This window comes from Acomys russatus, chromosome 15 (assembly GCF_903995435.1).
Source record: "Acomys russatus chromosome 15, mAcoRus1.1, whole genome shotgun sequence".
NCBI classification, from domain to species: Eukaryota; Metazoa; Chordata; class Mammalia; order Rodentia; family Muridae; genus Acomys; species Acomys russatus.
Window position 1 is genome coordinate 52,061,884 of NC_067151.1, and position 72,089 is coordinate 52,133,972.

At 39.5% G+C, this 72,089-nt stretch overlaps 2 pseudogenes; one reads left to right on the forward strand and one right to left on the reverse strand.

Moving 5' to 3' along the window:
- Nucleotides 1-1,595: 1,595 nt before the first annotated feature.
- On the forward strand, nucleotides 1,596-54,756 carry LOC127199042 (ferritin light chain 1-like; annotated as a pseudogene).
- On the reverse strand, nucleotides 1,981-2,114 carry LOC127199669 (uncharacterized; annotated as a pseudogene).
- Nucleotides 54,757-72,089: the final 17,333 nt, after the last annotated feature.

A 72,089-nucleotide genomic window follows, 5' to 3' on the forward strand; every position in this document is an offset into this window, starting at 1 on the left:
TTATGTTCACAGTGTATCCCACAGTATATCCCTCTGCCCACACATCTTTGCTTGCAAATGTTCATTACATTGAGTCATTGGTCTGGTTCCAGATCTCTGGCTTCTGTGACACCATCACATTGGAAATTCATGGAGACTCCTCCTGGTCATCCTGTTGTTGCCATGTGTCATGGAGACCCTGCAGCTTTGGACCAGCAGGACTAGGTTTTTCATCCATGCCAATCATTTCCAGAGGATATAGATTTGAGGATGGGCCAATCCCAATCCCTGGATTTGGGCCTGTGTTGTAGTTAATCAGCCAACTAGTCCTCCCTAATCTGCACCACCAGGGTGAGCTCTCCAGCACTGCTCTGCCTAGGCCACCCAACACCACCACTGGCATGAGGCAGGGTCAGCTCTCCTGCTCTCACACCCTTGGGGCTGGCTTACCTGTGCCTTCAACGTCAGGACCAGATGCACAGTGTTGCCCAGGCACAGTGAATGGCAGGAGTGCCTTAGCCAGCGGGGGTGAGGGGGGGCAGGACTACCTCTCCTGCTCTCATGTTTTAAGGGCTACCTTTCTGGATCACCGCATATGGTGAGGAGGGGTGAGTGAGGGAATCATACCTCCCTCCCTGCACCCCCATGCTACCTCACAGCACAGGTGCTGAGAGGAGAGGGGCAGGGAAGACATCACTCTCTCACCCATGCCAATTTGCAGCAGATGAGTGACAAGGCCAGCTATCCTGCTCTCTCTCTCTCTCTCTCTCTCTCTCTCTCTCTCTCTCTCTCTCTCTCTCTCTCTCTCTCTCTCCCACCACCACCACCATCACCACCTCCTCTCTGGGCAGGCACACTTGTGTCCTGCCCAGAGCCAGCTCTACTGTGTTGCCCAGGACTCTTCTCCTCTCTCTCTCTCTCTCTCCCACCACCACCACCATCACCACCTCCTCTCTGGGCAGGCACACTTGTGTCCTGCCCAGAGCCAGCTCTACTGTGTTGCCCAGGATAGGTGCATGGCTCATTCTCCCAAGTGCTGTAATTGGCAAACGGCTGTGCCAGCTCACCTGCTCTTATGACCCTTGAGTCAGCTCTTGTGACAGCCACAGGTGGTGAGGGGAGAGGAGCAGGAAAGGCATCACCCCCTCATCTATGCCACCTCAAGGTAGATGAGTGGCAGGACTGGCTATCTTGCATCCTGTGCATTCACCCTAGGGGCTGGCTCATCTGCACCCCTCTACAAGAGCCAGCTCTACTATGCTGCCCAGAAAAGGTGGAGGGCCTGCTCTCCCAAGTGCTGCAGCTGGCAAGGGACAGAGCCAACTCACCCATCTCATGACACCTGGACCAACTCTCCCAACTACCACAGGTGGCTAGGGATGATGGGGAAGGGCATCACCTCAGCACCCAGAACACCTCAGGGCATGCTGTACTCCCTGGAAGACGTGCAGGGTCGGCTTGCTTTCCTAAATGCTTGAGCTTGAGAGGTGGGGTCAGGTCTCCAAAATGCAGCAAGCAGTGAAGGGCAAGGCCAGTTCTGTATAGCCCTTAGACATCTGCATGGTCACAGATAGCAGCATGGCTCAGGTTCTTTCATAGAAATATGAGCCACAGACATGGACAGCGGCCTATATGGCTCCATGCACCCAGATACGGCTCTTAGCACCATCTCGGGCTGGGACCTCACCATGGTCCCAGGTAATGGGACTGGCAAGTCCCAAGAGGCTACTCCTCTCCACCCTCAAGGCTCCAGTTCCATCTCTCTTCATAATGCTCAAGCTACTCCATTCGGTTTTTTCTCCCATTTGTCTGCCACATACCTGCACATTTTGGTGGCTCCTGCTAGGACCCCTGGATGACATTCTTCTGCAGTGGGGTGCCTATGATCCTTCTGTGTCAGTGTGCCAGGGAGCAGGTCTGTTGGTGACATGTTGGTCTGCAGGTCTTTGTCTGTCTGCCTCCTCCCATGCTGTGCTGCCTTAGTTTGATTTGATTTGATTTTTATGTGTCCTAGACATAAAACAAGCCAGATATCAAGCTAGGATGAACAAATGACTGCCATCTGCTCTGCCCCTGACTGATATAAGAATAATACCACCAACTAGGTGTCTCTTTGTTCATTGCCCCCTGGAGGGGAGTGTTCTTGGTGTTTTGCTTTTGTTTTTAATTTCTGGTGGAACCCACATTTTAATTAGGAAATTCTGTTGTTTTCAGCTTTCTTGAAGAGTATCATTATATAGACATTTATATTTTCTGCTAAGCATGCATATGTTTATGATTTTTTGTTTATTATATGTAGGCTTTGAACTTTTTCAAACCTACATTATTTGGGGTTCTTTACTGCTTACACCTCCCTTCCAATCCACCTACCCTAGATAGAGAGAAAAGTGGTTAATGGGAACAGGAGAAGTAGATCTTTTTAAACTCAGTTCTTTGGAGCGATTGCACTGGCATAGTCCATAGGATTGCAGCAGACTCATTAAACAGAAAATTAACAATTCAGCAAAGGTGACTGCAATTGCAGGAACTGAAATTCTGAGCCCCAACAGGAACCCAGAACCTCATGAAGCGTTCTCTGGAGTGTTTCTCTCTCGGAGCATCTCAAAGCAGAGTGATGAACAGCCAAACAATAGGAAACAATGCCAAGACCAGAAAATCCAGCCACTTATGTTCTCTCACAAGTCTATTTTCAGTGGACAAACACAACACACCCTCACACAAATCTGTTTCACATCCCACACTTGGGATCAAAGTACAAACTTGCTTACATCCACAACAATCATATGCTTCATGTTCTAAAAGTTTCTACATATTTTAAATAAATACAAACTGTTTTATTCTAAATCAGATCAGCCATAAATTCTTTTTAATATGGATGCTATTAGCATGCATTACTTGTATATATCAATACAGTTCAGTGTGACACGAACGTATGTGTTCATACAGTTGGTGCTGGTGGCATCCAGCCTCTTCAAAACAAACTAAGCACATACATACATTCCTACATTCTAATAGTCACTATTCTACTTTAATTAAACTTTCCTTTTAAGGAGAAGCAAGTAAGGCTTGGAGTACATGTTAGGCAAGCTCTCCATCATGAACCTATGCCATTGCCCTTAGAGTTACTTTATTAATTTATGTGATAAACAGCTGTTTTTATGCAAGAAATTTGCAACATCTAGATGTCAGATTTCACTAATGCATTCTTCTTTGATCGAAAGCAGTAATAATCAATGTTTAGCTAACATAACAAATGATTATTGAGAACAGCTTTGTAAGATACATTCTTCAAGAATACATTAAAAAAAATGTCTTACGTTTGGGTAGAACTAATAGTCTAGCAACTTGGAAAAATGTGGCTAAAAGTGTGTTGGGAACATGAGGATTCCTGCACCCGCAGATCTCCAGGGAAACAAGGAATGTTAAAATGCAGCACTATTTTTTTCTTAATTTGAGTCTATTATTATTTTTGATCTTCGAAAATAGGAAACAATTTTGAGCAGACTGGGACATGCTGTGACCACAGAACTGTTCAAAGAGCTAGTGAAGCTGAACTGCATCGTTCTGTGATTTTGTTTGCAGAAATATGGCTTCACATCATTTGAAAAGATAATAAAACTTTGCTTTCTACTGCACTTCCCAAACAGGCACTACACACACAATGAACTACCAATTTTCTCATGCAGAAACTGTATGCAATACATGTATACCAAGACTTTCGTGGAAAGCATGCTTTTGAGTCAAAAAATGTCAGTTTAGAAGACTTCAAGAGTGGTTTGAACCTAATTTAGTATCATCCTACACATTTACTTTTGGAGAAATATGCTCTGACATTTTCTTTTTCTTTTTGGCACACTGAAGGTAAACCCTATGTGTATGGAGCCTGTTATGTGCTCTCTCCAAGCTCTGCACACTCCCTCAGCAAGCACTACTGTTCCAGGCCCAGGGTCCCACAGGACACAAGCACTTCAGCTTGCCATGTTGTTAATGCCAAGAAAGGTCATGCAATAACCATTTTGCTTGAAGACTTCCCAGATTCTGCTGTGAGTCTTAAGAAAGAGTAAAAATACAGCGCAAAAAGGTGAATAGATGCTACAGAGGAGACTTAGTGGGAGTGAACTGAGAGAACAGTGAGCTATCCTGGACGGACAATGTCACCAATGTGTCCACTGGTACCAGCTAGACATACCTCCCCTAGGAGAGGACAGTGTCACCTCCTTGGTGCTGCTCATACCCAGCACAGGCAGGTGAACTAAGCGTTTCTTTGCCAAATCCACTAGCAGGTATGTGTCCCACAGAGGTGGACATGAATGGTTAGGTTACAAGAGCTGTGATTTGACCATAGCTTGCTTTGTCTTTCATAAACAACATCGAACACACTTTCCCTTAATGGGTATAGGGAGTCATATTTCCAGATAACTAACACTAGCTTGTCCCATCCCCGTCATTAAAGAGTGTGGTGGCCTACTGGCATTTATTATTATCACAGTCTTCCTTTCTCAGCTGCTTTCTTTGTCCCCTTCACTTGGCTGGAGTCTCAGAGACAAAAAGGGATCTTTGAGAGACATTGATCTTGATGTTTAGTCCTTGCATTTCACAGCAATTCTACAGGAAGGAGATGGGTAAGATGACACGGTTAATAAGTGATGCACTGGCATAACCTTGTAACAGTGCAAATGAAATGTCCATCAAAAGGAGACTAAACAGGCCTGAGAAGACTAGAGAAACAAAGCAGCAAATTAATGCCTGCATGCTGGTTATCTGTGGAAAAAACTGAAACTCCACAAAGGAGTGATGGAACCCTAATGTCAGAGACATATAGGATAACAGCAAATGTCACTTCCCTGGCCAGGGGAGGCTCCATGCTTCCAGTAAAAGGTAAGCAAGGGAACTCAGATGAGACCACCACCCTGGTTGCTGAAGTCTGGTGCTCCCGAGGACAAGAAGGTTACAATCGTAGGCTTTGCCTGTGCTGATATAAATGCTTTGCTCAAAAAGGAAATTTGCTCTGGGAAGCCACCCATACCCCATCCTAGAGAATCTGTTCTTACAGGGTGGTGCCATCTTGAAAGCCAGTGCCTTGACTATCCTGATGGAAGGATCAAGAAGGGGGTTGATGTTACTCTGCTTCTACCAGAGACCCCCCACCCCAGAAACCCCAGCCCTTATTTCAATAAGCCTAAAAATCTCCATGCCTCTCAGCTCCCGTATTGTGGGTGCTGTATAGTACCATTGTTTCTTGCTTCAATAGGACCTACTATCATAGCTAACACTCAGAATCCCAGGGCCTTTGGTACTGTCCTCCATGGAGCCTCTGAAAACCTCTATCAGCTCCCTGAGGCCCTGGACTCATAAGTGCTCCCAAAAGAAACTAGAAACATGATCTGACAATCTCACTATGTTATGTATCTGGAAAGGAAACATCAGCATACCAAAGGGATACATGCAAACATACACTCATCCTCTGGCAGCACTATTCACAGTAGCCAGGAACAGGGAGTCAACCAGCTTGCTCATAAGTGGATGAATGAATATGTCCTGTTTATACAATGGATTATTGTCATAGACTAGAGACAGGGAGAAGTTAAATAATAGATACCAAAATACAGGTAAATATTGTGCTACAGCACAGTATGGTAACCAAGTCAATTTAAAAAAAAAAATGACAGTATACAAAGGTTCTCAATGGTTACATATTCAAGGAAATAGAATTGCTGATTATCTTGATTTTTATTACACATAGTATACAAGTGATGGCCTGTCATACTCTAAAATACATATATATATATAAATATTTAGATTGTTTTAAAACTATAAGTAAAGAAGTTATGGTTCCATTTATTAATTGTTGATTGCAGTGTCTAAGCTATTGATCTATTGATGTTCTGTTGAGGAAATTATCTCCTGTGCCAGTGAGTTCAAGGATCTTCCCCACTTTCTCTTCTAATAGATTTAGTATATGCGGTTTTATGTTGAGGTCTTAGATCCACTTGCACTTGAGTTTTGAACAGAGTGATAAATATGGTGCTATTTGCATTCTTCTACATGCAGACATCTAGTTAGACCAGCACCATTTGTTGAAGATGCTTTCCCCACCCCATTGTATGGTTATGGCTTCATCAAAAATCAAGTGTCTGTAGGTGTGTGGGTTTATTTCTGGGTCTTTTATTTGATTCCGTTGATCAACCAGTCTGTTTCTATTCCAGTTTCATGCAGTTTTTATTACTATTGCTCTGTTGTACAGCTTGACATCAGGGATGGTGATACCTCCAGAGACTCTTTTATTGTACAAGCTTGTTTTTAGCTATTCTGGGTTTGTGTAGGGAGGGGGACACCAAATCACCCACAAACCTTTTACCCAAAATTTATCCTGTCTATGAGATGTTCAAAGATAAAGATGGAGCAGAGATTTAGGGAAAGAAAGAAAAAAGAGAAAATACTTATGGAGAGATTTGATAGGAACTGGGTATAGCAAATCTTCCAATAGTAATCATTAAGTGGAGTTTCTTGAGCTTAAAATAAAACTAGGACAAAGTGAATAGAAAATAGAATGTTAGCATAATGTATTCTTTAGAAAAATGCAAAACTTCTGAACCTAAAAAACACAAGGAGATGATGATGGACTTTTTTGTTGTTGTTGTTATTTTTTAACAAAGAGCAAGATGTGTTTGTTTCTTATAAAGAATTTTCAAACACAAATACAAGCTCAAATGTAGAAGAGAAGGGATAAAGGACAGCTCTTCTCCTCAGGATGGAGGCTGGATAAGGAAGACTGCAACTGAATGGTTTCCTCCATCAGTGTGACGGGGGCTTCAGAGGATGTGCTCACTGCACGTTGACAAATTTATCTTTACAACTTTCTGTGCCCAACTGAAGAAAACAAAGGTACAAACGTAATCCCCCCCAAAACTAATCTCTTTCCAGAAGAAGGCAGGATATGATTCCTACTCAGATTTTATATTGAATGTGTTTCTTTATCAGTTATACAATTCTGTTATATTAATTAAAAAATAATAACTTTAGCCTCAACAATGGGATGATCTGAAGTTTGGCTAGGTGGGGCCAGTATAAGTTCTACTACTTCAAACTTACTGGGTGTGCCTTCAGTGTGCCAGATGAGGTGAAAAGCCTGAGAATGTTTCTCCAAACATATACCATCTATAAGAAGATATGGGCTGTTTCTATGTAACGAATTAAGTTACATGAGGTTGTATACATGGCACCACTACTTTTAGGCAAAGAAAAAATTAGAACCATTCGGATAAGATGAGGAATGATGGTTGACAGTTGAGACAGTCCCAGATTTTTCACCTCTAACTCCTCTTCTGTCATCCTTCCTGTCTCGTGTCTTCCCTTCCCCTCAGTTTCTCTTATGTTTATGCCAACTGCTGTATAATACTGATTTCTCTAGTCAGTACTGGCATAGCCAATTGCCAGACAAGCCTATTGAGGAGGATGTGAGAGATGTTTGCTTGGTTCCTGGGGTCCCACAATACATCTGGATCATGGCAATAATCAAGGCTGAGATCACCTGGAGTACTGGAGATTTTAAACCGAAAGGAGTAAGACCTAAATTTTCCTAAAGAAAAAAATGAGGCTCTTCAGTGTGACCGTACAGGCTTCAGCGCTCTGTTTTCAGGCACCAACATGGTCTCCACATACTGCCAAACTAATATTGACAAAGTACAGATCAGCTGTCATCATTCCAGATTCCCACTACCTGTCCTGGGCTCTGAGCTGGGAGAATCTAGTGACTATATTAAAACTAAACTGCAGTGGATTCTGGAAAGAGAACCACAGGAAAGCAGGAATAAAGTCTCATTATGCCAAGGAACAGTTGGTACCCGGAAGATGCAGATAACTAAAGAAATTATTTTCCAAATTTAAAGGAGTAGCTATTGCTATTAAAACTATATTTTATAAAGAAAATTTCCCTGCAAAGAGCACCAAACTATTTGGTTAGAAATATAACTTAATGTTATCATTTAACATGTGTTTGGTTTAAATTTTTTTACAAAGCCATAATCATAAATATTTGTACATTTCCCCAGGGGGATAAATTTTTAATGTGCCTGGGCTATCCTGAAAGCCACCTGCATGCTCCCTAACAGTGTACACCTTCTGAAATACTGAACCAAATACAACAGTGTTCATAGCATGTTTTCCTCTCTAAAAGCCATCATTGCTCCATGGTGCCTGAATTTGGCCACATGAAAAAGGCAGTCTTCACTGTTGCCTCTTAGTTAAATTAATTAGTACTCCACTAAAAAGCCTTTCTTCATGGTTTCTGGCTTTTGCTGGCTGCCTTAATATAAGTTAAAAACAAGTAAAGCAGGGTCTGGAGCATATTTCAGTGCCAGGGCATGTGTCTGGCATGCAAGAGGTCGTGGGTTCCATGTCCAGCCCCAAAACAAGCAAGAGGTTAGACCATCATACTGATGTCACCTTCCAAGGAGAAGAGGCCATGGTGTGTAACCTACACAGGAGAGCCGCATAAATAAGAATGGTCAACTCCCACACATGAAACCCACATTCGGAAAAGCACTATTTTCCTGTGCCTGCCTGCCCTTCCTCTTTTCGTTATTTTCAATATTATGTTAGAGAACTCAGCTCATATTGTGACTCACTTTCTGTTTTTCTCTAGCCGTTATTCTCTGATTTCTCATACTCCATGTGATCTCTGGCCGTCTTAGTCTCAGTCCTCCATATTCCTTTCCTTCTGCGTTCACCTGTAATTTTCAAGAATTTCTCTCCAGGGTCCACCCATTGTTATAATTGTCTCGCAATCTTTCTACCCATGCTTGAGCATTCTCTGTTTTTTGTTGTTGTTGTTGTTGTTGTTTCCTACATAACATCACTCTGTTCATTTTCTTTCAACTTTTCCTGAGTTCTGGCTTTAAGGAGAGTTTTGTTGTTGTTGTTTTTATTTTTAAACATAAAGATCAGTTTTTCAAAGCATATGGAATCCCCTTTGGTGTACAGCCAGACAGAATATGCTATTGAAACTCAGCATTTATATATAAAAGTTCACACAAAGCTCCACTTTCTTATGAGAAGAATCAGAATCTTTTAAATTGTGTGATTTTAAGAGCTAAGAAGAGTCCTTGAGGGCCATCTAATACCATCTCCCTTCATTTTTATGGACAGAGAAAAACAGGAAGCAGAAGTTATTGATTCCTTTCACGTATCAGGTTTTGTCTTTTATATTGCTGATGTTCTTATTACTAATCACATGCACATGTATATTATATGTCTGTTGTTATTCTTATTTATATATTATGTTTCTGAGATCCATCCTCACACAGCTCAAGAGTTGTATATTCAATTTTCTGTCTACAATATTTGCCAGCCCCCTCCTCAGTGCTGATCCTAGGGTGTGAAAATAAGGAGCTGTTCAGATAGATCACCTGACATTTTCCAAGTGCTCCACGCTCCACCTCATTTAACAAGTAAACATTGACAAAGTCAGAAAATTGCATTGAACCTCAAAGAAAACTCATCACCTGCCAAGGATCACAAATCTATGAAAAGACAGAAATGGAATTTAAAAAGTAGGATTGTTTCAACTCTAAATCTGTTTGGAGCATTTGGTTGTTGTTGTTTTTGTTGTTGCTGTTGTTGGCGTGTGCACACATTTCCTTTGTGTAATTGTGTTGCTGGTCATTGCTGTCTGGTAAGCCCATGTCCACTTTAGAAGTGGTTTAATGCTGGAGCAGAACCCTGTATGCTAACCACATAAGTTCACTTTCTCAGTGAGATGACTGGCAATCCCAGAGTTTCCAAGCCCGGTAGCAATTTGCTTTCTTCAATTCTGATCTTTCTTGCTCGAGTCCTTATATGTCAGCATGTCTACGTTGTGATGACTGACAGCTCCTTTGTGTGACTATGGTGTGCGTTTAATGAATGCAGTGGCAATGTCAGAAAAGAAAGAAAATGGGTGAAACAGGCAATGATTTAAGTAATGAACTTAAAGGTCTCTGCTTTGAAATTAATAGCCATGGTTATTTTTAAAGGTACCACCTATGATTTATTCTAGTGAAAATGGTTTCCCACTCTCCTGCGGCTTTAATCTTAGTGATTTCAGTGTCTTTTTCATTTTTCAGCTCCTTTTGCAACTCCCTCACTCAATAATTCGTGATTCATCTTTTCTGATACAAGGGTATCTATTTCCTTTCTGCATTAATAACATTAGGCCCTATTCCTCCACCTGACTCTTTTCTGCATGTAAAGAATAGGGGGGAAAAGGAGACTGAAGACTTGTCTTACAATAGATAAAAGTTCTCACCAAACAGTAATACATGATTTACCTTGCACCTTTTAACACTTCGGTAATTTAACATTGTGGACTAAATGTCCCGTGTCTTCGGTATTAGATCAGGCAGCTCACGCAGTCTCTCCAAGTCATCCTTAGTCTCAGAATCTGCCTTGATGAGATTACTTAATCCTGTAACCTAACAGCAGCCGGTGCACGGACTGCTGCGAGGAAACTTGTTTTCTGTGCAACCGTGCAAAGATGTGGTCCCTGTGTTGTATACCCCAGAGCTGTTATATGGAGGTAGTGGGCAGGGGCTTCTTTTTTGATCATTTACATGGCTCCCAGCACAGAGGTTGCAAGAAAGATGTGTATGGAATTAATTCAATTGCAGTGAAATTTCATCGCACTCCTATAGCTTGCCTCTAGTGCTCAATTCTCTAAGGAAGAGAGTTTGAGTTTGAGAAAAAAAAAAATGAAAGGGAAAGAATGTGGAAAATTGATGGCTGCTCACGTTGCCAACTTCCATTTTCCATGATTTCAGAGCAATCAAAAAGTTGAGGGGTACATCTAAGTTCTCAGAAGTGAGGAAAAAGCTAATGTATCAGATAATTGTTTTGTAATGTCTGCTATATGCCAATAAGTACGCTGTGTGGCTTACTGTGTTTGACAGCAGCACACCTGTTGAGTATTTATTATGCTCACTTTTATAATAGGAAATGCATCTTTCTTAGGGCACTTCTGTATCTCTCTGCAGACCATGCATCCCAGACAGAGTGGAACTGAAATTTGAGCCTTTGTCTGTGTGTTTTAAAGTCCCACGCTCTCCCACCTTGCCAAGCTCCTTCACTAAACATAAATTACTCTACACTGATACACAAAATAGATCCTCATGCAAACCAATTATCTAAAAGAGAACTGCTAACATTGCTCTCTGTAGAGAATTTAGTCCGAGACAGTCAGTAAATTGATAAATTTATTAAAGGTTTCAGTCCTGAAAACTCTGTTTTGTCATCTCATATAAATAACACGGTCGGCTGTGAAGTCTGTAACTGCTTGAAAGTAACAAGTCTGCATTTCCAGGTTCCAAGGTGACTGTAGGAGCTAAAACCAGACACAGGTTTCCGCAAGGTGCATGTCACTAGCCTCTATCTCCTAAGTCAAGCACCAGGGAGGTCATTCATTCACCCCCATGAGTGTTCCAGATAAAAATGCAGGCAGTGGTTAAAAAAAAAAAAAAAAAAAAAAAAAAAACCTTGCTTGACAGAATGTACTTCTTCAGGGATAATACCTAGGTGAAAGGGACTTGTGTTGGCTCCCTTAGGTGTGGTCAGGAGTGACTGTAGACACACCAATTTTAGCTGTTTTTATCATTAAGTAGGTCCTCCCATAACGACTTCACTGGTAGTCTTGGGTCATCCTCTGGTTGTCTTCTGCTTCAGCCAAAGCCTAGACAGAGTCCAGATCCTAGAGAGAAGTTTCTATAGAAAACATCAGTTTTATATTGGAAATGGCAAAAACATTAATTTGACCTAGGGACACAGGTATATAGACTCAGTGGTCCACTGAAGGATTAGCATTTAGAATGCTCCACATTGGAATCCCAGCACTTCCCTCACATACACATACATACTATATTGACTATATCTCACACTGTTGGTACTGTGTGAGATAATCGGTCTTAATAGATATTGATTTACATTCAGAATTTGAAATTCACCAAGATAGGAAAGATGTTTTCTTCAAGGCTGCCAAATACAAATAACCAAAACACTATGAATGTAACATATATATATAATTTATGACTGTTCAAGGGTCCTTCTCACTGTAGGTAGTTTATTGTATATATGTGTAATAATATAAATGTATATGTAAAAAGTATTTAATAAAAAATTGTAAAAAAAAAAAAAAAGAGTTCCTGGGTTCCATTTACTATATGGAACTGCTTAAAAAGGTCAAAAATAGTACAGCCCCAACTCCAGAAAGCCACGCAGGAGAAGGAGACCAGGGAAAATTGACTGAATGTGCCTAATCTGATTAACACCTGATTCCACAGCAAGGCAAAATGATATCTGCGTCTGATCATTAACCTTTAAAATGTGCCTTTCGCCTCGGCACCATCTACTCTGTGCTTTCTGCCCTCTTGTTTGTTCTGATCAATCAATGGACGTTTGTTCTGATCTTGGATTTGTATAATCACACTTCTCAACGATATGCACCCTGTTTGGCTCCTCGTCACAAAGAAACAACTTCCAAAATAAGTCAAGTGGTATCCTTCACTCAACAGAAATTGTTCTACTGCTTCTTAAATATGGCATATTCATCTAGTGTGAAGAATTAATAAGTTTCTTAAAGAAATTGATATGAAATAGAACAGCTTATACTTTTCAACATTTCCATGTGCCTTTTGAAGCTGACCCACCTCACCATATGCTTTCCTCTCCCAGGTGTCCTGTGGCTTCACTTCTAGCTCTCTCTGTAAGTAACTGCTGTAGATGGCATCAGCTAGATGTACTCAGTTTTTGCAAAAGCAGCTTAAAGATCGTCATTTGCACACACATGCTCACCCAACGTGTCCCATTCCATCTGCTTCCAAATCATCTAAACTCCATTCCTTTTACCCAACCCCCATATCTCAGCCCTTGGACGTTCATTCCCATATTCTGTCTGATCTCAAAGGCCAGCCTTCTTAAATAGCCAAATCCTACCCAAATGTTACTGAGCATATGAGAAATTATTTTCTGTGACCTTTCTCAAACTTGGAAACTACCGAATTCTCACCCTCCTTTTGACCTAAGTAGCATGTATCATTTCTGTCCCTTTACTGACATTTAGGAACTAGTGAATTCAGTGGATACAGGGAAAATGGCTCCCAGGGTATATCCTGACCTTTGACATCATTGATCGTATCCTGGACAGCACTGTGAATCTAGTTATTCCCCGTAAGGGAACTGATGGCGTGAGGCATCGATGCAATAAAATAAAGCCACAGATGAAAAGGTAAGAAACATCTTTAGTAAACACTGATGTGCTCATTCAGAAGTTAGAAGGTGTCCCCAGGACAGGAGTGTAACTACCGTGCTAAACTCCTCAGGTAACATCATTTCCTTCCAATGAACCAGAGGAATGGCTAAGTCTTAATTATTTCATGTTTCTCAGAACTCAATACAGAACGCTTGCCCTAATGCTAAATATATCACTTGTCCCTTCGTTGCCTATCATTTATCTAGTTATTTATCTTTTAGATCTGAGTTCTCAAAATTCTGTTTGATAGTGTGCTCTTGTGGCCCTGAGGCTAGACATGGCAAACTAGACTTTTAGACTAGCAGATAAAATCCTGTGAGTATTTCTGATAAGGATAGCAGAGAGGGGAGGAAGGGATAACTTCCTGTCTTGCTGTAGTTATTCTCAATGGCCCATGTTGGGTAGACCAATCTATCCACGTCAATCACCTCTCTGAACCAGCCTCATGCGGCCCTCCAGGGTTCACTTAGGAACTTGGAGAAGCTGCATCTTTCAAGAGCTGAGCAACAATCTCATGGGATATTTCTAGTTGTTGGAGTGGCACCCTCTTTCTTAGTGCCATAGTATACCACCTGCAGTACTCTCCTGTGTACCTCATGTCCTTTGTTCTCCTGGGGTAAGGGGCAATGCTGTTTCCTCCAGTTACTAACTCTAGCTAGTAACCTCAGTATTGCTTTCTGCATTTTCACTAAACCTATTCACACTTCTCTACACTAGAATAAACATCTTGCTTGAAATAGCCAAGAAGAATGTTTCTTCTTACAGGAAAACAGGTATATTATGTAAATGCTAATCCAAGGGAAGCTGGCTCGACTATATTAAAAGAATAGATTTATATGTGAAAGAACACTATGGGAAAAAGAGATCATTAATAATGCTGATACAGTAGAAAAAAATAAAGTGCTAAGTGAGAGTTGTGAACGCACTTAACAGTGTATGTTTGGTTTCATACACAGAGGGAGGGAAGCAGGCTATCTGGATGAGACCTGATAGGCTGTGGTCATATGTGGGGGAGAGGTCCCCTTCTATCAGAGGTCTAGGGGAGGGAAGTAGGGTGGAAGGGGGATGGGAAAATACAAGTGAGAGGATAGCAATCGGGATGTCATTTGAATAAATTATAATGTTTTTTAAAAAGAAAGCAAAACAAAACAAACCAGAGCTAAAATATGTTCCAGGTAAACCCATGCTTGTAGTGATTTGTTGGGGGATGGTCTGATGTATTTTGATGCTAATCACTGTCTTCTGTCTCTGACCCACTTTTTACTTAATAGATTAACCAAGGCTATTTTAAAATATAACAAGTGTCAGTGTTTTGATTGATTGCTAGCCTAGCCGGGCCTACAGGTAATACAGATAATTTTAAAAAACAATAGTTATTTTCTGTTAATGTCTCTGGGAGAGAGATCGAATGAAGAGACTAAAGAGAAGTCAAAATCTGGGTGATCTGTGCTCTTTAGTTGAGGGTGGTGGTGATCAGAGAGAGCCAAAGCTTATCAAAGAATTTGGGATCCCTTTTAATATCTAGGTGGTAGAAAACACAACTAAACCACAGTCAATAGAAGATCAAAGAAGTGTTTGAATTCTGTTTTCTTGTTAAGGGTTGACCCACCCCCTCTAAACATGGGATGTGGGATATGAGAGATTAAAGGGATCAAAGGTCATACATCTAGGTCGATGGCACTGTTCCTTGGTGATTTGAAAGCATGACTTCAGACCAAACACCAACCTACAATCTGGAGAGTTAACATCTATAAAGTATCAAGCTATCACCAAACAATGAAAAGGCTAAGAAGAACATTGTCTTTGTAGCATTATATGGTTCCAAAAGCCTAGGCTCACATTAACTTTTGAATTCACCACACCTTTATACTAGTATTATCAGGCCAAAAGTGGACTCCTAAAGATTCCTGTTAAAAGCACATAATAAAACATTCCTCACTTCCTATGATATGCAACATTTCATATGCATGAATACAAAATTAAGAAGGCAAATTGTAAATAATATTGTCAGAAATTGTTCCACTTTAGACAAGCCAAGCATCTCACTGTCAAACGGGGTTGGAAAGCAAAGCCTCCTTTGCTGACTGACACTGCTGGTTTCTGTTTATTTGTTTCTCTGTTCCAGAACAGCATTTCAATGATGCATGCTGCTTTGACGTTTCACCACTGTGATCTTGTTTTCCTGGCCACTGCCACAAAAATGTCCCATCTGGCCATTAAACCCACAGTATCTCACTAAGCACAAGGATGCTAGTGCCACGCCTTCTAGACAACCAGCTTTGCTGAGATTCAGAGAAGCAGTAGTTAGCTACCTCCTTAGAACAACAATAAATTCAAAACCAAACGCAAAACCACCTGAGTCAACACTGAGGGAAGTGGTCTCGCTGCATCTAAGAGTCGGAGATTTTTAAAGTAAACTCTTTTTCAACCTTCAAAATACAGTGACCTCCAAAGCTGGTCTGCTAATTTGTTCATCTAATTCTTAAGTCTAATGAGATATGTGGAAGAGAAAAAATTAATTGATCCAAAGATTAGACAGAAACCTGTTTCCTAAAGAGCAGAGATACTTTTCATGGTTATTTTACATGCCTTGATTCGAGATGATTTTAGTAATAATTAATGGACTAGTTTACGCTAAACTCTGTGTTTTTGTTATTTAACCAATCCAGGCAAGAATTACTCATTTGGCCCATTATATATAAAATGTCTTTGAAATGAAGCATTTCTTTTGATATTTGTGTTTAACTTTGTGCCACAAAGCTCAATGGGAGAGAGAGGGAGAAAGCCAGAATGTCTTTTTTCCCCCAGCAAGATGAAGTCCACCTCTTGAGAAGAGAGGCAAGTAGGTTACTAAGCCCAATATTGTTTCTGGCATCCTATACATGCCTTCTTCCAGCATCTCATCCATGAGTCGGAGCAGCTGTCCTTCTGCTGTTTTACAAGCTGGCACTCAGCACCCATTCTCTCTGCTCTATACGTCTATACGTGGCTGGCGTTTCCTCTCCTTGGCACACAAGAGGCAAGTGATTGAAATGCAAAGGTGGTGAGTTAGAATGTGAAGATCTTTAGTTTGATATATGGGTTATATCAACAACACGCACTATTTCTTACTCAAATAATAGATGTTCAATAAAGACAGATGTCTCCAGAGTGACGGGGCAGACACAGGCTTCAACCATAAAACTGTACACACAATGATGAGGGTGAGAGTACAGATGAATTAATGCTTGCCCTGATCCACATTTTAAGATGCTTGGAAGAGGAGACAAGGTCAAAAATGAGCCCAGCATGAGGCAGCCTGCTGTGAACTAAGACTTCTGGCCTCTCGTACCGTAGATAATGTAGCTCCTTCATTTCATTTTTTTTTCTATATTTCTACTTTAAGACTTTAAATAGATTATCTGTCGTAATTTGGTTGGCCACTTTCAACGTGTTATGTCAAAATGATTGTCCATATTCTAAAGTAAATGGTAGAAACAATATTCAGAACTCCAGAATTCTTGCCAATTCTAGCATTTAAGAAAAATAGAACAACCTGAAATTTATTATAAAGTTAAACAAATAAACAAACAAAAAGCCTCTCTACTATAAGGTCTGTGCTGATTCCTCTGAGTGCCGAATTGGGCAGTTCAGTCAAGTTGCCCCTTAAGGCAGTACATGATCAGATCTGTCGTTTTATTTTGGCAAATGCAGCAGACATCTCCAGGTCAGCAACAGGACGGTTTGCCTTACATTTTCCAGAGAGGTGAAACCTCTTCACTGAATCCTCTATTTAATCATCCCCAAATCCCAAGTTCTATCTTCCGATCCCTGTTCCGATTTAAACTAAAATTCATCTTCTCGTGTTCCGTGTGAGTTTGCCTCGGGCTCGACTTAGAGATTTATGAAGAGCGTTTACTGTTTGCTTGCTGACACTTCAGAGTTCCAATCCCCAGAGGCAGTTTCCACAAGGCTGCAGTGTGTTGAAAGGCAGGGAGGAGGCAGATTGGAAAATAAGTTCACATGGCGACACAGCACCCGCACGCACGCTGGGAGCCAAAGCAAACACGGAGAGGCTGAAGAAATCCCTGGGATTCAAGTAGCACATTTCATATAAGAACAAGAGGATATCTGAAGTACGCGCCGTGTTCCCCTGTGCCTTGCACATTCTATTTGTGCGTTATAGAGATGAAATGGGGAAAGTGATGATGGAAATGGTGAATCTTTCTTTTTTTGTTTTTTTGGGGGGTTTTGGTTTTTTGGTTTTTTGGTTGTTTTTTGTTTTGTTGTTTTTCTTTGGTTTTTTTTTTGTTGTTGTTGTTATTGTTTTGGTTTTTTTGGTTTTTTTTTTTTGGGTGGGTTTTGTGTGTGTGTGTGTGTGTGTGTGCTTTGTTTTGACTTTTGAGGAGTGGATTCTAAACAACAGCAAATACAATTTTTTTGCTCAAGAATAGTTTCTTTAACTTCCCACTAGAACCCAGGAACCCCAGTTGCATTTTTCATTGCATTGAAAAAAAATGACAGAAGCAGGTAGCAGAGGGGAAAGGAAGGCTGTGACTCAGTGCGGATGACTGAACGACAGCCCAGGCACCCACTGGAAGCAGTGTTCAGTAGGAATTGCGAAGTTCATCCTGGGAGTTCAGCACTCTCTAAGGTTTCAATGTTGGATAACCCCTAAGCTTTCCCACAAGACACAGAGACTGGGATTTTGTATATTCAAGGCTGGCCTTGAATTCTTGAGTTCAAGTGACTCTCCTGCCTCAACCTCTTCAGTAACAAGGACTGCAGGCACACACTACCATACCCAGGTTATGCCTTACCCTACTCTGAAAGCCTCTCCTCTCCTGACTTCAGAAACAAGCACTGCCGTCCCTGCTTTAATTAAACTCCTGTTAGCTTCCAACTATTCACCCCACTCATGAATCTTCTTCAGGGGGCTCAGACCAAGCATGCGAATCCCACAAATTCTAAGGCCCATTCTGGAAGCTTGAGGGTGGACAAAAATATTTTTTTCATATATTCCTTGATGGGATTTCTGTACCCAGCAGAGGACCTCAGAGTTCAAAGGTCTTGTCTCCATGTTTCACCTCTCTCCTATCATGGCTTAGACAGTCTGATACAGAATGCTTTTTTCATCTCACTTTCCAGCACACAGCGCTATCGTGGTCTCCATCCATTCTATGGGCATCATAATATAAACCTCCACAAGAGGTACCAATGTGTTCCGCAAAAAAAAACAAAAACAAAAAAAACCAAAAAAACAAAACTGCATTCCCTACTTTGTGTACACACACACACACACACACACACACACACACACACACGTTTATAATTCATGTCTCACTCAAAGTGACTCCGGACTATTCTCCCCTGTATTAACTCATAAGGAGTCTGGTTCGCTCAGATTTTAGTCAGCATTATTTAGTTCTTTGCCTTAGTTCAAGACCCCACAGGTCTCCACTTGTATGGTAGGGGTGTCCTCCCAAGTGGCCATCAGTGCTTCATAAAGGGACATTATGATGTCCTTTGAGACATTTGATACGAGATACATGTGATGTCTCTTGATACAGACAAGGGAATTAAAGTATCACTGCTTCCTCAGTGCTAAATGCCACCAAGCATACCAAGAGAACACTTACCACCTGAACCAGAAGAGTGTATTTGAGATATTGCTTGACATCCTTAGAGAAAGAAGGCTGGCCTTCATTCCATTCCCAAAGGCGTTCTTCTACACTGAGCGTCTTAGCACCAACAGCTTACAGAAGGTCTTGTCACTCATCTGCACGTGCACATCTATTAACAATTCCCAGGATGCTGAGAGCCACTGGGGAGGCACCAGAGCTCCTCCTGCTCTGCTCCCTGCTGGATTCCTTTGGCACCCAACCTTTTTTTTTTTTTTTTTTTTTTAAAGAAATATATTGACTGCCATAGCAAACTTAAGAATGAGTTCAGTCAAATGAAGAAAAGCAAAAGGCACCGTAGTCATCTGCTTCCTCCTGCAGCCGCAAAAAAGCCTATGCTAATAGGCATGCCATTTTTGTAATTAATCAGTGTCGTGCTTTGTCTTATAAAAGACAAGAAAACTAACTATATTTGAACTCCCATGGCATATTTTTACACCTCATTTTCCACAGTGACATGAGCAGAAGAGCAGCTCGAGTATACAGTGAGGGTCCCTCAGCGACATCTTTGCTTATAGCGTACTCGCACCAGCTCCTTACCCTTCATCAAGAGATCTGTTTGTTCATTTCACCTGCTTAGAACCTAGATTTGGAGCTCCACTGTTCTTCACAATGCCCTCAGGGCCTATTCACATAAGGCTGGCCCTAGGGCAGAAGCAAACTTTTCTTCTAAAGATTCCGTCTAAGGAATTCATTTCCAGAGGCCCTGAAATGCTTTGTAGCTGAAGAGCCCACTGTTCAAAGAGAGGTCAAAAGCCCAGTGAGTTTGCACCGCCCTTTGCCAGGCTTCTGAGGATTGAACATCTGTGCAGGGGACTCTGTGAACCTAGGTACCCTCTGCCTTTGAACTTCTTAATTTCTAGTGCACGGTCTTTTCAAGAAATTTCTCCTCACTCACTTAAAAAAAAAATACAGGAACAAAAGAGAGGAACAACACATTTCTTATATAATGCATTTCTTTTTATTTAAATAATTTATTCCAATTACATCTCGATTGTTATCCCCTCACTTGTATCTTCCCCCCACCCCGCACGCCCCTGTCTCTGACCCTATTTCCCTCCCCTAGATCTGTGACCATATAATCACAGCCTACCAGGTTTCATCCTGGTAGCCTGTTTTCCCTTCCTCTGAGTGCCACCAGGCCTCCCCACTAAGGGGAAGTGGTCAAATAGAGGGCACTAGAGTTCATGTCAGAGTCAGTCCTGACAACTATATTTAAAAGAATTGAAGATTTCCCTTAGAAGAAAACTGCTCATCACATAAAAGTATCTGTCCTTATTCTGGCATCTTGATTATAAAACCACATGATCCATTTTTCTATGGATAATATATTTAATAGCTCATCTTGCCAAACTGAAATTAAGATGCTTTCTTTCTGTGACTTAGTATGCCAAATGCTTATTTTATGAGCGTTGTTACATTTCGTGCAACAATATAACAATTCTGAAACACTCGTCTGTGCAATGTTAACTTCTCATTCTCCCCTCTTCGTCACACTTTCCAATCAGAACTCCCAGCTTCTGTTCTGCCTATTTCCTTAAGAAGAGGATGTGAGGAAGCAGAAGTCTGCGAATGGGGAGTGCTGGTATCCTCAGTTTTGTGTTTGAAACAAATTTGTTACAGGAGTAAAGAAACAAGGTAAAACACTGGGTGGGGGAGTGCAAATATTTTTAAAGGTTTTATAGATTTTTTACTTGAGAGAAGTCAGCAGAGGAAAGTTACACTGAGAACTTAGCAATGGCACAGATGATGGAGAGCACTGGGGAAGAGATTAAGAAGCCTGTCCCCAGAGAGACAGGGTGGTGGGAGTTATATGAGACCCAGACGTGAGAAAGGACAGCTTATCTACCTGTATGACTCCTTACAAGATGCATGGCTAGACTCAACCATGTTTCTACATTGTCTGGACCAAATATCCCAAACAAGCCATGAAATTTGTAAAATGAGTCTTGTGACGCCCTGTGAGGACAAAAGAAGCAAGATGTCATCACAGTGTAAGTGAGACAGATGACAGACCCAGAAATGGATTCAACTAGATCTTCAGGAGTTAAGGATGGAGGTCCAGCAAGGAAACCAATTGTTGGCCATGTCTGAGCATGGCCAGAAAACATCTGTACTCACTCTTTCTCGATTCTAATAAACCACACTCCTTACCCCAGCGTGTCCCTTCTAGGCACAGGGCACTGAAATAAGGAGGCCCGATTTCGTGAGATAAGGCGTTCCTCAGTACACTTAAGTGGGTGTTGGCAATAAAACCTAGGCTGAATTAGAAAATAAAGCTGGAGCTACTTTTAATGTAATTTCATAATCCTATTAGTTCACTATAAAAAAATGCACACATTTGAATATGCTTAACATGCTATTTTTTGTTAAGACTTATTAGCATTCCCACATATATTATTTGTTACTGTGACCCATGTATATATAGATCGCCTTCTTTTTTAATATATTTTATTAATTTATTCATATTACATCTCAATTGTTAGCCCTTCCCTTCTGTCCTCCCATTGCTCCCTCCCTCCCATTTTCCCCTTACTCCCCTCCCCTAGATCATGTTCTTTTGTAGGAAATTGAAGCTATGTCCATTGAGATTACAGGAACAACATTTTTACTTTGAGGCAGGGTCTCAGTATGTAGACCTTGTGGACAAGTAACTTGCTTTGCAGACCAGGCTGACCTTAAACTCACACAGATCAACCTCCTCTGCCTCCAGAGTGCTAGGAATAACAGCATGTGTCACCATGCTCAGTCATTCAATGTTTTTCTCTTTTGGTTTTGGTTTTGGGTTTTTTTTATGGCAAATGTTATAAAATGAAATGTCTCTAATATTTTAGCTCTGGAGAGGGGAAAGAATGCACTAACAACGTGGAAATGAACAAAGATGTGGGAGGCCAGTCAATCTGTTACACTTCTCTGTGGATATGTAAGAAAATATGGCCAGCCTGAAATGTGTCAGTGAAAACTTGAGATAAATGAAAGAGGCAATATGGGCACTGCTCAGAAAACCTAAGGAGGGAAGCAGAGAGTCCACCAAATGGTGAAAATTTCACAGCTATACCAACTTGGAACTTTACTGGGAGAGACAACTGGAATGGAGGGGGGCATCTCTGGGATGAGTGAGAAACCAAGGGCAATGAAAACTCCCAGAAATCTGTGGTGGTGACCCTAGCTAAGATTCCTAGCAATGGAGGATATGGATCCTGAACTGGCCAGCTCCTAAAACCAGGTGTAGACTCAGTTTTCTTAACAATTATGGTTTATTACGAACTTATTAACCAAGAGTACCTCACTTATAACCCGACTAACCTAAACAATACAAAAAGGAGATTAAAGAATACAATAATGAAGGGATGGGATAACAATTGAGATGTAATATGAATAAATTAATAAAATATATTTTTTAAAAGGAATACAATAATGAAACCATAAGGATATCAGTTCTGAGGAACAATTCTCCTGGTGTAATCAGCAGGGTTTCTTCTGCTGGAACCTGGAACAACCAGAACCTGGAGCCTCAGCCGGAGCCCGGAGCCCTGAAGCCTTCCCTCGAGCAGTTCTCTCTACAAGCGTCTCAAGCAGAGCTATGAACTGCCAAAACTATCCCAAATCTCTAAAGGCCCTGCCTCCTGTTTTTTGCTCACATTTATATCTCCTCTCAAAATTAGTTCAAGGATGTTTTTTAAGCTGGTTAACAACTAATCTCCCCCACACGGTGGTTCGACTTCTAAGGGGATAAACATCACCTGTTTTCTCACAAGTCTTTTTCTCATCCCACACTTATGATCAAACAAACAAACAAACAAAAAAACATGTTTCTCTCTCCTTCAACCAGGCAAGACTTCCAATGAAGGGTTTGGAACACCAAGCCAGCTACAACATCTTCAATGTATAGTTTGTCTTGACTACAAGATGTTCGAGGGTAAAGATGGAACAGAAATGGAGGGACTGGCCAACCAATGACTGGTCCAGATTGAGACCCATGCCACCCCTGGCACTGCTAATGATATTCTGCTATACTTGCAGAGAGAAGCCTAGAATAATCATCAGCAAACATTATGAAAATAGATGCAGAGACCCACGTACAAACACTAGGCAGAGGTTGAGTAATCCTGCAGAAGAGGAGGAGGGAGGATTGTAGGAGCCAGAGGGGTCAAAGACACCATAAGAAAACCTACAGCATCAACTAACCTGGGCCAGTAAGCGGCGCTTACAGAGACTTAACTGCCAGTCAGAGAGACTGCATGGGTCTGACCTAGGCCTTCTGTATGTTATAGCTGTATAGCATGGTCTTCAAGTGGGACTTCTAACAATGGGAGCAAGGGCTGTCTCTGACACTGTTGCCTGCCTTTGGGACTCTTTTCTCTTACCGTGCTGCTTCATGTAGCCTCAATAGAAAGAGGGTGCCTAGTTTTACTACAACTTCTTATGCAAGGGATGATTGACATTCCCTTTTCTGAAGATAACCCGAGGAGAAAATTGATTGGGCGGGGTGGGGGGGGGGCGGTGGTGAGACATTAAGAAGAAGAGGGAGGGGCAACTATGGTTGGAATGTAAAGACAATAAATAATTTAATTAATAAAAATATTTCAATGTTGCAAATATTTATTAAGCTACCAGAAATAATTCTCCTAAGAATATTTCATCTAAAAGGACTCAACTCTTCTTGATCTCGATATTCCTAGACACTCAGGGTTCTCCATGTATCAGACATGAACGAAAGGCTAGCACAGCTGGCACAGCTTGCAAGGCAGAGTCATAAAGGCTGCCTTCTCTTTGCAGCAGTGTTTTCATGCTTGAGAACGGAGTAAGGAGAGAACTACCAAACACATTTTTTCAAGGATTCTTTTATTGTGTCACTTCTCAATCACACACACATGCAGGCAGGGGGGAGGAGGGAGGGAGGGAGAGAAAATACCTTTCTTCACTACCTACTAGAAATCCTGTGATATTTCCATTAGTCTAGCGACTGTATGCATAAGGACCTTTGTTTCCTTCATAAAGCATTGAGAGAAATTTCACTACTAACTTACCTCATATAAACATGAAATTTGCTATAAAATGTCTAAGCACATATATTTTTAATGAAATATGAAAGTCAAGAGAGTCGGAGGTCGAAGGAAACAAAATCTTATGTCCCAATTTGCATCTTGATAGATATTCGCACAACATGAGACAGCACGAAGCAGACAAGTTTTAAAATGACAGGTTCTCAGTCACCAGATGGTATATCCAAGCCATAGAAATAGTTAAAGCTCGCTTTTTAGTTAACACTGTATCAAAGGACTTAAAAACCCCTCTAGAAAAATTTTTTAAAATCATGGTACTTTGGTGAGATATTAACAAGAACGTATTAATAGTCTGTTAACATATGGATGTGAGCCTGGCTCCTGGATGTGTTCCAGCAGAGGATAGAAAGGAGGACCGAAAAAGTGAAGGTGAGAAAATTCAAGAGCTTGCTGTAAAGAAGAAAATGTTCCTTAAAAATACTGTGGGTTTTAAAATAATATAGAAAACCAACACATAGATCCTTTAAAGCTCAAGGATTAAAGGGACAGTAGACCCCCTTGGATATTTCATAAGCACTATGTTTTCACTATTGTTGTTAAGTCAATATAATTGTATTTGTACTTTTCCATTGCATGATAAAACACAATAACCAACAAAGGGTTTACTTTGGCTGGTGGCTTGAGAGGAATAAGATTCTATCGTGGTAGAATGGCATGGCAGCAGATGAGAGATCGCATCCCAGCCACAAATACAAAGCAGAGAGGGAATAGGAATTGTGACAAGGCTACACACTCTGAAAGCCTGCTCCCAGACTTTGTACATCAAAGCTGTGCTTCCTCCAGCAAGGACGCACTGCCTGAGCCTCCCAGAACAATACAACCAGCTAGCAGCCAAATGCTTGAGTGCATAGGGAACATTTCTTGTCCAAACCACCACGATAATCAAAGTACCTTGTGCTATGATTTAGATTTAAATTACCCTAGGCCCTTTAATTACATGATACTTAATGTCCCATTTGTTTTAAATAGTTTTTCTGATAATTAGAAAGCGTGAGTGACTGCTTCTAGGAGAGGTTTTATTAGAACATTATGTAGTTTACAAAATATAGAAATAATTTTAGTTATTCATATTTCTAATACACAAACATAGCCTCGCTTCAACATGTGATCCTTAAAATAATATTACACCTAATGACATTAGAGAGACCCTTATACCTACTTAATTGTTAAATAAATATTCAAATATTGTCCTTAAGTTACTTTTCAACTGTACAACTTAAAATTTAACACTGGAACTAACGGAAATTTTTATTCTATAAAATTAAAGAATGTCACTTGTTCTCTCTCCCTCAAAAGCTATAAAAATTGCACATTTTAAAAAATAAAAATTTACTCTTTCTTTGATGACAAATAAATTATCTATGTGATAACATACTAAAGTTTTATGGTTTATCTCTATAACAAGAAAAACAGAAACCCACCCACTCCAAAACTTCCCAAACTGACTAACACAAGCACTTTTAAAGGATTAAAAAAAAAAAAAAACAAAAACAAAAAAAAAAACACTAAGATCTTCTGATTCTAACCACAAAAAAAAAAAAAAAGGAAAAACCCCAAACAAACAAAACCTAAATAATCTGAATGTCACACTGATGCATGTGAAATCAACATTTTTAAATGTTTCCCATATACCCTTAACCAATTAATCGGCGTAATTAGTAATTAAGTAGAGAAACACTAGCCACCCACCATTTCTCCTAAACCTTTCTCCGGGTCTTAGTATACCTACTCTCCCACATGCTCTAAAGCAAAGCATGAAAGAGAAGTCAGTGCTTCCAACAAAAAAGAATGCTATGAAGCTCTGTTTTGATTTTTTGGGTTTTTTTTTTCTTCTAGAGTGACTTCCCAAATTTTTAACCAATATGGAGTTTTACCCAAATAGCCAGCGCTATGATAGCTGTCAAAGTCTTTTACAGGGTTATTTTTCAGCATTCCTTTCCCCTCAAGCTTATTGCTTGAATCATCTCAGATGTTTGTACTCAGGGTTATAGCGGTTGTCCTTTTTCATAGAGTGTGAATGGAGCAATTCCTTGTAAGAATCAGTTTACTTGAACTCTAATGTGTTAATTTTTCTCAGCTTGTCAAGAAAACATCAAAGTCTTTTCTTGTGGCCTATTGAGTGCTTTGATAGGAAAGAAAACGTAGAAATGATCCCATGTTGCTTCAGGCAATTCTGAATCAGATCAGTTGCTCATTCAGACACGAAAACTCCCAGAACTCAAGATGAGTCAAATTATATCTAGATGACAAATTCAAACACAGAAGCTTGAAAGGAGGTGGTCGATGGGGATATGACAACACGCGATTGATATTGATCTGCATCTTAAATCATAGCATTGCAAAGTAATCAGGGGAATTCATTGTTAGGTGTGCTGTTCTGCAAAGACTGTTTCCAAGTGGAATTCTGAACATGTCATCTCTCATAATACACACAGTATCCATCTCAAGACAGACCGCTCAGCCTACAGTGCTCCAGTTCCCTTGCTAAGCAGCCACACTTACTCCCATTCAATAACCTCACTGGAGGAGCACTTAACTGCTCGAGCCAAATACCCTTAAAATTTCAGAGATATACAGCTGCTCCTGAGTTCCCATAATCCCATGGATTGCACTACCCAAGTGATCCATCCTGACAAAGCCATCATTTTCCTTATTTAATTTGCTGGCTGTTTTACTCTGTCCTGCAGCATCTACCATGAGTACTGATGCAATTGTCTGGTCTCTATTTTGCCTTCTGGATTTCCTGCAGCTGTCCTACTTTTAGTCAGAATAAGATTTAGCAGCAATCATGTGCTTCTTTATTTACGCATGTTTCACAGACCAAAGACAGACTAATACTTATCCAAGTGGTACAGACTATGTTTTTGATATTTCCTTACATGGCCTGGGTTACAAGTTCAGTTACAGTTAAAAGATACAAACAGAACATATGACGATGATGATGATGATGATGATGATGATGATGATTAGCCCTATAACTTCAATTTAAAGAACTTAAGGAATGTCCTCTCCAAAGCAAACACATTTATTATCTGACAGCCTGCTTTTAGGCTAGCAGTGTTTGCAGTTTGAAAGCACTCCAGACAAACAGAAAATATCTGAACCGGTATTTTTATGAATTGTAAATACCAACACATGACTTCTTTTACTATATGTTTCCTCATCTATGTTTTAAAGTGGAAAAAGGTTATTTTAATAATTCTATCATATTTACTGAGTTTTATTCTTCCAGGGGTGTACCCAGTCTGAACACATACCTGTTCAGACTCAACAATTGTACTACATGGCAAGATAATTTCTCTCCTTGCAAGTTCTGAAGGAATGGCAATTGAATTACAATCATTGTCACATGACTACTATCTGGTAAAGTCCCTGGGTTATGGAACCTAATTAGTTTCTATTAAAGAAAATAGTAAATTAGCAACACAAAGTTTACTCTTTCTGAGATGAGATCTATAACAAATTACAAATTTGAATATCTTTTGAGATTTTTATAATAGTGATATAAGAAGCTTATAAATAGACATTGATTTTGACCTTTACCTTTTGAGTATCCATTGGGATGAAGTCAAACCACATATACAGCCATCAAGGGAACAACCATGCAACAAGGTGTGTAGCTAGGAATGTAGTTCAAAAGTAGAGCACTTGCCTGGCATGCATAAAACCCTGGGCTCCGTGCCTTGCACACATACACAGGCACACACAAAGACAAAACAAACAAAATGAAAACTGAATTGATCCAGGCTTGGTGGCACCTGCTGAGTGGTTGAGGCCAAGGCTCATAGTAAGTTCAGGGCCAGCCTGGGCTGCATAGTGAGACCGCTTGCTGTATGCAGACCGAGAGAACCCAAAAAAAGACCACCAGGACTTGATAGCAATGCAATATACATAAGGACCTTTAATTTTTCTGCTCGAGCTGGGCTCTGACCATCACCAACACAATGGTATCCAGAAAGAGCCCCAAACTCTGAGCTGAGGGTAAATTTATAGGTTCTCATCCCTCCCAGCGCCCCAAAGCAGGGTGTCCTAGCCTGGCAATCGTCTATTCGTTGAGGATTAAAAAGAGGTCTAATGTCTAAAGGTGACAGGCTACAGAAAAATGCTCCAAGACTGTCCAAGGCTTAGCTTTCTTTGTTATTTTTGCTCACTACCTTGTCCAGGGAAGTGTCTGGGTTTTTTACTAAGCTTATCTCCGGTGGGCAAGAAGGAATGTGGTCATAAAATTGGTCTCTTAGCACCCCTATCTCCGGGTGGGTGGAAAGGCTGGTTCTTCCCTGCAGCTGGCCAGATTATCTCATGGAGGCCTATTTCTTAACCTTTGCCCCGTAACCCTGAAATCTAATTTTAGTTCTTCTGGTATCTTACACTCTCAATAGCACAGTAAATAATAAATACTGAAAGCATAATTTTTATTATTTCTAGATGAAAATCTATACAAATATATTTATGACTTCTGGTCAGTAAAAATAATTTCCAAAATAAAACTACAAAGAACTATTTGTAAACAAAAAGACTAAAAGTTATAACTTGCTTGGTTTTTTTTTTTTCAACTTTCAAGGTTGTCAGAAAAATTAGTAAGTAGTAGCACCTGGTACACTCCCTTCCAAAAAGGAAACGATAAAACAAAAATAGCATGTCTACTCTTCCTTAGAAGAGTTTTATGGAGAGCAGAGAAAGCGAGCTGACGCGACAAGGAGGAGAACACAGCACACAGCACTCTGTCTCCCTCTAAGCCCAACTCTGTATCTCTGTGTCGAGGGAGACCTCCTGGTAGAGAAAGAGTAACCAGGAAGCCCTTTCAGTCTTTACCACACACCATGAAGGATTTGTTGCAGAAGCCTACATTCCACACCTGTCCCTGAGCAAATTTGAAGCATACAAAGAAATTCAATCCTCCACTTACCCCAGAGAAAGACTTCAGGTATGTGGTACTCTTTGCCACCCTAGGTCTTAGTACACACTGAGGTGGAGGGTGAGGGACACAAAATGGGGAAGAGGAGAGGGAGAGTGGGGGTGCTGCCCTGACAGGAACTCTGGTGCCCTCAATTTGATCACTGCCCCTCGGCAGAAAGGCCCTGTGTGAACAAAGGGGAAGGGGATGCAGGCTATCCAGATGAGACCTGATAGCCTGTGTTCAGATGGTGGGTGAGGAGGACCCCATCTGTCAGAGGCCTAGGGTAGGGGAATAGAGTGGAAAAGGGAGGGAGGGACAGTGGGAACAGGAAGATAAGAGCAAGGGGATTACAATAAGGATGTAATGTGAATATATTACCATAATAATAATTTCTTTAAAAAAAAAGAACCATTCATTCACAGTTCATCTGAGCAGACAGGTATCCTGTGTACTGTGGCTCAACAGGAGTGAGGAAGGCAGCTCTACGCAGCCTCTTGGATCTCTATGAGGCAGCTATGTCCCTCAGAAAACCTGAGCCAGCCACACTCAGTAACTGATGGTCCAAGAACACACCTAAACAGATGTGCTTACCTATTAAAGCTCCCAGAAGGAGACAAGCAACATACAAGCAGGGACTCAGCCTGACAAGTTCTCAGAAAGTACAAAGACAATTCTACTCTCTTTAGAGTCTCCCAACCTGAGAAATTCAAATCCACTGAGGCCCATAAAAGTACCAGCACAGCCTCCTTGCCCAGTTCTACCTGTGTGCCCCAGTCTCTGTATAGCCTTCAGACACTGACCAGTGCTCTTCCCCAGGCCATACTATTAATACATATGATGTCTGCATGACTGCGCTTCTGTGTGACTCAGAAATTGACCGATTTCCTGCAACCATAGCCGTGCATTTCATACACAAAACTTCTAGAATATCTTACCTAAGAGCAATGAATCCCAGCTTGTGACCAATGTCGCGGAGACTACAACTCCGGCTACCAGAAAACATACAGCTAATGATGACACTGGTTAAAACCAAGGAACTTCCCTGGAGATTATACTGTTGTGGCCACATGGAACCAAAGTCAAGATAACTTGATACTGACAGGCCAGCACACATCACCAAGAGAAAGACTTTTGCTATGAAAGGCATGCTACAAAGCGGATAGAGGTCCCTGATCTTCCAGTTTCTGAAATCTATTTGCAGGTGGTAAGCAAGGAAACGATGCAATGTGACACCTCAAAGGAATACATTGTCTAGCACCAGACCCACACTCCACTCCAAAGACCAGCAGAATGCCTGAAAAATAATTCAAGATCATGACAATAAGGAAACTCAAAAAAAAATACAAGTGAATACAGACAAAAAGTTCAACAACATTATAGGAAATATACATGATATGAAGAACACATTAAACCCCCCCCCCTTTTTTTTTCAAAAAATGAAAAATTCTTGATCTAAAGATATCAGGTCAAATAGATGAAAATGGAAACACAATTGAGTCCCTCAACAAACAAACTCAAACAACAGAAGGGATTTCTATGCTTGGAGACAGTCCTTTGAATTAATGCAATTGGGATAGAAGGAAAAGAAAGGCAGTGAAGAAAGCTTACAAGATTTACCAAATACCATTATGCAAGCAAATATTCACATTGTAGATGTTCCAAGAGAACAGAGGGGGAAAGGTATAAAAAATTGATGCAGCAACAACAAAATAGCCAAAATCCTCAAAATCTTGGAAAAGACTGAGACATTCAAGTCCAACAACTTAAGAAAGTTCCAACTAGAGTCAACCAAAGGGATTCTCTCATATTTTATTCAAGCTGTCAAAAATTTATGACAACAGAAAAAAAGCACTAAAAACAAGAGAGGACTGTGGATGTGGGAATCATTATACTAAGGGCAGATTGTGCCGCAGAACTTTGCCGAGCACAAAAGAATGAAATGACACAGTCATAGTCTAAAGAGGATCAGAGCCAAGCCAACCTCTAGACCTAGCAAAGCTGTCCTTCAAACAGAAAAGACAAAGACAAGGATACCAGAAAAAATTCACCACCATTCAACTGGCCTTATAGCCAGTGCTCTGTGAATTTCCTGCATGTGAAAGGTAAAAGACAGTGTTAGGAAAACCCATAAAACAGTCTTTTCTAGCACAAGAGATAAACAAAACAGGAATAGAAGAGCATCAACCCTTATTAACACAGAGAACCCCTAAAGCAAGATGATGAACAAGAGAGAAAGAGCAGCCATAAACAAAGCAACCAGAAAAATTACAAAATGTCAGGCTAAAGCCTTCCTTACTAATACTGATCATGGATATAATCACATTAAATCCCACAATTAAAGGTAAAAAAAAAAATGCTATCATTTGATTCGATTATCTATACAAATAGAATAAAAGTGAGCTTATGGGGAATATAATCTAAATAAATGAAAACCAAAGCAAACAAAAATAGTTGTGTATATGACAAATTGTGTTTTAAGTAAAGCTAAAACTATATTATAAAAAGAAACTCATTATGTTAAAGTCATTACCTCAGCAATAGGATAGAGCCATTGTGAAAAAAAAAAATACCAAGTGCTTTAAGTGTCTATGTAAAAACAGAGATTATTAGCTCTAAATGGGGAGAGTCGCAACAATAGCAGCTGGTTAGTTCAACATCTCATTTTCCCTGATGAACAGATCATCTAAACAAAAAAATCCACAGAAGAACATTGGAGTTCAAGTGTAGGCCAGATATGCCCACAGGCATTTACAGAGCACTCATCCCTCAGCCGGAGCACACATATTCTTCTCACCACACAAAACACAACTCAAATAGTGTTTGAGACATGAAGTCACACCATGTTTTCTTTCCTTCTGACTATAGAGGAAAATTAGAGTGCAGCTATAGAAACTGTAGAAATTGTACAACTGCATGGAAATTTGATAATATGCTCATCCGTAATCACTGGGTGATAAAAAAAAAAGAGAAATATCTTATAAAAATAGAAATATAATGTACCAAATCTGAGTTGCAGAAAAAATCAGCACTAAGAGAAAAATTTATAGCAATCAGTGTCAGCATTAAAAACAGGAAAGATTTCTCTAAACCACTTAGTGTTGTTATGCAAAAACCTAGAATGACAATAAATCAAAAATAACATTGTTCAAAGAAAGAAAGAACAAAGTTTACAAAAGAGGAAAAGAAGCCAGGCCTGAAAAACCACAAAGACCGACAGAATAAAAAGCTAGTTCCTTAACAAGAAAGTAATCAAAAAGAATATCCTTCATATAGATAGAAAGACGAACACAAACAAACAAAATCAGAGAGAAAGAGGAAACTAAAAGTGAGAAAGACCACAGAAACAAAACTACACGACTATGGTATATATTATAAGCCAGCAAATTAGAAACCTAAAAGAAGATTAAATTTCCATATATATAATATCAAAACAGGAACATGAAAATATGAGAAACAGTAAGGCTCCAATAATGAATAGCAGAAATGAATCAGAAACAAATCCCTTCACTCTGATGACAGAGCTCCGCATTGAATGCCTTGCTGCTGAAGATTGGGTTTTGTTTTATATGAGGGATGGCGTGGGATATGTGAGTGTATGAGGCAGACACTGTCGGAAGTAAATATCTTTCTTCATTGCTTTTGGGTTTTCGTTTTTGTTTTGTTTTGTTGTTTTTGTTTTTGTTTTTTGAGGGTCTTTTACTAAACCTGCAGTTCATCCATTCAGCAGGGTTGAATGGCCAGTGAGTTCACCAGTCTGCTTTACTCCACACCTTTACTCCCTGCCACTACAAAAATGTGCTGCCACACCCAGTTTAAGGGATTACTATGGATCCAAGCTCAGGTCCTCATATTTTTGATTGCAGGCACTTTATCAACTGAGCTGTCTCCTCAGGCCTACCAAAATTCTGGAGAACTAAAATGAATTCTTCTCAAATTATCCAAAATACTTATATGAAAGAAAAAAACCCTTCCATACTAGTCCTATAAGGCCAGAATTAGCCTGATACTAAAGCCAATCAGAGAGAAGAGAAAGAAAACCACAGGCAACTCCTAGTCAACACAGCCATAAAAATTATTTCCAGAGTCCTAGCAAAACAAATCCAACAGCATGGCAAAATGACCATATACCGTAACTGCCAGAGATTGACCTTGCAAGGTGAAGCCAGCTCATCCTACACAATCTAATAAACACAAAACACAAGGCAGCATATGCCTATCAGAGCAAGATGGTGAATCTGACATGAAAAACACACTTGTTTGATAAAGTGAGTCACCAACGAGTGATGAGACCGACAGATAAGGGAATACCCATTGCAACTGAGTAATTATAGAATGTGCATCACAATGCATCAAATGCTTGAAATGTTGTATTACTAATGCAAAACAGTCATTTTATAAATAACTATTTCAGTCACACCTATCTAATTGACATACATGCAAAATGATAATTTTTCAGCACTCTTCCTCCTAACTCTGCTCTTCATTTACATGTTTCTTCACTTATTACTCACTCAGTAAATACTTTTTGAATATGTTCTACATTCCAGGCCCTATGCAAGGCTTGGTCAATCCCGTGATGAGGGGAATGCATGGCCTCACTAACTCAGACATTACCATGACACGGGAACAATTAACATTTTACAAGTGATGGCACCGAATACGAATCACCTGACTTCCTCAGGTTTGTACACAGCAAGAAAGGCCACCGTTGAACTCACAATTAAAAGTATCAAATTATACATTTTTCTTATTATATTTTGATCTATATTCAATTTTGAAAGTATTGTAACTATTAGAATACCTTTCCTATGTCATAGATTTGCATGGTTGAAGAAAACATATACCATGAACACATATGAATCCTGGATTTGTAAATGTTCATCATCAACATGGCAAGATTTAGATGAACTTATTAAGACATCATCAAAATCAACATTATTTTAAAAATCTGAAATAAAATTATAAATTTTGATAAACTTTCACTAATATAAGTACTAAAATACTTAACTTTGAAGACACAACTGTTGAATTGCAAATTTTATTAGGAATAAGGTAGGCATATCTAACCGGCAGTCCTATTCATAGCATTCCATCATAGAATGAGAGTGGAGGTCGCTGCAGGTCTAAGTTCAGCAGGCAACAGTAACATACATTACTATATCCATTGACTGCATTATTATAAGACTGTGAATATTAAGATTGTATTATGTCTGTAGCCAGAATCACTTTGGTGATAACTATGCCTCTGAAAATACTCTTTTTAAACTCTAAATGTATTTCATTGTTACAGCTCTATTATGACTATCAATCCTTCGCACAGGATAATTGAAAGCACAAAGTTTTCAACTGTTTTATATAAACCACTGTTATTCTCAGGCACATAAAGGTGACAGATTAATACTTATTGGGAGGTCTTCTCCTTAGAATGGATAGTTATGTTTTTACACCCATGATGATCTAAATGCATTATTGAAAATAACTATTTACAATGAACATTTCCTTTCCTTTCAACTCACTGCCCCCTTGCCTATTAGAATAAATCTAATTGTACAGTCTAGTAACACTTTAATAAATACACTGAATAAATTTGTAAATAGTAGCACAGAAAGACTATTGTTCTAGGAAAATTGTTCATTCTCTCATTAGTACCTCTGGTTTAGGAACACGTGTTCAACATTTATGATCTTCATTTATCTTAAAAGGCCATTGCTTCAGTCAATAATATTTACTCAGTATCAGTTTACTAGCTCTGGAAATGTAGTGAATAAACTTGTCCTGGCTTTAAATGGATCACTCTTAGAGCAGCGAAACATAAATGTAGTTGTTGCTCTTCCTGCTGCTTTGTGACTGAGGGATGCTCATAAAGACATGGAGGGAAGGTATGAAGTTATGAGTGTGCTCTAAGAGAACAGGGGTTATATACTACATGAAGAAGTAGAATAAAATATGCTGGAATGAAGAAAGTGTGGATGCAAAACATGCTTATTGTCACACAATCATCAATGAACCCAAAGGAAGATCTGCTTCTACCTGTACTTTTCTTAATTGTGGTGCACTTGTCTACTTGGCCCATAGCTAGTGCAGGTTGAAAAGTCAAGATCAAGGTACTGATTAATTTAATCTGTATTGGCAACCCCCCTGGCTTATAAACATACACCTTCTCATGATAGCCTCATATACCAAAGGGAAAGAGACCTCTTGTCTCCTCTCCTTCCTTGTCTCCTTCCTGCTTTACCTTTTCCTTCTTCTTCTTCTTCTTCTTCTTCTTCTTCTTCTTCTTCTTCTTCTTCTTCTTCTTCTTCTTCTTCTTCTTCTTCTTTAGCTTCTATACCAATTTTGCCAAATTATAGCCTCATTGAACTCTAAAGGCCCTACTTCCAACTATCATCAAACTGGAGGCTAAAGGTCATGTGAATTTGGGATACAATTCAACGAGACAGTGAGAAGACAGATAGTAAAATGGTGACTGGAACAGTTAGATGGTGATTTTAGTGTATCTTGGCATCTAATCATCCAGAATATTTTGGAAGAAGTAAAAATCCCATTCTGATGATCCTAATTGAAGAGAAACAAATGTGGAATTCCTGGAAACATTGAAAGTGTAATAAAATAAAAAAGATAACTAATATGAAAGTGCTGGGACATAGAAAAAGGCAGACTTAGATGGAGAAGATACATGTGGCATAAAGGCCTCATGGGCACACCATCACTATGTCTCTTGAAGAAGAACGTAGCTTACTTACTGCAGAGTGTCATTGCTATAAAGGACAACACTGTTAACATTCTGGAGAACAATTAGTCAGAATTCCCATGGGGGCATAGTCTGAGTGTTTTTCACTCACAATATCCTGCTACCATTAAAGTATCAAGCACAAATATTGGTACCAGCCATAAAGTTAAAAACTTAAAAGGGAATAATAAGAAAAGAAAGGCAGTGTCCAAGTCCTGGTGTTGGACTAAGAAAGATAATAAATTCACACAAATTCTCCTTTCAATGTTTCAGAAATAATAGGAGAAGCTTAATTACTTTTAAGAGAAGTAGAGAAATCACTGGAAATGGAGGAAACTCTGAGCTAATGCGCCATGACAGTCCAAAGCACCTTTTCTCCTGTATCTGTTCCACTTTGGCATCCAAGACAGTCACAGAAAAACAAATAATCAAAATAAATACGAGGGTCTTATTTGGAAGATGCTACTAATCTGGAAACCAACAGGATAGAAATGGAATAATGTCTAATACCTGGGCACTGAATAAATGTGGGGGGTTTTGAACCAGCAACATGTATAATCTCCTTATTAGCTATCACCTTTAGTATAATGCCATTCTGTTTTGTTGATGAAGAAGCAAGCTAAGAGAAGTTATGCAGGTAGCTGGAGAAAGTGTAGCATAAGTTCTTGTACGTCTCAGATTGAAACCCAGCTTAGAGCTTTCCAGACTGCTGATGCATCACTGCCTTAAAGCAAGAAATCAAACATGAGGCATTATTCAGCCTGCAGGTTGAACAAGCTGTGTAATGTACGCCTTTAACAAAAAGCTCCCATCAAGATCAAGTTTGTTCACTGGTGAGCACAAACCAATTAACTCTAGTAGCTATTGTGGTTAGTATTGCCTCAAGGAGCATCATTTATACCCATCAATGTAAAGATATCTACACAATCTAGCAATATACAAATACACTGTATGTCCATACCGCCTAATTTACAGTAGATTCCTGTTAGCATCAGCTGTATAGATGAACATGACGTGATTTCATCTCAAGCATATCAGGAAAACACTACCTACACAATAGAAAGAAGCACAAGATATGAAAAACAAAAGCATCTCTTGATTCATAACAGATGATTTTTTAAGAGGATTTTAGTCAATAAGGCAAATTTCAAAGGAGACTGTTCAGAATGCTGCTAACAATAAACTAATCTATGCTGTTGAATGGTGTTCCAGCTCTGTTGACTGCTTTACAATGATTTGCGATGTGTTTCCATAAAAAGGTAGATAAATAAATAAACCCATACACACTTGTTTTTTGGCTGAAAGTCACGTTTGTTCTCTATGGAGTTGTTAAATATTTTTATAGTAATTATTGTTAATACAAAATATTATGTTGTAAGTTCTAGACATTATATTATTAATTTTAACAGAATGGTGCACATTCGCCAATCACTGGGGTTTAGTTTGTTTCCTGTGACTCTCTTGAACTCTTGATTGCAACATATAGAGATAAATGAACATTTTAGATCCAGAAGGAAATGGTTCCATGAGTATTGGCTCAGTAGTCTTGACCTTACTAAGTCCTTCCTTTTGTGCATAATGATAACTTAGGATGAACTAATCTTAGAGAAGCAACCAAGCACCTAAGCATCTTCCAGTCCCCTGTATCCTGAGGTCTTTTCTGTTTCCTTTGTCATGCTTTATATCCATTGCTCATCTTCTACAAGGATGGGTCTGGAATTGGGCAGAATTGTCTGCACAGTAAGAGTCATCTTGCCTCATTTAAGGAAAAAACATTTGAGTCTCATTTGGTCTTTATAATAAACCATGTACTTCAGTATCTTCATCAGTGCTGATATATTCATCTATATTTACCTAATCCATATTTCTATCTTTTAAATAGCTATAGACTTGAGAGGCTGCTGTTTTCTGGATCTTTAAAATGCCCATATTTAAAATTAAGAGCATCAGAATTTGCAGCGAAAGTAATGTTCCAAGAGCAAACTTCAGCAAACCCAGGGGACAATGGACACATTTACAAGGAGGTAATTAATAGGTGCCCATATGGCAGCAAAGGCATTTGGCAGAAGCCTTGTGTTTGAACACACCATAGGGTAAATCCACTATAAACAACGTTGATTTAGTTTTTTCTGAAGTTCAGTGGAATTTAGTCTTATGTAAGCATTCGCATTGATACAGTTATTTACAAAGAGCTGCCTAAAATCATTTAGATGGAAGGAAAAAAATGTAGAAGCCTGTATGATGCCTTTCCTCTGTTCTATAACTTAATGGTTCATTCTTCTTAGATTAATATTTGCTGTACAAAATAGTGGGCAATTATTAGGAGATTTTCATGCTTCAACATTTTGCACTTTGCTCATACGACCCTCATTTCCATTGCTTCTTCCCCCTATTCCCATCTGCACCCTTCGCTGTCCAAATAACCTCTTTTCTATCATATCATAGATTTATAATTTTTAAAATATAGACTCCACAGCAGAAGCAAAAGCATGTGGTATTTAAGGCATTTTAAAAATAATATAGTCAATAGAATATTTATTCTTACTCACCCACTGCCTCTTAGCTCCTAAATGTGTCTACAACTAAAGTTCCTGGTGCCAGTGTACACAGCATTGTCTCAAAGAAATAAATTACATGTGCAACTAGGTTCTGTAAGCAATAATCGTGAGTCCAATAGCTCACTTAGGACAACCGTGTACCACTTGGAGCTTTTTCTTGGCACGGAGTTTGAATACTGGCTTCTGTACACTAGGATGACAGTTTTAGTGCAATTCTTTCTTTCAAATAATTTAACCCATGTATTTATCAAGAAGAAATGCTTTAAGGAGAAGGAAGCATCCTACCTAAGTCTCTATGTATTATTATGTGCACGCTCCTTTCTTTTCTCTCACTTCAATTATGTGACAAGCTTCTCCTTTAGCAAGCCACCCTTGACCTTTCTGTCAATCAGCTAACATTTTGTCATTTTTCTTACAGGATTCAACAATTACCCCAACCCAGCTATTTATAACCATGGCTAGTTACTGGGATTCTCCAACCATAATTCTTCATTGTATTTCTTCATAGGCCTCCAGAGGCATTACAGAACTTTATACAAGATGGATGCTTATTAACTACCCATTAACTATTGGACTTTGTCCTAATCTATCAAAATATGTGGCCTAATGTCACTTAGGTCAATTTAATTTAAGCAGTAATAACCCTACTATTTTATGATTCCATAAAATTCCATTTACTTCGTTTGACTACAAATTTCATTTAAGAATTTTCTCCTTCTTGGTCCCCATTTTGTGATACAATCCTCGCTAATATTTTTACCCTGCATTTCTTAACTATTCCATTTACAACAGGAGGACACACAATTTGGAAAATATCATATAAGATGCCTGAATGAGCTCTCTTACTCTTCCTCTCTCTCTCTCTCTCTCTCTCTCTCTCTCTCTCTCTCTCTCTCTCTCTCTCTCTCTCTCTGTTACCCCTCCCCATTTCCTTCTTCCCCATGCTCACTTAATAAACATCATATAACATAAAAATAAAAATTATTCCTGAATGAACAGAATTTATTCTTTTTATATATTAATTTGTTTATTCATTCATTTAACAATTGTAGCCCTCACCCCTTCTCTCCTCATGGTCCCACCCTCTCTCCCTTTTCCCCATATGCCCCCTCCCCCTCAGAAAAAAAGACGGTCATGACACCTGCCCATCCCAGGACATCAAGTCACATCAGAACTGAAAGCACCCTCTACCATGGTGGCTTTGCAGGGGAGCCACACCAGGGGGAAGTAATTGAAAAGCATGCAAGGAAGTCCTTGTCATAGACAGCCCCTGCTCCCCTTAATAGGGGACCCACATGAAGACCAAGCTGTCCATCGGGTACATATGCATAGAAGGCCTAGGTCCAGTCCATACATGGTCTTTGGTGGGTGGTTCAGTCTCTGCAAGTTGCCCTGGGCCCAGGTTAGTTGCCTTTGTTGGTCTTTTTGTGGAGCTCCTATTCCCTCTTGGTCCTTCTATGCTTCCTCTGACACTTCCCTCAAGGCTTTCTGAGCTCTGTCTAAGGTTTGGCTGTGAGTCTCAGCTTCTGTTTTGAGATCCATTTTTGGGTGGGACTCTCAGAGGACAGCTATGCTAGGCTACCTTCTGCAAACACAGAAGTCATTAATGGTGTCAAGGATTGGCTCTCTTGCATGTTGTGGCCAGACATTAGTTGTGCATTCCCTCAAGCTCTGTTCTTTCTTTATCCCTGCACATCTTGTAGGCAGGGTAAATCTTGGGTTGAAGTTTTTGTGGAAGGGTTGTTGTTCCTTGTCCTCTACTAGGAGTCCATTTGCCTACAAATTTCATGATTTCCTTGTTTTTAATAGCTGAGTAGTATTCCATTGTATAAATTTACCAGTTTCTTTATCTTCAGTTGAAGGACATCTGGGTTGTTTCCAGTTTCTGGCTACTACAAATAAAGCTGCTATGGACACAGTTGAGCAAATGCACGTTCTTTATTGTGTGATAGGGCATCTTTGAGTATATGCCCAAGAGCAGCATAACTGGTTCTTGAGGTAGTACCATTTCCAACCGTTTGAAAAAGCACCAGACTGATTTCCAAAGTTGTTGTACAAGTCTGCACTCCCACCAGCAATGGAGGAGTGTTCCCCCTTTACCACATCCTCACCAGCATGTGCTGTCATTTGAGTTTTTTATTTTAGCTATTCTGACAAGTATAAGATGGAATCTCAGAGTTGTTCTGATTTGCATATCTCTGCAGACTAAAGAGATTGACCATTTCCTTAAGTGCATCTTGGCCATTCAAGAGTCTTCTGTAGAGTACCCGCTAACTCTGTAGCCCATTTTTTAACTAGATTATTTGGTTTAGTGGTATTTAATGTTTTTGAGTTTTTATATATTGTGGATATTAGTGCTTTGTCAGATCTAGGGTTGGTGACGATATTTCCCAGTCTATATGCTACTGTTTTGTTCTGTGGATAATGTCCTTTGCCTTGCAGAAACTTCTCTTTTTAATTGTTAATCTTAGTGCCTGAGCTTTTGTTATTCTGTTTAAGAAGTTGTTTCCTGTGCCAACGAGTTCAAAGCTCTTCCGCACTTTCTCTTCTAATAGATTTAGAGTTTCTAGTTTTGTGTTAAGGTCCTTGGTCCATTTGGAGTTGAGTTTTGGGTAGAGTGATAAATATGGATCTATTTGTATTTTTTTTTTTACATGTAGACATCCAGTTAGACCAGCATCATTTATTGAAGATGCTACCTTTTTTCCATTTATGATTTTGGCTTCTTTGTGAAAATTCAAGTGTGTGTAGGTGTGGGTCTTTCAATTCAATTCCATTGTTAACACCAGTATGTTTCTCGGCCAGCACTGTGTAGTTTTTATTAGTGTTGCTCTCCGATACAGATTGAAGTTAGGAATGGACATACCTCCAAAATTTCTTTTATTATACAGGCTTGTTTTAGCTATTTTGTTTTGTTTTGTTTTGTTTTCCCATATAAAGTTTAGAATTCCCATATGAAGTTTACAAACCAAGGTCTGTAAAGGATTGTTTTGGTATTTTGAAGAAAATTCCATTGATTTTGTAGATTGCTTTTGGTAAGATGGCCATTTTTACTGTTAATCCAGTCACTATGCTGAAGGTGTTTATCAGCTGTTGGAGTTCCCTGGTAGAATTTTGGGGGTTACTTCTGTATATTACCATATCATCTCCAGATAGCTGTATATTGACTGCTTCCTTTACAATTTGTGTCCACTTGGTCTCCTTTAGTTTTCTTATTGTTCTAGGTAGGACTTCAAGCACTATATTGAAGAGACACAGAGAGAGTGGGCAGCCTTTTATTGTCTCTGATTTCAATGGCATTGTGTTACGTCTTTCTCCATTTAACTTGATGTTACTATTGGCTTGCTGTATATTGCCTTTATTGTGTTTAGGTATGTGCCTATATTCCTGATCTCTCCAAGACTTTATTCTTAAGTGCCGTAAAAATGTAAAGTTTTGAGGCATAAGTATGTTTATTCTTATTTTACCACGACGTAATACAAACACAACTGAAAATATCACATGGTACCTGCAATGGGTAATTTTCATTGTCAACTAGACAAGACCTGGAGTCACTTATGAGACAACACATCTCTGGGCATATCTATGAGTGTGTTTCCAGAGATGTTCAACTAAGGAAGGAAAATTCACCCTATATGTTGACGGTACCTTCCTGTGTACTGAAGTCCCATACTGAATAGAAAAGACAAGGGATTATAACATTCCTCTCTCTACTTTCTGATTGTGCCCAACTCACACTGCTGCCACCACAGGGAAGCCACTCTAACTAATTACCACAACTTTCCATCATGACTGACTTCCCTCTGCCAGTTGCTCTAACTAATACAATGTCCTAATACTATTTGTATTTTTATGATTTTTACATCTATTAAAATTAATTTAATTTAAAACAAAAATTATAAGTTAACATTAAAACACACCAATAAAAATTAATATATCTGTCACTGATTCTGGAAATCCAAATGTTTTATTATTTATTTATTTTTTATTTTTTGAAATTATAATTTCATCTTTCTCCCCTTCTACTTCTTTACTCTTAGCCTTCCTATATACAGCCCATTGGTCCCCCTCAAATTCAGGGCCTCTTTTCCTTTAATTGTTGTTACATACATATATTCCAAAATATATAGATGCAATCTGTTCAGGCCATATAATGTTACTTATGTATATATAATTTCAAGGTTGACCGTTTCATATTGAATGTCCAACTGGAGGGGCTTTTTCATGGGGAAGACTGTTTTTCCAACTTTCACTATTGCCTGGTGCTTTGTTTGTGGTTGAGGCCTTCTGAGCTTTCTTTCTTCAATCTTAACATGGATATTGGTGTCATCATTGTTCAGATCTTGTCACCCATGTCAATGAGATATCACGGGTATAGTTTCTCTGATTTTTCTAGAAAACAAAACTTCACAGAAAACTCCATGTTATCCTGGCTTTTATAATCTTTTTTCTCCCTCTTACACTAGGATCTGTAAGCTTTGAATGCAGATGTATTACGATAACATCACTTGCTATTGAGAGCTCTTGTTCCCTGTATTTTGATACGTTGTGATTTTCTGTTGTCGTCTCTGTAGCAAAGAGAAGTGGTGTTCTGTTTTGTTAATGAGAGATAAAAACTACAGTTATCTATAAATATGAAAATTAATATCTAGAATGTAAATGCTGGTTTAGTAAAGTGGTATTTGTGGGATCTCCTCCAAGATCCATGACTGCATTACCCTCTGGTAATTTGCCTAATTTCCAGTAGCAGGCACGATTTTGCTCTTAAAATTAATGTGGAATTACAAAAGACCCCAGAAAACCAAAACAATTCAGTAAAAATAACAATGCTAGAGCGATTGTCACTCCAGATCTTAAGGTATTTACAGAGCAGTAGCAACTTAAAAAGTACAATATTGGGTGTGTGGATTTTAGCATGTTTGTCCTGTATGTATAAGTGAGTACATACCAGGCATGTCTTTCTGCGTTTGGGTTATCTCACTAAGGATAGTATTTTCTACTTCCATCCATTTGCCTAGAAATTTCAAGTACATCTTGTTTTTAATAGCTGAGCAGTATTCCATTGTGTAAATGAACCATATTTTCTGTATCCATTCTTTGGTTGAGGGACATCTGGGTTGTTTCCAGTTTTTGTTGTTGTTGTTTTTGGTTTTGGGTTTTTTGTTTGTTTGTTTGTTTGTTTGTGGTTTTTTTTTTGGCTATTATGAATAAAGCTGTTAGGAACAGATTTGAGGTGTTCTTGGGGTGTGGTGAAGAATCTTTTGGGTATATGCCAAGGAGTAGTATAGCTGGGTCTTGAGGTAGAACTATTCCAAATTTTCTGAGAAACCACCAGATTGATTTCCAAAGTGCTTGTACAAGTTTGCACGCCCACCAGCAATGGAGGAGTGTTCCCTTCGCTCTACATCTCCCCTAGCATGTGCTATAGCTTGAGGGTTTTTGTTTGTTTGTTTTGTTTTTTTGTTTTTGTTTTTTATCATAGCTTCCTGACAAGTGTAAGATAAAATTTCAGGGTCATTTTGATTTGCATTTTCCTGATGACTAAGGATATTGAGCATTTCTTCAAGTGTTTCTTGGCCATTCGAGATTCTTCTGTTGATAATAGCTCTGTGCCCCACTTTTAATTAGCTTAATTAGTTTTTGGTGTCTAATTTCTTGAGTTCTTCACAAATTTTGCAGATTAGCACTCTGTCAGATGTAGGATTGGTCAAGATCTTTTCCCATTCTGTTGGCTGCTGTTTTTGTTCTGTTGACAGTGTCTTTTGCCTTAAAGGGGCTTTTTCAGTTTCATGAGGTCTCATTTATTAATTGATGGTCTTGACTAAGCTATTGGTGTTCTGCTCAGGAAGTTGTCTCCTGTGCAAATGAAGTCAAGGCTATTCTCTACTTTCTTTTCTATTAGATTTAGTGTATCTGGATTTATGTTGAGGTCTTTAACGCACTTGGACTTGAGCTTTGTGCAGGGTGACAAATATGAATCTATTTACATTCTTCTATATGCAGACATCCAGTTAAACCAGAATCATTTGTTGAAGATGCTTTCTTTTTCCATTGCATGGTTTCTTGGTCAAAAATCAAATAGATGTGTAGTTTCTTTTGGGGGCTTCGATTTGATTCCAGTGATCAACCTGTCTGTTTCAATGACAGTACCATGCAGTTTTTGTTACTATTGATCTGTAGTATAGCTTGAAATCAAAGATGGTAATATCTCTGGAAGATCTTTTATTGTACATGACTGTTTTTAGCTATTCTGGGTTTTGTTTTTGTTTTTTGTCTTGTTTTGTTTTGTTTTTTGTTGTTGGTTTGTTTTGTGTTTTTTTTCCCCTTTGGCTTTTGTTGTTGTTGTTGTTGTTTGGTTTTCCATATGAAGTTGAGAATTTTTCATTCAAGGTCCGTAAAGAATTGTGTTGGAATGCTGATGGGAATTGCCCTGAATCTATAGATTGTTTTTGCTAGGATAGCCATTTTTACTATGTTATTCCTACCAATCCACGAGCATGGAATATCTATCTTCTGATATCTTCTGCAACTTCTTTCTTCAGAGACATGAAGTTCTTGTCATACAGGTCTTTCACTTGCTTGGTTAGAGGTGCACCAAGATGTTTTACATTATTTGTGGCTAATATGAAGGGTGTTGTTTTCTTAATTTCTTTCTCATCCTGTTTATTGTTTGTATACAGAAGGACTACTGATGATGAAAACAGATGCAGGGACACCCCCCTGCAAGCCAAACATTAGACATAGCTCAGGGAATCCTATAAAAGAGTCAGGGGAACAATTCAGGGAACCAGAAGGGTCAAGGACTCCACAAGAAGACCCATAGAGTCAACAAACCTGCACCCATGGGGGTCCAGAGAAACTGAGTCACCAACCAAAGAGCATGGGCTAGAGCTAGGCCCCATACATATAAGTAGGAGATGAACAGCTTGGTATTCATATGGGTGTCCCCAACAACTAGAGTAGGGTCCTCTCTGACTCTGATGCTTTCATTTAGATCCTATCACCCTAACTGGGCTGTCTTGTCTGGCCTCAGTAGGAGAAGATGCACCTAGTATTGCAGCAACATGATGTGCTAAGACAGACTGGTACCCATGGAGGACCTCTCCCATCTCTAAGGAGGAGAAGGGAGAATGGGGGAAAGGGGACTGTGAGGGGGGATGAGGAAGAGCTGAGGGAGGGCTGCAATCAAGACGTAAAGTGAATAAATAAATGCATTTTTAAAAAGAATCTGATTGCAAGACAGCAATATCAAACAACTGAAGATCATTATTTCAATCAATACTATATAAATCTGTAGCTAAAAATCACTACTTTGAACGTTTTTAAGTTCAAATTTGTTTTACATAGTTTATGTTTTAAGTACTTAAAGCAAAGTAAAAAGGTATATAAGTACTTTCGATAATCTCATAATTGAGGCATATTGAGGCAAGAAAAACTTTAATTAATTAAATATTTTTAAAAATAATACTGCTACAAAAACAGACATGTATGTCAATAGAACAAAAACAAAGACCAAATATGAGTTCACATAACTTCAACTATTTAAAAGTTGACAAAAGTACCAAAAACATGAGCCAAAGAAAACATCTTTAACAAATGATACCTGAAAAACTAGATGCCCACATGAAATAGAATAAAATTAGATCTGTAACTATCACCTAGCACAAAAACTCACTCAAAATAGTCAAAGATCTAAACCTGAAATCTGAAACATCGGAAGTGCTAGAAGAAACCATAGTCATACCCTATAGGGTTTATAAGGTTAGGAAAGGATTAGAGCTCTGTTTGTCCAAGAAAAATAAGGCAAACAACTAATAAGTGAAGCTTTATAAAACAAAAACACACAGCTTTAAAACAATATATCAACTGAGTGAAGCAAAAGAAAATTGTTCCCAACTATATATCTGACAGAGGAATATATAAAGAACTCAATAAAACAAAGATTCAGAAAAAAATGGCCCATTCCAAAGACAGGTGAGGGATCTGAACAGAGAGTTCTAAAAAAAAATTTTAAAGGAGGAAAATGGCTAAGAAATATCTTTTAAAATGGTAATCTTCCCAATTATTTAGAGAAATCAAATCAAAACAAATCTGAGATTTAATCTTAGCCCAGAAAGAATGACAAAGATCAGTAAAACAATGGACAGTAAATATTTGAGGGTATACAGAGGAAAAGGGAACCCTCATTTCACCCTGCTCTATTTCTTTTTGGCATATGTCCAAAACTTGACAGCCTACTCCACAGACACTTACTTACTCAGCCATGCCTGTTGCTGTTTTAGTCATAGCCAGGAAAAGAAAGCAACCTAAATGTCCTCAAATTGACAAATGTATAACGAAAATGTGTTATATATGCACTATTAAATATTATTCAGCTGTAAAGAAAAATGAAATCATGAAATTTTCACACAAATGGATGGAACTACAAAATATTACATAGAGTGGTGTAACTGAGACCCCAAAAGACAAATGCCACAGGCCCTCTCACCTCCGAGGCTCCTTGCTTAATCTTCAAATGTGAGTATATATCCTTCGGCAGCTGTAGAAATTAGGAAAGTAAAAGGGGACCATGGCTCTTTTGGGAGGTAGAAGAACAATAGAGAGGGACTAGTGGGTATGTGTGACTTGGTTGTGAACATGGGAAATGAGAGTTCTAGTGAGTGAGGAGGATGGCTATAAACACAGAAGAGAGTAAAATAATGAAAACTATGTTTGAAGAATCATAAGGAATCATACTATTAACTATCAACCCAAAAATGTCATGACCTGTCCCATGGAGTCTCTGTGACAAATGTTACTGCACAACCCGAGGCGATGACCCCTGCCCAGGGAGAGCTTCCTGGAATGGGTCTGATGTTCCTGACAGGATTAACTGATTGCAGTCTTTTTTTTTTTTTTTTTTTTTTTTTACTTATTTGTGTTGGAACACTCTGCCTTTGTTTTTTCTCTACTCTCATATCAGAACGTTCCAAACATGACTCTGTTGCTATAAAACGCCCTAACTTGGGACTGCAGCCTAGGGTCATTCAGGCCCACTTACCACCAAGCTCCGCTCCACTTGTTAAAACAAACATGGCTAAGAATTAATCACCAATTAATAGTTTATATTATGACTTACAAATAAAGTGTTTAAGGAAGCTCCAGATAGTGATGCTCAGATAAAAAAGAAGAACTAAGAAAAACTGTCTTGACACACAGATGTTTGGCATAATGAGAGAGCACTGACCTTTGATAAAGAGGGCACATGCATACTGATACCAAGTTAATGACTTGTAGCCAATGGTCAGAACAGTCTCCACAGTTGAGCGGAGAGTGGGATATGACTTTCTCACATACTCTGGTGCCTCACATTTGACCATGTCCCCTGGAGGGGGAGACCTGGTGGCACTCAGAGGAAGGATAGCAGGTTACCGAGAAAAGACTTGATACCCTATGAGCATATACAGGGGGAGGTAATCCCCCTCAGGAACAGTCATAGGGAAGGGGAATAAGGGGAAAAGGGGAGGGAGGGAAGAATGGGAGGACACAACGGATGGGATAGCCATTGAGATGTAACAAGAATAAATTAATAATAAAAAATTAAAAAAAAAGAATGGTGAATCAAGATTTATGACATTATTACTTTGCATCCTATATTTTGAACTGTATGAACAAAAAATGTAACCACAAAAACACTCCCCATTTCAAAAAATGTGTATAAAAATCTAGCTTGCTTACCTGCAAAATACACTCAGATTCAAACACTCCCATGGGTTTGTCTCTGTTTGTCACCTATCTTTGCCCACTGATGCTTTGAAAACTCTCATTCTCAAGGACCTATATCCAAATGAGACAGTCCATGGCAAAAAAAAAATGTGTTCTACAATACATATATGTATGTGTATAAACATACATCTATAATTTAAATGGCATCTTATCCATGCTAACCATGCTCCCTCTAAGGACCAGAGGGGGGAAAAAAAAAACATCAAGCGTAAGCAGTCTTTTTTTGAGTTGTTGGCCCAGGTTGGCTGAGAGACTCCCCAAACATTACATACTATTGTTATTGTCTTTTGTTGCACCTAGTGGTAGAAGGTAAATCCCTATTGTGGAGACACCCTATACTCAGAGGCCCCTTAACTGTAACTGACCTAAAGAACTCCTCTGTGAGGACTCATTTCCATGGTTCCTGAAGGCCCCATGGAGGCTTCCAAAGGAGAGAGGCAACCAACAGTCCTATATAGCTATGATATGGATGAGCCACAGCAACCAGCATGGTATGATAACCCTAACAGTACAATCTGGCACAAATATATTTGCTGTAACCAACAGCTCTCCAATTGGACTTGAAACTGACCAAACAAGAGGAAAAGCATTCCTGGTACTGGAAACCTTAGCAAACACCTGGGGAGAATGGAGTCATGGACCTGGGAGAAAAACATACAACCACCATGCTATTAAACCAATATAATCCACAAATACAATCTATATATTGTCTTCCTACCCACAGACAAGTGTAGTACTCACCTATTATTAAGGAAAATTATCTTTCCAAAATGTGGAAACTATTACAGAAAACCATATCGAATCAAAATTCAGAGTTCTGGAGCTCCATGCCAATGGGCCTATCCTTCCTATCTGGCTCCACACACTAAGAACTCCTCAAACCATTATGGCCAACACAGCTTTCTTTCCTCCTCTGTTCCTTTCAAGACTCCTTCTAGCCCATGCTTATTCCTTTGTGTCAGCTCCCTAAGAGCTAGAAAGACATTCTATATAAGACGCCCAGTGACCACACTTGGCAAGAACACAGAACCATTTCTTATTAGGCAACTCACAGCCATCACACCTTCCTAAGATTCATAAAAGGCAACAGAAACCAAGGAAGGGAGCAGCCAGGCAACAAAGACCAGATAAGATATCAGCACCTACAGTATCGAAATCAACAAAATCAGAAATGAAAAGGGAGACATAACAACAGACACTGAAGAAATACAAAGAATCATAAAATCCTACTTCGAAGGCATATATGCCACAAAATTTGAAAAATCTAAGGGAAGTGGATGATTTTCTTGATCAATTTCACTTGCCAAAATTGAGTGAAGAACAGATAAACATGCTAAATAGTCCCATTTCCCCTACAGAAATAGAAGCAATCATTGATAGTCTCCCAACCAAAAAAAGTCGAGGGCCAGATGGTTTCAGTGCAGAATTCTACCAGACCTTCAAGGGTGAGCTAATACCGATACTCTTCAAGCTACTCCAAAAGATAGAAATGGATGGAACATCACCAAATTCATTCTATGAGGCCATAGTCACATTGATACCTAAACCTCACAAAGACTCAACAAAGAAAGAGAATTTCAGACCAATTTCTCTTATGATCATTGATGCAAAAATACTAAATAAAATACTTGCAAAACGAATACAAGAACACATCAAAGATATCATTCATCATGACCAAGTAGGCTTCATTCCAGGCGTGCAGGGATGGTTTAATATACAGAAATCCATCAATGTAATCCACCATATAAACAAACTGAAAATAAAAACCACATGATCATCTCTTTACATGCAGAGAAAGCATTTGATATTATCCAACATCCATTCATGTTTAAAGTTTTAGAGAAATCGGGGATACAAGGCACTTTTCTCGACATAATAAAGGCTATATACAGCAAGTCAATAGCCAAAATCAAAGTAAATGGTGAGATACTCAAGGAAATTCCTCTAAAATCGGGAACAAGGCAAGGCTGCCCACTCTCTCCATATCTCTTCAATATAGTACTCGAAGTTCTAGCCAGAGCAATAAGACAACAAAAGGAGATCAAGGGTATCCAAATGGGAAAAGAGGAAGTCAAGTTATCCCTATTTGCAGATGATATGATAGTGTACATAAGTAACCCTCAAAATTCCACCAGAGAACTCCTAAAGCTGATAAACACCTTCAGCAAATTGGCTGGATACAAAATTAACTCAAAAAAGTCTGTAGCCTTCCTATACACAAATGACAAGCTTGCAGAGGAAGAAATTAGGAAAACCACACCCTTCACATTAGCCACAAGCAATATAAAATATTTAGGAGTTACTCTAACTAAGCAAGTGAAGGACTTGTTTGAAAAAAAATTTCAAAACTCTGAAGAAAGACATTGAAGATGACATGAGAAGATGGAATGATCTTCCTTGCTCATGGATCGGGAGAATTAACATAGTAAAAATGGCCATCTTACCAAAAGCAATCTACAGATTCAATGCAATCCCTATCAAAATACCTACACAATTTTTAAAAGACATTCAAAGTTCAATTCTAAACTTCATATGGAAAAACAAAAAACCCAGAATAGCTAAAACAATCTTGTACAATAAAAGATCCTCGGGAGGAATCTCCATACCTGATCTCAAACTGTACTATAAAGCAACAGTAATTAAAACAGCATGGTACTGGCACAGCAACAGGCTGGTTGATCAGTGGAATCAAATCGAGCACCCAGATATGAATCCACACACATATGATCACTTAATTTTTGACAAAGAAGCCAAATCCGTTCAATGGAAAAAGGATAGCATCTTCAACAAATGGTGCTGGTCTAACTGGAGGTCTATGTGTAAAAAAATGAAACTGGACCCATATTTGTCACCTTGCACAAAACTCAAATCCAAGTGGATCAAAGACCTCAACATAAAACCAGAGACACTAAGTCGCTTAGAAGAAAAAGTGGGGAAGAGCCTGGAACATATTGGCACAGGAGACAACTTCCTGAACAGAACACCAACAGCCCAGGCCTCAATGTCAACAATTAAAAAATGGAACTTCATGAGGCAGAGAAGCTTCTGTAAGGCAGGAGACACTGCCAAGAGAACAAAGCGACAGCCTACAGACTGGGAAAAGATCTTCACCAACCCTACATCTGACAAAGGTCTAATATCCAAAATATATAAAGAACTCAAGAAATTAAACATCACCAAACCAAATAACCCAGTTGAGAAATGGGGCTTGGAACTAATCAGAGAATTCTCAACAGAGGAATATCAAATGGCTGAGAAACACTTAAAGAAATGCTCAACCTCCTTAGTCATCAGGGAAATGCAAATCAAAATAACTCTGAGATTCCATCTTACACCCATCAGAATGGCTAAGATCAAAAATTCAAATGACACCACATGCTGGCAAGGATGTGGAGAGAGAGGAACACTCCTTCATTGCTGGTGGGAATGCAAACTAGTACAGCCACTTTGGAAATCTATCTGGTGCTATCTCAGAAAACTGGGAATAGGGCTTCCTCAAGACCCAGCTATTCCACTCCTTGGAATATACGCATACACAACAAGATAATTTGCTCAACCATGTTCATAGCAGCCTTATTCATAATAGCCAGAACATGGAAACAGCCTAAGTGTCCCTCAGTAGAAGAGTGGATAAAGAAACTGTGGTACATTTACACTATGGAATATTACTCAGCCCTTAAAAAACAAGGAATTCCCGAAATTTGTGGGAAAATGGATTAAGCTAGAAATGATCATAATGAGTGAGTTAACCCAGAAGCAGAGTCAAATGGTATATATTCACTTATATCTGCATATGAGCCCAAGGAGCCTGTCCCATGAAAGTCTTCACTTACCAGGAAACTGGGACAGAGGGGGGACATCCCATTGGGACTCTAGATGAGAAAAGCATGGCAGAATAGCAAAGTAGAAGGATCCAGAGGGTCATAGAAACCTACAAGAACAACATTATGATAGGCAGATTTGGGCCCTGGGGTCCCACTCAAACTATGGCACCAGCCAAGGACAATACAGGCCGTAAACTTCAAACCCCTACCCAGATCTAGCCAATGGACAGGACATTCTCCACAGTTGAGTGGAGAGTGGGGTATGACTTTCACACGTACTCTGGTGCCTCATATTTGACCATATCCCCTGGAGGGGGAGACCTGGTGGCACTCAGAGGAAGGATAGCAGGTTGCCAAGAAGAGACTTGATACCCTATGAGCATATACAGGGGGAGGTAATCCCCCTCAGGAACAGTCATGGGGGAGGGGAGTAAGGGGAAAATGGGAGGGAGGGAAGAATGGGAGGATACAAGGGATGGGATAACCATTGAGATGTAACAAGAATAAATTAATTTAAAAATTAAAAGAAAAAAAAAGATATCAGCACCTAAAATTACATCATCCCAGATGCCTAGAGCAGTGTAAAAGCCCAATGAATAATAACCAGGACAATATGTCTCCAACAAAAGCCAGTATCCCTACTACAGTAGGACCTGAGAAATGCAATATGGGGCCTTCAAAATACCTATTGTGAATTTGTTCAAGGACCTTAATAAAGATATAAATGAAACCATTTAATGAAATCTATGAAAACACAAACAGTGTAATGAAATGAACAGTCAAGACACAAAAGTAGAAATAGAATCACTGAAGTAAACAAGCACTGAGGGAAGTCTGGAAAAAAATTATAAACCAAGCAAACACCAGAGAAGTAAGTGTCATCAGCAGGGTACAACATATGGAAGAAAAAACATGGGCATTGAAGACAAGATAGAAGAAATGAATATCTCAGGCAAAGAAAATGTTAAATCTTCCAAAAAAAGGAACAAAAACATACAGGAAATCTGAGAAACTATGAAAAAAACTAAATCTATGAATAATAGGATTAGAGACAAGGAACCTAGGTCAAATGCACAGAAAATTTTTTCAACAAAATCATAGATTTCCTTAACTCACAGTATACATAAAGGCACAGGTAGCACACAGAATTCCTCATGACACCTAATAATCAAGATATTAAATGTTCTGAAAAGAAGAGAATATTAAAATCTGCCAGGGGAAAAAACTAAGTAACATATAAAGGAATATCCATTTCACCCAAGTTCTCAACAGAGACTCTAGAACCCAAAAAGGACTAGACAAATGTTCTACAGACTCTAAAAGACCACAGAGATGGCCAGACAAAAATGTAATGTTCTCATTTATATGTAGTTCTTAGTTAAGTCTTCCATAAGCAGGCTACAATCTGTATAACTACAGTGATTAGGTATAGAGTAAGGTACTGGGGTGGGGGGAAGCCCCAACTAGATATCTCTCTCAACTACATGAAACCTCCACTGCAGGAAATGAGTTACATCTAGCAGAGTTGTTGGCCAAAGAGACACTATGAAAATTCCCCCAAACAACCCAGGCTATTGGTTGTTCTCCACAAACTGATGGTAAAGTCCTATTGCTGAAGATAACACCTACACAACTCATTGAGTGTGGAGAAGTTGAGCTAGTATCTATCTAAAGCCTTCACCACTACTGACTAGTGTTTATGATACTGAAAAGAGCACTGGACACTACCAGAAGAAAAAAGATAAACACCAAGCAAGCTACAAACTCTGATATCTACAATGCTGACATACCCGTAAGGTACACTGGCACAATAATTGTGGGTATAGCCAACAACTATCTGATTTGAATTAAAGCCTTCTCCATGAGATACAGTCCATACTTAGCTTGCCCAGGATGCTCAGAACCTGAGGCTAGATAGGCCATGGACCTAGGGGGAAATATAATAGTATTATTCTGTTAAAGAAACGCAGCAACGAGATGTCACGTGCTCAAGCTAGGATTAAGGGAGCAGCCTTCTTTTACAGCTTGGGGATCAAGATGTAGGACTCTCAGCTCCTTCTCCAGCACCACGTCTGTCTGCATGCCGCCATGTTCCTGGCCATGATGACAATGGATTAAACCACTGAAATTGTAAGCCAGCCTTAATTAAATGTTTTCCTTTATAAGAAATAAAAAGGCAGCGTCTTGGAGGTCCCGTGGATCTGTGTCTTGCTTCGACAATGTTTGGTTGGAACAGACCTGGGGACTCCCCCTTTGTTAGTCTCCATTCGTCTTAAAGGTCTCTCCAGCCGTAGCCTCCGGGACCAGCTCCTCAAAGGCCTAGGCTCCTAGGAGCAGGCCGCACCACCTCTTTGCGGTTAACTCCAGACTACGGGTCTCTCAGGTTTGTCAGAATTATTCCACCAAAGTGGAAGCTGCCGTGAACCGCCTGGTCCACTTGCACCTGCCGGCCTCCTACTGCCGGCCTCTTTCTGGGCTACTGTTTTTGTCAGGGTGGCGTGGCTCTGGAGGGTGTAGCCCACTTTTTTTTTGCGAACTGGCCTTGGATAAACGTGAGGGCGCCAAGCGTCTCCTCAAGTTGCAGAACTTGAGGAGGCCACGCTCTCTTCCAGGATGCGTAGAAGCCATCTCAAAAATGAGTGGGGTAAATAAAGCCCAGGAGGCCATGGACGCTGCCTTGGCCTTGGAGAAGAACCTGAACCAGGCCCTCTTGGATCCTCATTCCCTGGGCTCTGCTGGCACAGACCCTCCTCTCTGTGATTTCTTGGAAAATCACTTCCTCGATAAAGTGGTGAAGCTCATCAAGAGGATGGGCAACGACCTGACCAACATTTCTCAGATGGTTGGGCGGCAGCCAGCACAGACTGGCGGACCACAGGTGGCTCTGGGCCAGTATCTCTCTGAGCAGCTCACTCTCAAGCATGACTTAGGAAGCCTCCTCGCCTTCCGAGGGCCTACCTCTGCTCCGCACCAACCAGCCTTAGGCCCGCCACCTAAATGAACCTCTCAAGCCATTAGGCAGCTTTGTGACCACCCTGGAGCCCCTCCCAAGTCTTGGACCAAGTAAAAATGGAGCCTTTAAAACAGAAAAAAAAAAAAATATAGGACGAAAGGAAGGAAGGGAGGGAGGGAGGGAAGGAGGGATGGAGAGAGGGAGGGAGGGATGAAGGAAGGAAGGAAGGAAGGAAGGAAGGAAGGAAGGAAGGAAGGGGAAAATAAGAAAGAAATGCAGCAACAAATTTACTCCGAACGACATTCTGCTATACACATAGATCAGTGTCTTACTCAGCCATCATCAGAGAAGCTTTCTCATGCAATAGATGGCGACCAATAACAAGTTCACCAATGAGTAAGAGACCTTAGAACACTAATTCCTAAATGAGATGTATCCACGAAATCCCTACCTTCAGATCTTAGGACACTCCGCAGAAGAGGAAGAAGAAAAGATATTCAGAGTCAATGGGCATTGAAGACACTAAAAGCAAAAAACAAAAAACAAAGCCTTCTAGACATAGCATGACTGGTTCCTGTACGAACTCGTAGATATTGTGACAGCATGCATAGGACCGGTGGCATAGGTCTAAGCCAGAAAAGGGTCCCATTACTGAGAAAGGAAACAGACACATCCCATTACCCAGAAGCTATCTCCAATTTATAACCATAGCAAAGTAAAAGGTTGTGGTCTCCAATGGAGTTTTGCAGGGTATACAAACCACACTTAAGGGCACTCACCCCGATACCCAGCATTAGATGGCCAACATACCACAAACTCAATGGTATATTTTAGAACAGTTTTCTGTTTTTTGTTTTTGTGTTTCATAATACATTTGCCCACACATCCTTTTATTAACATTACAGGTCTTTTGCTTATATATTATGTTTCTGGGTTTGGTTTTATGGGTTTTCTGTGTGGGTGTATGTATTTCAGTGTCCGTGTTACTTGTGCTTTTTCTTTATTTGTATATTTTGTTCTATTCTGATGTTTTTATTTTATTTTATTGTTTTTAGATGCGTGTTTGTCTTCTAATGACAGGGAAGAAAGAAAAGCTATGGACTTGGAACAATGGAGAAGTGGGGAGTAGTTTGGAATTGAGGGAGAAAAAAATCATAATAATAATATATTGTATGTTAAAAATTATTTTGAGATATAAAAAGGAAAGATGTGTGTGGATCAGGGTGTTTGCTGTGAGCCTCTGTCTCCTAAGTCTCACTAACATGACTGACTAAACATGAGCTGAACAAGTACAATAGTAGGCATTTCCAAGTGGATGGGAGAAAAGACCACAAAGCATCGATCCTACATAAAGAGCCACAGGTAAGGAAGGAATGCAGAGTTGCAGGGATAGTCTTCCCCAGGAAGAGGACGCCAACTGGTTATCCAGTTCCAAATATCGATCCCTAGAAACATCCATACAAGTAGCATTTTGCAGATGGAACAGGGTGTATTTAAATATTTAGGAGTGTGTGTGTGTGTGTGTGTGTGTGTGTTTGTGTGTGTGTGTGTGTGTGTGTGTGTGTATAACAGCAATTAATGACAAAAAAAAGATGTCATGAATTTGAAAGCAACAAGGAGGTTTATACAGAAGGGTTTGGAGGGAGGGAAGGGAAGGGGTAATTTATACATTTATAATCTCAGAAAGTAAAAGAAATACACACTTTATATTCTAAGTGTAGACACAGAAGTATAGGTACAATTTTGAAGGATATCAAAGGTATGCTGCATAGCAAGTGTATTGCCCGTAACACTATTAAATAATATATTTAAGACAAAACAATTACATAAGAGCTACTATGACCAGGTATTGTATTAAATACATCATATACATTAGCCCAGTTAATCTTCGTGAGGCTGGAATTGCCTTTATGCCAACTTTTCAGAGAACAAAGAGGCCATTTCTGCAGCCTAGGAACTTGCACAAAGTCACTGAGCTGTGCAAGGGCTGGCCTGTAATTTGACCCAAAGTCCACCAGGATCCCAGGTTCAAGTTGTTATCTGCTTTGTGATGCACTTCTTAGCAGTTTTCCTAAGTAACATAAATAAGTGCACTTCGAGAATTGATGTTTCCTACTCTGTTTAATGCAAAGAAGTGTCTGAACTAGTTTCAATCATCAATTTTCCATCTAACAATTTATGTGACAACTCTGATATATATCTTTGGGACTGCATTACAAATATGTCTTTAAAATAATTTCCCTAAACATATATCTCCTAGACATTTATAATGTATTTGAAAATTAAAATATTGATTTAATTCAGGTAACTTTATGATCACCTTGCTTCTTGGAATTGCAATTTTAGGGTGCATAGATTATTCTTCCTCCAGAGGGCAAACTCTTCGAGCTACACACAAATCTTGACTGATTCCTTTTATAACTTTAATATACTATATGTGACAATGTTTAGAGTTTCTTTTTTTAAAAGTAGTATTTTAAAAGTATATTCCCACGGCCTCTATTATTTCTCAAGCATTTGTTACAACCAATTAATCAAACATATGCCATAGCATTCTGCTCTATTTAGATTGATTGAGTCAATTTTTGTTTTGTTTTGTTTTGTCTTGTCTTGTTTTGTCTTTGAGTGAATGCATGTGTGATCAATTTACAAACAGAACTACAGTGAAGAATCTCACATAAGGGAAGTGAAGGGAAAACACTTGCAGTGTTGCTGAATAACTACAGCCTGCTTGTTACAGCTAGTATTTGAGAAATAAGGACAATTTCCCAGAAAAGAGAAGGGGCCCCTTTCCTCTCTTCCTCTTCTCGTTATGGCAAGCAAGGCACGGAGATAATCGCAGAGGCTGTGACAAGTGGCAAGAGGCCCTGTTTACTCAGTATGCCATCTGCCACTTCTGCATCCCCAGAGTCTTCTCACTGATTTCCCTTCTCAATGAGATCCCCACCTGCACCTGCCTGCCTTCCCCCCCACACCCCCCAACCCTGCTTTTTGTATTCTTATTTGCAGAAGGGGTGGGGAAGTTTGGAGCAATCAATCTTATCTCTCCTCAGCAGAAGACCAGAACTCAGCAGAGCTCTGCTGGAGATCTGTTATGTGATTCCCTGTGACTTGCTTGTTTTCTGATAAATGTCTGCCTTGCCAGGGCCTCTGCCAGGCACCTTGTGTTTAAAATCATTGGAATGATCAATTCTAATACAGTCTTCTATTCTAAAGTTTTAGGGGAGGTCCCTTTAGCATTTCCTTAAACACAGCCCTCCCAGTGTGGGTGCTCACTGTTAAGCCCAGTGTAGAAGAGGAAGAAACCAGATAGCTTTACACTGTGTACAAGCACAGAAGGCCACCCTTCATTTAAGGAACTGTTCCATGCCTATGCCCCCTCTTGTATATGCACTGAGCCAAAATCTGAATTACGTAGAGGACCTGCTGTAGGCACTATTTTTTGTTAAAGTAAATATAAATGCTGTGCCATTTTTAAACAGTTATTCTTTGAGAATTTCACAGGTGCATACACAATATATTTTGGCATTTTCACCCTCTCTATCCTCCATCAATGTCTTCCTGAGTGCCCGATGTCATCGTCGCAACTTCTTGTCTTCTCCTTTACAATAACTCGTTGGGAACAATTAGGGATGCCCATCTATTCATGGTTATGAGAGGCCATCCACTGAAGCATGGTCAACCCAGCATGGGCCACAACCCTAAAGAAAACGGATTCTCCCTCCACTAGCAGCCATCAGCTGTCATTTGTTCTTCTGCTAACAGTGATCCCATCTGCCCCAGCTCATGCTGAGATGTTTGAATGGCTTAATATTGTGCTGGTCTTATTTAGGCAACCATAGCTGCTGTGACATCAGGAATGCAATGTTTCTGTCATGTCCCAAAGATTGCTTTCCCGAGTCATTCCTGGCTCTTTCGAGCATCCTTTTCCCTCTCCTGTTAAGAAACTCTCTGAGACTTGGAGGTAGTAGGTGTGATTTTGATGCCCCCTTTTTTTGGCTGAGCACTCCATAGGCAATTACTTTCTGTACTGTTCATAGGTAGTGAGTCTCTGTATCAACTGCCACCCACTACACAAAGAAGCTTCTTTGATGAGGAATGAGCCTTGCTTTAATCTGTGAGTACAATGACACAGATTCAGAGGGTGGTTTGATATTGACTTTATTTGGCAAAAATAATAATATAATAATAATAATAGTAGGTTCAACCCTAGGACCTATGAGCTCCCTGGCCACAGTACCTGACCAGATTTATGAGTTTACTCTGGTGGAGTGGTCCTTAAATCCAATCAGAAAGTGGTTGGTTACTCCCACAGTATTCATGCACTGGTCTCAGCTTGCCAGGCCAGCTGTTACTGCAGCTCCCAGCATTCACAGAATTTACATCCGGGTAGGACTGTTGATGACTTTTGTCTCTAAGCACAGTTAGCAGCACTTTCTGGGACTGTGAAAGCTATCCAGCAGGGAGGAAACTCTCTGATCAGTACCAGCATAACCAGTACCAGCATCACTTCTCCACACCCCAGAACCAAAATGTGTGGTGTCTCCGACAATAGGACATTGATGCTAACATCTGGTGACCAACCAACTGCCTGTATTGTCTGGGGATCTCTATGATACCCACCCCTGACCAAGAACTCAAAGTATCCCTTACCAGGCACTGGGCTTTTCATTTGACAACGTAAGACTACCAAGAGGGATATTATCCCCTGTGTAGGGTAACTCCATGTAATTTTTACATGTGTATATGTATATTATGTGAGCATATATACATATATTTTAGGAAGCTTGTAACTTAGCAAGTTTCCATATTGCTTTTTCAAACATCCTTAGTGTTAACTGTCCCTTCCTGATTCCCTCCTTTGTCCTACCTCCCCTCTCCATCCCCACTGAAAACTCCCCCCACTTGTAGGTATACATGAAAAACCTATATATGTTGATTTGACATTAATGGTTTGCAAAAACAATACACTATATAAGTAATGTATGTTCATCCTGTATAAGGCACACCACACCCTTGCCATCCTTTATTGACTCTGAGCTGGTTTATCTCATATTGAAAGTATATTCAACAAGTTCAAATGCATCCTTACATGATGTTTAGATTAATAAAGCCTTCTGAGAAGCTTGCATGTTGGGTCATATTTCAAAGCAAGTAATGCTTCCTAGATGCTAAATGCATTTCCCGTTTCCAGATGGATGGTTTATTTGGTCTTGATTATTGCACCTCACAGGAAACAGAACTATTTTACTAACTGAAAGATGCCATTACACTGTAGTTTAAAACAAGGTTCTTGGGAATGTAAAGCACTCTGGTTGTTCTACAATGTATCCCCAAAACAGTTTATGAATACATTTGTATCACATCTAGGTATACATCTATATATACATTTGCATGTTTATATACTAATTCAGATAAAATGTTAAAAGTTCACAGGAAAGTTAAGACTGAAAAGTAACAACAGTGTTATCTGTTCACTGAAAACTGGACAGTAAGCCATAGTCTGCTACCAATCACACTAAGTTCTACATAATTCTTAAGTTTTAAAGTTTTTCTATAACTTTAAAATCTAGCCTCTAAGACACAACATTTTTTCTTGATGTTGTTTCATAAAATCTAAGAAGATAATTACATTTTCTTTGTTGCTTCTAATAACAGAGCTGGAATCTAACAGAAATTAAATTCAACTTCTAAACATCGCATATATACTAAATAACTATGTGCTTTGGTAAGTACAGAAAGAGGTTGGAGTGATGATTGAGCCATTAAGAGTACTTTCTGGCCTTGCAGAGAAGGAGTTCAGCTCCCAGCACCCACATCAGAAGATACAGCTCCAGGGGATTGCCCTCCCTCCTCTGCCCTCCACAGGCACATGTGCATGCACATGTACACACACATGCACACACACACACACATACACAAGTACACACATAGGCACACAACACATGTGTGTGTACACACCTAAACAAAGAAATAAGCATCCATACAAACAAAAGACGGACAGAGTATCGACAATATGAACAAGAAATTCCAAACCTGCATAGATTTACAACTTTCAAAAGTAGTAAGAGGGAGACATGGGCAACTATAGCGATTTCAAGAGCATCCCGAGCTGCCCTTTATATTCCCTGAACTGCTAACAGGATTCTAATCTTCTGAGTGAAGTGATTTGTAAATATACAGCAGCCTGAGCAGCCAAGACTGCACAGGCTCACCCAGTGTCTGCAAAAAGAGGAGATGTTGAGGGGGTAGAACCCCAAAAAATGCCACCAACAGTCTCCTTCCAAACCACAGGAATTCTTGGCAGGCAAATGTCTACTGGTCCAAATCATGCAAGTCTAATGATGAACTCTCAGAATGAGACATGTACACAGAGCCAGCCCATGTTTTCCATATTTTGCTTAGCACCAGAGAAAGACCTCTAACAAGAAGTCTAAGAAAACTACTGGGGCCCTCTACACTACTGTGCAGGGACTTGCTTGTTCCTGAGGGTGCAAGAGGATGGATCTGAGCTCCCTACATACAAAAGAAACAACTGGGGTGGGGTTCGGTGATACAGTGCTTACCTAACATGCAGGAAGCCCTGGGATCTATCTCCTGTGCCACAACACACACACACACACACACACACACACACACACACACACACACACACACACACACACACACTACTCAATCTCATGATTTTATATTAAGAACAAAAGAAGAAAGAATTTGGTTAAATGCTAACCAGTACTGAAATGTTTTCAAAAAAATAGCTGCAAAGTAGATAGGTAAATTAAGGAAGGTAAAGACTATGAGAGTGAAGTACAAATCAAAACAAGAAAAATTGAAATTACCTAAACAGTAGGTAGCTGTGAAAAGACAATTGATAGAAGCTAGAAAATGTTTAAATACTTTTCAAAGCTAAGAAAAGCCTCAGTGGGATTTAATAATGGGAGCATTGCTCTTTTATTAAAAATAAATTATAAATGGCTCAGTGGTTAAGGACACTGGTTGCTCTTCCAGAGAACATCGGTTTGGTTCACGGTACCCACAGAGTGCCTCACAGCCCTCTATAACTCCAATGCCAAGAATCTGCCATCCTCTAGTGGCCTCCTTAGACACTGCATGTACGTGGTGTAAAGACATACATACAGGCAAAACACTCACACACAGTGAAAAATTTAAACTATAATTGGTTAGTAAATACCCTGAATTAGGGATGGGACTAGTGATTGAACTCTGACTTCCAATGGTTCATACTAAAAGGCATTCTTTTGCCTAACTGGAATCTGTAAATGTCCAAATTTTGTAGTGCTAGGTGCACTTTAAGGTAAAAGTAACATGACCGCCTATGATTCAAGAATTCTGTTACTTCCTTTATGATCTCTTTTCCTATAGCCAAGCTAACTCATCCTTGAATTTTCTCCCAGTTCCTCACAGTAAACCCTGGAGACAGCTATAGATTGGGTACCTCCAGCCTGGGAAGAAGGATCCTCCCCCAAAATGTGAGTCTTGTTTCTATGCATCCTTTTTCTGATCACATTGATATTATTCTAACCTATCTGTGGACATTTTTTCACATTCAGCAGGATATTTTAAGAACCATCTGACCTAAAACATGAGCTGTGTCAGACACTCACAAGTTTTATTTTGGAAAGTCCTTCAAAGCAGCTGACAATAATGTAAAAAGCCAGACTTGAGCGCCTGCTGACAGGAGAGGTGTACCACTTGTATTAAGAGGATGACACAAAGAAAATAGATGGGAATATCACAGATGAGCCCTAAATCAGAAGTCACAAGGACAGGTCCTCTAAACTGAAGGCAATAACTTACGACTGAGCTGTTTCTCAAAAGAGTATCCACGCTGTGTGCCCCAAGCTGAGTAGACACAAATATGTGTTGTCTAGAGATGGCTAACGAATTGCTGATGGAAGGCCAGTTAAAGTATTAATAGCTGTGTGACAGGTTGCCGTGGCTGGTTGCTTCAGCACTGAGAACAGCAGTGAGCACAATCCAGGGGCTTATTAGCAGGCTGAGTTCCATCCCCACCCTGCCTCTCCTACAGCCAGTGCCTTAACAGGACCCTCAGGTGACACAGACATCCAAGAAAGTTTGGAACCAGTTCTTTCAAGGATACAGGTAGTCCTTTCTCTTTGCAGAAAAGCAAGAAATTTTTACCATAATCAGAAATATATTATAACCTAATCTTTCACTCAATAATGGACATTTGAAGTGCCTATTCAAATTCATAGCATAAACAATAAGGCCACAGATATCTTGCACTGAAAAAGTCAGCTGAGGTTGTATCATTTATAAAACTAACCATCTAGAATAGAGAAAAGAGGTAAAAACAAAATTGAAATGTTGATGGATGCTAGGTGAACGTATACACAAATGGCTTAAGGGGGCCAGAGAGATGGCTCAGTGAGTGAAAATGCCTGCTGATGAAGTAAGAGGCCCACATAGTGGAAGGAAAAGCCAACTTCAATTTCAATTCCATTCCATGGCCCACATAGTGGAAGGAAAAGCCAACTTCAATTTCTCCTCTGCCCTCCACACATGCGCCACTGGATACATATGTATGTGAGAGAGAAAATACATACACAATAAGTTAAATGCAATAAAATAAAATAATATTTTCTTAAAAGAATGACTTGCATTCAGTTTTGCTCACTAAACTGGAGAAAACAAATACAGATGAGGTAACGATTCTTTTTTTTTTTTTTTTTTTTAATTTATTCTTGTTACATCTCAATGGTTATCCCATCCCCTGTATCCTCCCATTCCTCCCTCCCTCCCATTTTCCCATTATTCCCCTCCCATATGACTGTTCCTGAGGGGGATTACCTCCCCCTGTATATTCTCATAGGGTATCAAGTCTCTCCTTGGTAACCTGCTGTCCTTCCTCTGAGTGCCACCAGGTCTCCCCCTCCAGGGGACATGGTCAAATATGAGGCACCAGAGTATGTGAGAAAGTCATATCACACTCTCCACTCAACTGTGGACAATGTTCTGACCGTTGGCTAGATCTGGGTAGGGGCTTAAAGTTTACCTCCTGTATTGTCCTTGGCTGGTGCCTTAGTTTGAGCGGGACCCCTGGGCCGAGCTTACGGGACAATGCAGTTGAAACAAACCCCACCGAAGCTAGCTCACATGCTAGTAGGTCGGCTTTCGTGTCTCAGCCTCTCTCACAACATCACCAAGAAACAATCTGAGTAAATATCGCAGGGGATTGCTATATTTTGGGGCAGCCATTGTGTGAAAGTGTCATTCTAAGACTAGAAAAACAATACAGAAACTAAAGGATTACCCGCCTCTGGCAATGTGGATGAAAAGAAAATGACTTCAGAAAGCTCTTACAAATAGGTAGCTTAACAGCCTGCAGCAACCCCCATGTGCTGAAATTCCCTTTGGCAGAAGCACTTGCCAGATGCAGACTGAACGGCAGACCCACTAATGCAACAGGCTGTGTGTGCTACAGCCTCTCAATGGACTCATGAATCCAGGAGGCCAGCAAACAGGCAAAGAATTGAAAACACTAGGCCATTTGTATTGTATACAAGTTTTATTCTTTTTTTCAAATGATCAAACCATCACTGAAAAAAATCAGTGAATGAGTAATTACTTCAAATGACCATTTATAGCCATCACCTCCCTTATATTGTGCAACAAGCTATAGAGGGTTTTGCAGACAAATTTTAGTTTAAAGCTCCACTCTTTTTTTTGCAGTTTCGTGATACAGAGAAAGTTATTTATCATCTCTGAGCACTCACTAGCGATTTGCTATTTGTTATAAAACGGCAACGACACCTGCCTCTTAAGATAAGCAAATTCGGTATTGGTGAAGCACTATTTTAAAGTGCTTTCTTGAGGTGTGATGAAAAGCAAGTTGACCCCCCCCCCCTTTGGAATTTTTCACTTGAAGAGGTGGAGGTAGAAAGATCAAGAGTTCAAAATGAACATGCAAAAAAGTCCATGGGGTGGGGCTCAGCCTCCCCTTTTCTGAGGGCTAGGAGAGGGGGATGGGGAAGAGGAATAGTGGGACCAAGAGGAGAGGATGGTGGGGGCTACAATTGAGATATAAAGTGAATAACTAAGTAAACAAATTTTTAAAAAGAGCTCAAGATTATCTTTAGCTACATACAGCAATTCCAAGGACAGCCGAGGTTATTTAAAACTCTATCTCAGAAAAGAAAAGAAGAAAAGCAACTGGATGAATTTCAGTTTCAAGTATATGCCCCATGAAAGCATCATGGCCACCTATGCCATAAACCTATGTCACCTCCAAAAGTTGCTTCCTACCTTATTTATTATTTGTGTGTATGATAAGAAAGAGTGTTTAACACAGAATCTCTCATCTTAGCAAACTTTAAGCACATGTTTTTATCTATAAGCAGCATGTTGAACAATGGATCTCCTGCACAATTACTTATTCCTCTCCTACAACTGAAGTAAACTCTTTGATCGTACCTCCCTGCCTCTTACTGCCCTCTGCTCCTAGAAACCAGCATCCTTGCTCTGCTTTGGTAAGTACGTTCAACTACTTTGGGTTCATTGTGCAGAATTTGTCTCTGTCTGGTTCATTTCAGTTATCCCAATGTCCTCAGGGTTCCTCTATTGTTATAAATGGCAGGATTTATTTCTTTGTCTAAGTGAATAATAACTCGTCATATAAACATATCTCCTTTCTTTTTCCATCAGTCAAAAGATATTTAGGTTGCCTCTACATCTTGTTTGTTGTGCGTAATGTTTCATCAACAGGAAGGTAGATGTTTGCTTAAGGTCTTGAGTTTACTTCCTTTAGACATAAACCTAGGAGTCAGATTTCTGGATCAGATAGTATTTCTATTTAAAGTTTTTAGTGAACCTCTGTACTGTTTTGCATTGTTGTAGATCTGAATGAAAGTCCTACCAATAGCATCCAGCCAGGTTCCCTCACTGGTGCATCTTTATCAACATTTACCTTTTGATTTTGTGAACATAGCATGGATGAGCTGATATTTTACCACAGTGTTTTCTTTGCATATCTCTGATGATTGGTAGAAGTTGGCCACCTTTTCATAGCCCTCCACCACTGCAATACTGTACTTGGAAACACCTGTATTCAGTTTTATTGTCCATATTAAGTAAGGTTATTTGGCTTACTGTTATCAAGTTATAGGAGCTCGTGGTATTCATAAATATTGATTCTTTATGACATGCCAGGATGACAAATAAGGGAAGTACCAAAAGCAAGAAAAAACTTGCCTTGATAAAAAGAAGCTACTCGAGGTAGTTGTGATGGGTAGATTCTTAATCTGGAACATTTGTAATTTTCATCTTCCTGTATTTTTAACCCCTGTAATGACCCATACATAGGTCATGGGTTTCTTTGAGTACCTAGTAAATGAACTCTCCACAAGGAGTAGAATGTTCAAGAAGTGTGTCTTTGAAGAGAAAAATGAAATAGGAAGCAATGATGTTATGCTCCACTCTGAAAACAGATTTGGGAGAAACAGGAAATAATGTGTGGGGTGAGAAGAAGAGAAATGAGCAGCCTATTCGGGGATGAAAAGAAAATAATGGGAAGTCAGCTGTGCTTGAGAAGCAATCTCGGTAATTAGTGGTAAGGATGCATTTATCATAACTAATTACATCCAAAACTACTGTCTCATCAGAAGCCTCCGTCTATCCCAGACATGGAATTGCCTCAAAAGACTCTCTCACAAGCATTATTTCTTACTGGAACCTCTTTCTTAAGGACTCTCAGCCTGATGCCATTTAATATGCTTATACAGTGAACATTCACTGGGGCTGTTGGTTGATCCCTGACTCCATGCATACACTCTTACAATGGGGGAAGAAGGTATTAATGGGAAGACAACTCAGTGACTGTCCTCACAAAGCTCCTGTCACAGTGTAGGAAACAGTGTGAGAAATGGACAAAGCACAGGTAAGCAAGGAAAGCCATCTCAGAATTTAATAAGTCATAAACTTATTAAATGACAGAGAGGTTATGTTGCGGGTGTAGGGAACCTTACATAGAGGATGGGACGCTAGGGAAGGCTCTCAAGGAAGGCAATGTTTAAGCTGATAACTGGGAAATAATGAGACAGCTACATAAGAATGGAAGAAAAAACTCTTCCATTTTTCTATTTGGGTCAAAAGCTGTGAATATTATCAAGTGAAGAGAACTTGACAGAGCTGACTGGAGTGTTTCAAGAGGAGAGGGCATGAGTGAAATGAATGCTGTATGTTTGAACAAATCTGTTCCTCATGAGATTGTAATGATAGTGACATTAGACCTCATTCTCTTGAGCAGCAACCCATAAATGCAAGAACAGAAGAAAATTGCAGGTGTTTTGCCCAGTTACACACACAGACACACACATACACACACACACACAGAGAGAGAGAGAGAGAGAGAGAGAGAGAGAGAGAGAGAGAGCTCTTCTTCTCTCACCTGTAATGTTCCAAACTCATTTCGATGGTGACACCTGTTTCTACATTTGTTTCTATAAATGGAGCAAGTAGTCCCTGAAATTTCTGATGCTCTACTCTGACTTCTGATGAATTTTTCCTTGAGCAAGACTGTAACAAAACCAAAATGTAAAAGTTAAACTAAAAGAATATCTCCTATTAAAATTGAATTAAGCAATAAATTTATATAAATCCCATGATTCTGTTTAATATCAGTAGAATTAATTATTTCCTTTAAGGGAGACATCAAGAAGACCACATTTCTTATTAATGCATATAGGTACTGTTACTAGTTTTAAAAAGGAAGTGTTTTTTTAATATCATTATCATTATACTATGGTGAAAGTGAAAAATCCTGGAGCTCAAATTTTGAAGAAAACAAGTGGAAAGAGTAGAACAGCTGTTATCCAAAATATACAAATAACTCTTTACATTCAACAATAAGAACATATGATTAAAAATGAGTTATTGAATAAAAGATTAGGAGTGAAATAGGCATATAAAGATGCCCCTCACTATTTTCATCAAGAAAGTACAAATTTTTTCTTTAAATCTGAGCAAGAACAAGGAGGGAGTAGCCAGGAGTCATTTAAGAAAGGAAAAAAGGGAGAAAAGAAGTAATTATATTTTAATTTAAAATATTAATAAAATAAAAACATATACAATAAAATAAAGAAAAACAAGACAAAGGCAAAACAAGGAGACGCTAACACACACCTAGTAGAATGGCCACACCCAGAACCCTCATAATACCAAGAGCTGGTGAAGATCTGAGGCAACAGGACCTGCCAATCATTGGTGGTAGAAATGAAAAGCAGTAGGATTTAATGGTGCCATACAAAGCTAAAGTGTAAGCTTCACATATGATAAACTCTATGCTATGTGCACCTGAAATGTAAGCCAAATGTCATCTTAATTCTCTGCTGTAGTTTGGATAAGGCTCAAATGCAGAAATACTTAGAGGTATTAGAAATTAGGAAGCAAGGTTAGTGTGAGGCAACTTCCCACAAAAGACATTAATGTACTCTTTGTGGGATCCTGATTAGCTTCCATAAGGAAATTTTCCTAGAAAGAGGACCTGACTCTTCTAAGGCTCTGTCTTCCTGTCTTGCTGTGCCTACCTTAGGCATGTTCCTGCCATGCTATCATCTGCAATGCTAGGATGTAGCAACATGGTACCAAAACAGAGCCAATCAGAACTTCATGCCAAAGAAACCTACAAACAGTCCAGCCTCTAGTGTTATGACACAGCAACAGAAAACAGGCTAAAGCATTATTTCATGAATTTTTGTCAGTGCATGTGAATCAAATTGATATAAAAATATCACTATGAGAAAAGCATAGACTTAGGTGTTTTATGTATTAGAATTCCTTGAAGACAATGAAGACCTAGCATTAAAATTAGAGCAAATCTTTATGTAAAGTGTCAAAAGCTATGTACAGTACATTTTTTCATTACCATCTAAGAATACCTCCAAGGACCTAGTCACCTCTCATCAAGCCCCATCGCTTCTTAGCATCATCTTATAGGGGACCAAGCTTCTAACACAAGAACATCTGAAGAACCCACCGAACCATATCCACTGTATAGCTGAGTAGAAAATTACAGCACTGTGGCAAGGCAGTAGGGCTTGAACATACATTAAAAATTGTTTAGAGCAGTAGTTGAGATGATAAGAGTGTGTGTGTGTATGTGTGTGTGTGTAAGAGAGAGAGAGAGAGAGAGACAGAGAGAGAGAGAGAGAGAGAGAAATGACAGACAGACAGACAGACATTCAGAGATAGAGAGAAACAGAGAGAGAGAGCTCTACTTACATAATTCCTCACTCTCAATATTCTGCCCCTAATCATAAAAATGACACTTTGTTGTTATTGAGAGATCACACTTCCCCTATGAATTTTATTGCCTTTTACGAAAAAGCACAGAAATCAGATTGATTTTTTTCTTGTTGTTCCTTGAACTCTCTCTCCTCAGTAGATATGGCCACTATGCTGCCATGGCTATGGTTCATACTTCACCAAACTTGGTAGCAACCAAGGAAGTGAACAGACAGATAAACTCTGGTACACACAGAGGGTGAACTATTATTCAGTGCTGATGACAGCACCATTAGTAGAAACAGGGAAGCTGTTTATTGTGGAGTGAAAGAAGTCAAACATAGTGGGTCACATGTTCTTGTCCAGCATCCAACCTATAGAGTCTCCATACCAATAGGAATCCTGGTGCAAAGTGTGGACTCTGCGGTGAGGTAGTGCCAGTGTAGGTTTTTGGGTTTGTTTTGTTTTGTTTTGTTTTGTTTTGTTTTGTTTTGTTTTGTTGGACTGAATTGTTTATATCACTGTGCATGGAATGTGTCAATGAGGAGGCTGTGCATGAGTGTGGAGCAGGAGAGTATGTGAGAGCACTATAGCTACAGCAGAATTCTGCTGCACACCTGAAACTGTTCTGAAAAATAAATTCTACCCAAAGGAATACCTTGTGGTCCCGGAGCACCTAGCTAAATAAGGCATCAGTCGTCAACGTGTTTCAAGCAAGTAAGTGACAAGGTCTAATTTGTAATTTTGAAAAATCACTAGACAGTACTGTGTGAGACGAAAATGCCGAGCGACAGAACTAGAAGCATGGAGTCCAGTTCCGGGAATTTACAACAGTAAAGGCAGTGAGTAATGGTGACCTGGATGAAAATGATGGCCGTGAAAATGGAGAGTAATTTATATTTGAAGTAAAGATGACAGGACTAGATGGGACGTAGAAGAAAAGAAAAGGAGTAACCAAGCATTCCAAACAGATGGAGTGATTATATCATATAGGAGAATGGAGAAGTGGGCGGAGAAATGTGATGATGATGAGAAGAGCTGAGAAAGGCTTAGTAAGACTTCCTTCCCTACCTGTGGTGCATACAAGGTGCTTATTAGCAGTAGTGTGCTGGCAAATGTTTAATGACACTCGCTGAATTCTAGAAAAAAAGCATATAAATGTTGTTAAAATTAAAATGCTATATGTTTTCCTCCTTGAAAGAATGACACCACATAGTTTACAAATAATCAAATTGTAAGGTACTTTCACTGGAAAAATCCACATAGTTCATGAATTCTTCTGGAATACTCCTGATATTTTTGCTTCTAGAAGAGTCTATGTTGTTGCTCATTCAGCCAGAGCCCCAAAATGCAAAGGCATAGGAGAGGCAAGCAATAAATACCTAGATACAAAGGCCAACTTTGTAGTGTGTGAGGAAATGTTGGCACTACCTAGCACTGAGAAAGAGAGCAAGTTCCAAACTAGTTTCCAAAAAATGGGACTGGAGTGGATGTGGCCCAGGAAATGGAGACCAGGACCCATACAGTGAGCACAAACAGTGCCCAAGGGGTGGTCAGGGTGGGCTTATTTTGGAGAAGGAGGATGTTTAATTCATAGTTGGTAGAAGAACATATGTATACACTTCCTGGGTGGGAACAATAGTTTGAAGAACAGAGAGGACAAGAGCATCAGAGAGAAATGCTAAAAGGCAAGAAGATACATGAAGCCCAACGAGAAGAAGAGAGACCTCTGTTCAGAAGAGGACACATCTACCTTTGTGCTGCAGACAAACACAGGCTGTGGCTTCGGGTGAGGTGTGAGCGGGGTGTGGGTATTACAAGAAAGGCCAGAGTTCATCCTTGATAGAGCAGAGGGATTCTGATAGTCTGCCAAAAATAAAAATCTGAACTTCCACAAGGTAATAAATTCAGGGATGCAACTGAATGCTATTACTGTTGTCATGACCTTTAGAAGGAGTCAACAACATTATGTAATGCTATTCTAAAAAAATGCTCATCCTCTCGGAGCAACCACAGAGAAGATGACTCAGTAATAATCATATTTAGAATTATGGCAGGCAAGTAAATTGAAGGGATTTTTTTTTAAAGACAAATAAAACAGGATTGTTGCAAAACTGAGATAGTAACGACAAGGGGAGGCAGATGGAGTAAGAGTGGCTATGGGGGCTTGTATGGAGCAAAGGACCTTCGGGATTGGGAAGCTAGTAATGAGTAACATATAAGCAACAGAAATAAGGCATGTATATGACATATGAGCATAGGTGGAGGACAGGGCCTTGGACATATTACCACATGAATTTTATGTTGATCACAAGCAATGAGAGTCATAGAAACAGTGAAAGACAATGACTAGCAGGGAGCTACGTGTTTCAGTGAAAAACCAAGAGCCTATTCGTAGACGGTGTGGGGAGATAATGATATATGCTTCAAACATAAGATGTATGTATGACTGAGAACAGGAGAAATGAGGCCCAGCAGGCACTGACTGTACCTCTAGGCCCAGGAAACCCCAAGGCTAATTAATTAATGAATGCCTCTGGTGAAACACTGTGATGTTACCACAAGTTGAACAATTCCAGAGGTGATACATTGCAAACCTTCCTGGTTACAACTCACCATCGGACGCTAGCAAACTAAGAATATTTTAGATACCTATAGAAAGGCTTGAAAGCTATAAAATTGAGAAAAATGGTGTGACTTCTAAAAGCAAACGTCTTCTATAAAAAGATTGTTTATAACTGCTTCGCTGTGAAGGATAACAAGAATTGAATTACAAGTGCAGCATATAGCTTATAAAATCAGCCAGAAGCCCTTTTATCATAAAAGGTTAGGAATCAGTAGGATTAAAAAAAAAAAAAAAAAAAAAAAAAAAAAGCAACAACCAAAAGGAAGGAATACAATTATAATTTGAAAGCGTTTGAAAGGTAAATGTTTGTTTGTACTTACAAGGTCATTGCATGTAGAAATCGGAGGCAGCCAGCAGGACCTTTCCTCACTAGCTCCTGTGCATTTGTCATTTGGATCTCAGCACTGGGTTGAGTGCCAACTAGTCAGATAGTCTTTAAGGTACCCAGCATAGTAGTATGCACAAATTTTTCTGAGAATAGCTTCTGACCTTA